The 58,774-nt window shown below is 35.4% G+C and overlaps 8 protein-coding genes, 1 non-coding gene and 1 pseudogene across 14 annotated transcripts in view; 7 read left to right on the plus strand and 3 right to left on the minus strand.

Annotated features, from left to right (window-relative positions):
- The first annotated feature begins 269 nt into the window (after positions 1–269).
- Positions 270–3,777, plus strand: LOC110687476 (CASP-like protein 2B1). Of its 3 annotated transcripts, none has more exons than XM_021864131.1 (4): positions 270–747; positions 1,023–1,270; positions 1,529–1,661; positions 3,501–3,777. In XM_021864131.1, the coding sequence occupies exons 2-4, from the start codon at positions 1,050–1,052 to the stop codon at positions 3,750–3,752; spliced, it is 606 nt and encodes a 201-aa protein (XP_021719823.1). In that variant the 5' UTR covers positions 270–747; positions 1,023–1,049; the 3' UTR covers positions 3,753–3,777. The 3 variants fall into 3 exon arrangements, with proteins under 3 accessions (XP_021719823.1, XP_021719822.1, XP_021719820.1); XM_021864130.1 differs by having other exon boundaries at positions 271–747; positions 1,026–1,270; XM_021864128.1 differs by lacking the exon at positions 270–747 and having other exon boundaries at positions 924–1,270.
- A 3,407-nt stretch (positions 3,778–7,184) lies between these two features.
- Positions 7,185–10,364, minus strand: LOC110687477. Its single transcript, XM_021864132.1, has 5 exons — positions 9,619–10,364; positions 8,691–8,909; positions 8,007–8,105; positions 7,636–7,740; positions 7,185–7,542 (listed from the first exon to the last, which is right to left on the minus strand). The coding sequence occupies exons 1-5, from the start codon at positions 10,138–10,140 to the stop codon at positions 7,348–7,350; spliced, it is 1,140 nt and encodes a 379-aa protein (XP_021719824.1). The 5' UTR covers positions 10,141–10,364; the 3' UTR covers positions 7,185–7,347.
- Positions 10,365–12,035: 1,671 nt separating this feature from the next.
- On the plus strand, positions 12,036–19,910 carry LOC110687478 (annotated as a pseudogene).
- A 982-nt stretch (positions 19,911–20,892) lies between these two features.
- LOC110687479 lies at positions 20,893–28,590 on the minus strand. The gene is made up of 7 exons (XM_021864133.1): positions 28,002–28,590; positions 27,561–27,858; positions 25,055–25,134; positions 24,825–24,941; positions 23,956–24,738; positions 23,218–23,434; positions 20,893–21,656 (listed from the first exon to the last, which is right to left on the minus strand). Exons 2-7 carry the CDS (start codon positions 27,853–27,855, stop codon positions 21,250–21,252), a joined length of 1,899 nt encoding a protein of 632 aa, XP_021719825.1. The 5' UTR covers positions 27,856–27,858; positions 28,002–28,590; the 3' UTR covers positions 20,893–21,249.
- Positions 28,591–29,839: 1,249 nt separating this feature from the next.
- On the plus strand, positions 29,840–30,782 carry LOC110687480. The gene has a single exon (XM_021864134.1). It carries the CDS (start codon positions 29,987–29,989, stop codon positions 30,527–30,529), a length of 543 nt encoding a protein of 180 aa, XP_021719826.1. The 5' UTR covers positions 29,840–29,986; the 3' UTR covers positions 30,530–30,782.
- A 5,055-nt stretch (positions 30,783–35,837) lies between these two features.
- On the plus strand, positions 35,838–35,909 carry TRNAT-CGU. The gene has a single exon. It is a non-coding gene; the product is annotated as a tRNA-Thr (tRNA).
- Positions 35,910–36,130: 221 nt separating this feature from the next.
- LOC110687107 (nuclear transcription factor Y subunit B-6-like) lies at positions 36,131–36,995 on the minus strand. Its single transcript, XM_021863727.1, has 2 exons — positions 36,765–36,995; positions 36,131–36,662 (listed from the first exon to the last, which is right to left on the minus strand). The coding sequence occupies exons 1-2, from the start codon at positions 36,972–36,974 to the stop codon at positions 36,213–36,215; spliced, it is 660 nt and encodes a 219-aa protein (XP_021719419.1). The 5' UTR covers positions 36,975–36,995; the 3' UTR covers positions 36,131–36,212.
- Positions 36,996–45,342: 8,347 nt separating this feature from the next.
- LOC110687481 lies at positions 45,343–46,905 on the plus strand. Its single transcript, XM_021864135.1, has one exon. The coding sequence runs from the start codon at positions 46,042–46,044 to the stop codon at positions 46,804–46,806; it is 765 nt and encodes a 254-aa protein (XP_021719827.1). The 5' UTR covers positions 45,343–46,041; the 3' UTR covers positions 46,807–46,905.
- A 6,247-nt stretch (positions 46,906–53,152) lies between these two features.
- LOC110687483 (two-pore potassium channel 1-like) lies at positions 53,153–56,402 on the plus strand. Of its 4 annotated transcripts, none has more exons than XM_021864138.1 (4): positions 53,153–53,432; positions 53,733–53,874; positions 54,496–55,533; positions 55,818–56,402. In XM_021864138.1, exons 3-4 carry the CDS (start codon positions 54,596–54,598, stop codon positions 55,960–55,962), a joined length of 1,083 nt encoding a protein of 360 aa, XP_021719830.1. In that variant the 5' UTR covers positions 53,153–53,432; positions 53,733–53,874; positions 54,496–54,595; the 3' UTR covers positions 55,963–56,402. The 4 variants fall into 4 exon arrangements, with proteins under 4 accessions (XP_021719830.1, XP_021719828.1, XP_021719829.1 ...); XM_021864136.1 differs by having other exon boundaries at positions 54,564–55,533; XM_021864137.1 differs by having other exon boundaries at positions 53,791–53,874; positions 54,564–55,533.
- A 1,401-nt stretch (positions 56,403–57,803) lies between these two features.
- Positions 57,804–58,774, plus strand: part of LOC110687484 (microtubule-associated protein 70-5-like) — a 5,096-nt gene continuing 4,125 nt past the window's right edge. The window contains exon 1 of the mRNA XM_021864141.1: positions 57,804–58,347. Within this exon, the coding sequence (XP_021719833.1) occupies positions 58,254–58,347 (94 nt within the window). The 5' untranslated portion in view covers positions 57,804–58,253. The remainder of the gene's footprint in view (positions 58,348–58,774) is intronic.

Consider the following 58,774-nt stretch of genomic DNA (forward strand, 5'->3'; position numbering starts at 1 on the left):
AAACAAAACGAGATTAGACACAAGATAAGGCATTAACCAAAACATATGATCACTTTAGACACAAGATAAGGCATTAACCAAAACATATGATCACTGCATTCAATTTTAAGCGTTGTTTGTTCATTTAGAAGTAAAAGACAAACCCAATAACATAAAAAATAATTCAAAAATTACCATATTGTTGTGGTTGGAAATCATTATAGCAAACCCCCTCATGGACCCATCACTATACTAGTTACAAGTTACCCCAATTCAGTTAACACCTAGTAACACTAAGAAACTTTCCACTTAAAACAAATGAACACAAAAACAATGAAGATCCAGAGAACCACTAGTCTTACATCACTTCATTAACTTGCTACGACTACCTTATTATTTGTAGACTGTAGTAGAAGAAGTAATGGGCCTTCATAAATACTTGTTCCTACCATTTTTCTCTCTGAATGCACTTACATCTTGGGACGAGGAACTGCCCTTCCCCATAAGAAAGCTCCAACTCATTTCAGCCTTCTTTAATGCTCTGACCCCTCCTTCTACTTCAATTTAATGTCCTCATTTTTTATTTTTCTTACTGTTTGAGTTTGTACTCCATAAAGTAAAGATTGAATTTTAGCCTTCCATTGTTCAATCTAAACTGTGCTTAGTAATTTCTTCTAGGACACCTATTTCTTTTCTTGCTTTCACAATTGTTCATTTTGACCATTTGTCACTTCTTTGAGCCTTGCACCTGTTTCCCTCCCCTAAAAAGTGAGTATTCATCTCTTTCATTTTTTTTTTTAATTGTACTGTGGTTATATTCAAGTTTTTACATAATTTGTGGTGAATATTGATTTGCATATTTAATTTGATGGGTCCACAATAATTTGTTCCTAAGTGCTTGTTCATGTTTATTTGTGACTATATATATTTGCAATTTAGTTCATTTTCTTGTTATCCATTTTGGGCTGATTGTGAATAAGAGAAAAGTTTGTTACTTTCCTCTTCTCTTGCTTTAAGTCTCTAACATAGTTGCTTTGAATTAGAAGTTTGTTGTGAAAAAGAAGTTGAAGATGAATTTTGGAATTAGTCCTGGAAATGTGGCAGTTCACCATGGAAGTTGCACTGCAAAAGTGGCTGTTGAAAGGAGGATGAAAATAGCAGAATTGGTGTTAAGGGTTTTGATATTAGGGTTGGGTGTTGCTGCTGCTGCTCTTGTTGGCTTAGATAGTGAGGTTAAGGTCATCTTTGCCATCACTAAGAAGGCTTCTTTCACCGACATGAAGTCCCTTGTGTAAGATTTACTTACTTACTTACTTACCCTAATTGAACCCGAGCCTCGGGTTCAATTCTACTTGCATTTGCTTGTGGGTAATGAGAAAATGTAAGTAGAATCGAACCCGAGGCCGAAACTCTACCATTGAGCTCTCACTTGATTCTTAAGAAATAGTTACTGAATTTAATCTATTTCTTACCCTTACAATGTTTTAGTGTATGTTTATGTTATTTTTTCGTACAAGTATTGATGTTGTAAATTTAATTTGGTAATCAGGTTCTTGGTGATAGCTAATGGGATAGTTGCTGCTTATTCATTGGTGCAAACAGTGAGGTGTATTTTGGGAGTGATTACGGGAAGTGTTCTCTTTAGCAAACCTCTTGCTTGGGTCATCTTCTCTGGTGATCAGGTATATTGATTTACTCATACGTTATTATGCTTTACATTTATTTTGTATTTTCGTGTTATTTTAAGTTCATGTGTAGTTGTTTTTTATTAGTAGAATTCTATGATAAATGATTTCTTTGTGTGAGAAATAGTGACTTTTGGTTAAGAAACTGCTTGGTTGTTACAATTTGAATTATTGCAAAATTGACATATAATATGGTATTGATATTGTAATTTCACAATTAACTGAGCGTTGATACATTAACTGACAGATAATATTGAAGAAGTAATATAAGGCAAGTAGAAAGTATGTTTATGATCTTGTTAAATTGGTAATCCTCAAGGTTAAGTAAATATTTTTCTAATCCAACGAACAAAATTGATGCAAAATTTGTATGCTATCTATTAATTGGTATAATTTAGTGGGCCAGACATTAAGTTTCCTTAGGATCAATTCATAACCTATCTTGTCTAGCTTACTGGTCCCTTTGTTCCTCAAGTAATGCAAACTCCATCACCATTAAAGAAGTATCATAAATTGTACTGACACCTACCATTATGTACGATTTGAGGGTCCATTGAGAAAATAGACTATAGACCTTGTACATTTTCTTTAAAGCATGTGTGCAAGTTTGCTTAATATAGTATTAGAGAGTTCATGGGCCACAAGTTATTACGGAGTATTTTGTTAACAAGGGGCTTAAAAATAAGTGATGGTTGGACCCAATGATTTGAACCATTTACGGATTAGTAGATCGAAATGAATCTCTATATTAGTTAGTGCCTTGGAGATAAAGGCTGCATTTATAGACCACGCTTAGACACACTACTGGTGGGTGCCTCAGGTGTTCTGTTATGGATCCTATTATCACATTGGCCATTCTGTAATAAATAGTAGATCTTCTTTGTTTAGGAAGAAGAGGAGAGTTATAACTATGCCATGTGCATGATAGTGGTTAAACCTGAAAGGTTTCCAGAAAAACTGAGAATACGAATGAACAAAAAGAAGTGAACTCTATTCGAAGTTTCTTGTTCTGTGGCCTTCACTGTATTTTCTGCACGGTTGTACGGTTCTACCTCCATGTACATGTTTGTGTTTCATAAGAAACTTATTCTAAAAATGTAGGATCCAACAAAACGATAGGAGACAAGGGAATCTAGATTATAATAAGTCCCCATACAAATCTCTCATTCAGTGAAGTTTATTCGTCATGCCAAGTCGCCAAGTACCACATTAGGCAATGAGTTAATACTGTTATTAACTCTTGGTTCTGGTATCTTCTAGAAGTGCCACATTATTACATTAATGAGTTAATGCTGTTGTCAAGTCTTTGGTTTTGTATCTTGTAGAAGTGCAATCTGGTCGAACTCCCAGTGCTATATGATCATTAGGGCACATCTAGAATTTAGTATGTTTGTCTAAAAGAATAAAAATTGATTATGTTAAGATGATGTTAAAATTCAGGATCTTGCTACTAAATCCTGGAAAAGCAAAAAGCAAGCAAATTTCCTTGTAACTTTTTCCAGTAATATGCATACACAGTAATCTTGTAATCTTGAATTGGTCTTCCTGTTTCATTTGTAATGTTACCAAAACTGCCAGTAATGCAATGGGTTCGTTACTAGAAACTGAGGGAGGCCCATGAAATTATTAACTTAGATGTATGCTGGTGTACTCAATTATTACTCTACTCTGTCCTTGAAATAGACATGTCCAACATGTATGTATGACCCTTGAAATATGATCGGAAGTTAGGAGAACATTAAAAAGCTTCTCCATATCTGTGTTAGATATTCCTAAGTCTCAAGTATGATACAAGTATTTTTCACAGGCCAAGTAACACAACTTTTGCATATGCAGGTTATGGCGTATCTGACCCTTGCAGCAGTAGCAGCAGCTGTACAGTCATCTGTGATTGGAAAGTTTGGACAAGCAGAACTACAATGGATGAAGACATGTGGTTTCTATCCGAAGTTTTGTAACCAAATTGCAGAAGGATTAGCAAGTTCTGTGGTGGTTAGTCTTTGCACGGTGATTCTCTCTGGCATCTCGGCTTATAGCCTCTTTCGCTTATATGGAGGTAACAAAGGAAAGAGAAATACAAGATGGTAGGCGAGTAGAATAGGAATGTGTATATATATATATATATATATATATATATATATATATATATATATATATATATATATATATATATATATATATATATATATATATATATATATATATATATATATTATGGCTCGTTTCCGGAGTAGTTTTTATCAATGTCAATGTAATTGTGACTCGAAAGCATTTTTCGATGTGGAAAATGTAGTTCTCTCTAGTAGTTCTAAAATAATATAGGAATAGCTATGGTAAAGCTTTAGCTGATCTAGTGTAGGGGTGGCAATTCGGGTTAGTAGGTTGGGTTCGGATTGTGCTTAGAAACTATCAAAAATAGTGTAAAACTAAATATTATTACGAAATATGAAATTTAGGTCAAATCGGGTCGAATTTGGGTTGTTCGGGTTTGGGTCATGTTGGGTTTGGGTTTCTCTCAGTAACTTCGGGTCGGGTCAGGGATTGCCAACCCTAATCTTGTGTAATTAAGTGTTTGCTCTTGATGGAAGTATTGTTACAACTTAACAAGTTTCAAAGTAGGTTTTGTATTTAGCCATTATGTGCAATCATTTTTCACTTAAATCTTGAAATTTATGCTCTTCATGTTTCATACTTTCTATCATCTACTCTCTCCTTTCTTTAAAATTGCACCATCTTCAACATTTCAATTGTTGACAATTGTATTGCAATTTATCCTAAGAATTTTTACTTTATTAGTGATAAATCTCTAATCCTTTTTGCTAGATGGAAATTGATTAGGGGATTTTGCTCCCACCAATCGGAATGCGCCACGTGGGCCAATCAGGTCCTGCCAAGTGTCCCCCAGTTGGAACTGTCAGGGCTTTCCACGTGGCACACGCTTATTCGTCCACCCTGGACCTATTATGTCATGACACGTGGCATACTCCATGCTTAATGGAGAAACCGGCCACCCAGGCCCAACTTCCGAGGAAAGCCCAATCAGCCCTAGGTTAACCTAAACCTAGGATTGGCACGTTTCCCAAGGTTATAAATACCTCCCTTAATCCTCATTAAGGGAGATTACGCACATTAAACACTCTCACCTAGAGAGACCCAATCACTTTAATTTCCGCATTAATTACTCCTTAATCAAGTACTAACTTGACCGTCGAAGGCGGATCTCCAATCATCCGGAGCATCCGTTTGTTTTGCAGGTACAGGCGTCCGGTTCCAGTCTCGGAATTGTAACTCTCCTGCAGGACATCAGAAAACCCCGAAACAGAAATTACAATAGAATTTTTCGTCATTATAATGATATTTAATGAGTTCAGAGTTTTTTTTTTTTTTTTTGAAAGAAGATTTTTTTATCTTTATATTGTTGTAAGATGAAGATTTTACCAAATCAAATACAAAGAAAAGATCAGTATTTATTAATCTATTTATTTAAATGACTATATATAAAGGATATTTTTTTTTTTTTTTGAAAGAATACGCCTATACCTTATATATATGCATTGTACGGAATACTGAAATTAATCAAATTATTATTAGGTTTTCAGAGGAAAGGAAGGGAAGAAAGTCGAGAAACAATTATTCATCAATTTATAAATCTTGATATGGCTGCTAATGATCATGATATTGATATGCAAAATAATGATGACAATCCAAATCAAGACATTACATCATCAAAAGGAGAAAGGAAAAGGAAAATAAAGGATTATAATTGTTGTGTAGTTTGCAAATTGACTAGTGGCTGGATTATGAAGCTTGAAATCAAGGAGGAGGATGTTGAAGGGAAAAAAGAGGATGATTGTCGTGTTTGTGATCGTGTCGTTGTTGATCTGCATACCAGCATGAATCAAGTGCTTATGATCATGAATGCTCGTACAGGTTTCAAATTGTCACTTGATTTCCTGCCTTGCTTTCAACTGCCAGTAGATAATCCTAATAAGGTTTGGCTGGATTGCAGCAGGATCATCTGGTGGCTTATTGCTGTGCACTACTGGCAGGTTCCACCAATCTCAATACTACATCTGCAATCCGTTCACCAAGCAATGGGTAGCCCTCCCTCCTGCTCCTCGTCTTCACACTCGTGTTCATATTGGCTTCATTGTCGAACTCTGCAGGAATAGATGTCTTCTGCAACTCCAGCAGCCACTCTGCAGCAACTGCAAGTTTCAGGTTGTGAGGTTTCACCACGAGCATCAGTGCCAGCAGATGCACCCGCGTACCCAATATGAGGTGGAGACCTTCTCATCACACTCTGGTCAATGGACTAATGAAATTACAAGAAATGAGATGGTACGCAAATCCAGATGACTCTCAGTCTATACTCCTCAATAGACGTCTTCATTGGCGTGCTGGGGATAGAATTGTTGTTTATGATCCCTACGAAAAGGTAATCCTCGGTGTCATTCACCAGCCATCACGACTACAAGTTTGCCGAAGTTCTAGAGTGGAAGGCTTAAGCGTATCTGATGGCTCCTTGTGGATCAGCCAATTTGCAGACGTATTTCTAGATCTTTGCTTTTGGCAGCTCAAAGGATATGACATGCATACCTGTAATCTTGATGACTGCTACTGGAGACCAATGTATAAATTCAACATTATGGATCTGACAGGCAGCCTGAAATGGGGACCAAAAGTCCATGGCTGTACCATTCTTGGTATGCATCCTAATGACCCAAATATTGCTTACTTGAAGCTGTGTCGTAGTAGGCCTCGTAGCTCTGTTAGTAGGCTGGAAGGGTCTTATCTTGTCGATTGCAACTTAAGAACCAAGACCCTCGGTCAAGGAAGGTTCTGGAATTTACAGTGCCAAAGAGCGGGACATTTAGTATATGAGTGTATGAGTGTAGCAGCTTACAATGATAGAATGATAGGCACACTGGCTTCTCTTTAAAAAAAAAGTAAAAAACCATAGGCATTTTGTTCTTAATAATCCATGTAATATTTTCTTTCAATATTTGTTTCACTTTCTTTTTCATAATAACCTTGCAATTTATTTTACGAAGATTACTCTGTTGTCTAAACTCTAAAATTTTGGTAAAGTTTCTGTTGTTGGACATTCATGCATAATCATGCACACTTGCAAAAGCACTGTTAATTTATCAACATCATAGGCATAGACATGCTATACGATAAGATCATAGAGAGCGAATCTATATCCGTGCAAGTGTTGCCGTCTTAGACTACCAGGGCTGGAAGCATTGGTTGTTGCCTCCTTAAATAAGATCAAAGAGGGCATACTTGCCTTACTTATTTTTCAACAAACCAAAGCAATTTCAATGTAATCTAACCCCCCTTAGATATTGCCATATTGGTTATAATTTGAAGCAGAGTTTCTGTTTATCACTTTATCCACCTTTTTTATTAACAGTAAACAAATAGTCTTTCAATGTTGGAGGCCTTGAGGCAACAGTTACACCATCTTGTATCTGGAATTTGGGTGGTTCCTAGTGTACTTACCGTCCTCTCCAATATCTTGAAGATGCATATTATACTACGATCAGACAATTACATAGAGGATAGTTGTCCAAGCCCTCAACTTCAGACAAAATTATTCAACACTTAAAACTGATCAACAGCAAATAATAATAATAAAATAAAAAAAACAGAATTGATAGGAGGTTACATATATGATTCAGATAGCTTGATGGTCCATTCTCTTTCCGTATCTGTATCTATTTTCATCAGACCTGCGAAAATTTGCACGAGCTGTGTTGTTTCCAGGTCTCAAACCTCTATAATGATCAGAACTTCTTGACAGTTTATTAGCTTCCTGATTTACTTCATAAGCCTCCTCTTCAATATAATCACACCTTATCACCCCAAACTCCTATAATATCAACATTGAAAAGTATAAATGTTTCCATTTAGAAACAAAACATTTACAATACACCTTGAACTAATGTAAAGGTGGGATTCATACCTTCGATTTCATCTTCGAATAGCAGGGTGTCAAGCAAGGGTTTACATCCCTCAGCAGCATGTCAACTGGACTGTCAGGAGTTGTTGGATCATCGTCGCTGAAATCCTGAAATAATTGTTTCGCTATAGCACTTAGACAACAAGGCATATTCCCAAAGAGGAGGATCCAAATTAAAAGTTGTACTGTATCTCACAGTTTAAGGTTCATTAGTAAGCTGACAAATTCTCAAGGTTAACCTTAAAAGCTTGACCCAAGACAATCGCAAGCATTTGGAATGACAGTCACCTGACTCCAGTCTATCTGTCTATGTATAAAGGTTCGATCATAAATAAATACTTTATGTAGTTTGATTGTGAAATATTTTTACATACCAGGGAATTAGCAGCCTCTTCTTGATCATATATTGGTGTCCTTGGTGAGCTAAAATTACCATCAACGCATGAATTGCTTGTATACTTCACTGCCTTCACCTGTATTCACAACAATATCTACTAATCACAATGTGGTATGAAAATATGAAGACAGTAACAAACTAACAAAGCAGTCAAAGCTTATTTAAAATATTTACTTATAGTTATATAGTCATATATACACTCTTGTAGTTGTATACCTGTTTCTGAGTTGCATACTTCCGACATATAGAATACAAAGTTAAAAAAGCTCACCAATATTCGGGCATCAGAATGTTTGTGTTATGAACAAGTTATTATGCATAAGCCAAAAGGCAGACTATCCACTGCAATTGTATTTCATACTAAGCCCTTGGGATCTGAAGAACTTGTTATGTGATACTAAAAGATAGATTCCAATTTGCAACAATTGCAATAGTTAAATTCCCCTCAATTGAAACACTTAATATCCAATTTGCAACAGTTGCAAGTGTCATAGTAACATCTATCAAACTCTAAATATAAAAGCAACCTTAGACAGTAGTGGTATAAGGATTACTACGACTCCTGAGTGTCCTTCAAACAAGCAATGAACACTAAAAATCGAAAGCATTTCGCTATAAAAACGATTAGGAATCGTTGAAGCAATAGTTGTCGAAATGATACCTCTGCAAGGTCTTCTGAAAGGCATTGTAACTGACCCGTGAGGGAAGAAATCTGCCTCTGAAGAGTTGGAATGACTTGCTTAGCTTGCTTGAGTTCAGAGCCTTGTTTCTCTAAAAGCTCTTCAAGTTGAGAATTCATTTCTTCAGGAAATAAGATGGCACTTTTCAGTGCCTTTATTTCTTCCCTTTGTTTCAAGCACAAATTCTTTAACTTCTCTACCTGTTGTAATTGAAGTAAAACAAATAAAATGACACCACGTACTGAACTTCTTCATTGTGCAAACTAAACATATCATTTTATAGATCAAGTACAATAATGAAGTGATTGTAATTCATTCCGTTCAAATTTGTCATTATATATATAGATCCAAAATTCAAATGCTTATTAACTACATTAATAATAAATTAATAACAGATTAACACTAATTAACTTAGTTGATTAAGCTTTGAGAAGCTTGCAGCAGTATCTGAGACATGGAATCGAATCTCATTAAAACCACTACCCTTTGTAGCTCACTTTACACTAAAACTAACATGCACAAAGTCAGTCGAGCCAAAAGCAAAGAAATTTTTCTTAAAAAAGTAAACTTTATATGGCATGGTATCTGTCTCTTTCAAGCTTTCCTCTACCAAAAAAAAAAACGGAAAATCATCAATAACATGGAATCAGCTTATTTCATCCAAATTTTCATCAGCAAACTTATAAACATTATCAAAAAATTCAAACGCTTATTAAAACATATTTACAACAAATTAATACTCCGTAAAAGACTAATGTTAACCAGCTTAGTTGGTTAAAGTCTAGAAGGTGCTCGTAGTTAGTATCGAGACATGGAATCAAATCTCGTTTAAATCACTATCCTTTATCACTCTCTATAAGCTAAAACCAACATGCATATGATTAAAAAAAACAGGGAAGTGAAAATTACTTCAAGATTGCGTTCTTGGAGCAAAGATTTGAGGTCAGAAATCTGTGCTTCCTGATCTTTATTTAAGCTCAGAAGCTCTCTCTCACTCCTGAGCACCATTGCTAGTGTTCTGGTATTCGTCTTCACTTCCGTCAATGCTTTCACCTTCTTCTCACTTGAATTCGATCCTTTACCAAATAATTTCTTAGGAAGTGCGCTGAAATTCGAGCCTTTCCTAGCAGATTTCTTCAAATCCTCTGCTATAAAATCAGCTGGAATGATCAATGGCAATGGTCGATCGCCATTGTTCTTGGTTTTGGAGCTTGAAATTGATCTCTTCTCCATGAATTTCTTGACCATAGTAGTGAAATTATGGTCGGGTTTGGTAGAATTAAGCTTGGTAATTGCATTGTTTTTGAGAAGTTGATTTTTGGGGAGGAATGATTTAGGGTTTGAATTGAATTCAGTGGATGATGATGGTGAAGTTTGTGAATCGAATGAATTGTAACGAGAAGCAGCTTTTCGAAATCCAGAGGATGACATTTGAATATTTGATTGTTGAGAAAGAGAAGTGAGATAATCAAAATAAAAAATAAAAGGGGGGAAATGTAGGGTTAATAGAATTTGAAATTGAATTATGGAAAACAACAGAGAAGAAAGATAAATAGGGGAATTGGATTTGTTTTGTGTTAGTCTTTTTGACAAGTAGCAGTTTGTTGTCGGGTGGAATTCAAATTGTTGATAGCGCGGGATAATCGATGAGTCACTATTTGTTGCTACTACTCCGTATATCTATCTGTATGACGGTATGTGGTAAACTGGTAACTGGTACGTTAAGCAACTACCGCCGTATTGGTAATTGTTGGTCCATTTAGATTGGGCGTATCATTTGAGTTGCTCCTTTGAGGACATATACTACTTCAACTTGAGAGCATTATGTCACATGACGAGTACAAATCGCCCGTGTATTGCTTTGATTAATAAATAACGAGCCCAGATTCTAGTTAGCTTATCTCATATGTGCAATTAGTATTAAACACGGCTAAGCAGTGAAATTTAGCACTCAATGATATTAGTATGCACCAAAAATATATGTGTTAATAGGCACGTAGGATATAAAGGTGCCACCAATAAAACTTTATGTGCTTTTATTGGGTATGGAGATGGCGGATTTATTCGTAACCGAACTTGTCCCATTTGTGCGACAAGTACAATGCTTAATATGGACTAGGTCACGTGTGCTTGAGTGATATGTTCATGCATTAAGAGCATCCACATTCATTAGGCTCCCCATAATTTCTCTCTCATCTCCTTATTAGTCCACATCGCTTTCCACTAACTTTATCACATATCCCTCTCATTTCGAAATTCCATACATACATTCACTGCCCTCCCCATTTACTTTCTCTCTCCTATTTTTTCATACTCCACCACCTTTTCTCCCTCCTACTTTCCATACCTTACTAATATTAACAAAATAATTTATAGTATAAAATGAGACCACTTTACTTTTGAGAGGGTTTCAATATTATTAACCTCCCCAAATTAAAGTAATGGATGGAGAGCTAGTACTAATGGTGAGAAGGTCCCCACTTTAAGTTTTTGTCAAATGGGGAGCTAAATTTCTAACCAATGTAGATTTTGAATTCTTACAAAAAATGCATCATCAATTACGAAATATTATCAAACATATAGAAAAATCAAAATTGGTTGTACGGTGTCAATTGGAGGACATGTGTATGTTATATGTCATGTTACTTGTATGTACACTATAATTTGTAGATGATTGTTTCACTTGTACACTTTTGTACAGCCATTAAGGTGGCTAAGTCTAGTTTTGGTAGTAATACAATTAATCACTTAATGTAGTTGGACTTTTGTATTGGGCTAACAACTTATGAAAGTTATTGATTTAATAGGTCGGGTCCTTCTCCTTAAAAATAAAAGTTTCTTTTTATAAAGGAAATATAATTAGTGTATATACTATATAGTCATCATTCGGCAAAAATTTGTTGGTAAAATCTTTATGTAGTAGGTGGTATCGGTAATAAATATTCTAGTAGAAAGTTAGAAACTTTTAAGGTTGTAGAAGGCTTTATTTTTTTTTTTTTTTTTTTTGGTGTTTAGAGAGCCACAAAGGCGGGGGTGAGAATCGATCTCAGGATCTCCTGAAATCGAGAAGGAAGTTCTAACCACTTGAGCTATCCCTCACTCTCTCGGTCATCTTGTTAATATAAGTACATTGTTTAAATTGATATGATTAATATCTCTATTTTTTATGATTAGTCAAACTATTAGTGCAACATAACTATTATGGTAGAATATATTTTTCAATAAGATTATTGGTCTTAGATTCAACTCTAATATTGATACATTCTCTTATGATTCATCAAAAAATCAAAGTGTTATAAGTATCGTCTTAAAAATAAATGAGTTATTATTTTATTATGTTGAAAACTAATGAATGTCACCCCTAGTACCTTTCTTTCCTCACCGAACAGACGACAGTTGATGAAACAGAAACACTGTTTGCTGAGTTTGAAGTTGGCATGATATGATATGATATGATATGATGTTTGTTCTATCTAAATCTGCTCATGCGTCAACAGTATAAATCCGCTGTTTTGATACCATATTTGCTTGTTTTCTAACCTTATCTGCCTCATTACAAGAATCATGAATCAATCCACCAAAATTAAGCATACTTTATAAATTTCTAGGGCTTCTATTTATACATTATTGTTGGCCGTCAGCTTCAAGGAAAAAGAAGCAATTCAATGGGTCGTTCTCGTGTTTTTCATTCTGATGAAGACCCAACTCAAAGGTCTATTCTTTCCCTTTTTGTTCAATTAATTTCTTTCTTAATCTTTTTTTTTTTTTATCTGATTTAAAGTTGTGATCTTTGATTAATTAAAGCTGTACTTGAATTACAGTTAGTTTTTTTCTACTTGTTCTGCCAAAATTTGTTAATTTGTTGAGTTATATTGTCTTGCTTGATTAATTGTTTTGGTATTTTATTTTTGCTGTCATTAATATTATTGAGAATGGCTATAGATGATCAATCAGTAAAGTTAATATTTTGATTGAGAAATGAGAATCATCATCTTGCTCGATTATTTTGTGCTGGGTTGTGGTGAAGTAAATGGCTCTTGATTAGTGGAGTTTATAGCTTGTTTTTGTTTACAATTTCATGTTCTTATGCCTTTCTTATAATTACCAAAGAAATAGGTTGCTAATTACTGATACTGCTGCTAACTGCTAAGTATTCCTTTATATCAAGGGTTTGCTGTTCGTTAGTGATCCACTGATCCTTCAATGAAAGAAATGATTCCTTTGTCTTTTCTTAATTTGTATAATGTGATCAAATGACTGTAAAAAGGGGAGTCTAAATTCTACAGTTTCTATATTCGCAACTACGACTTTCTTGTACTTGGTTGGCTTGGAAATTTGTAAACTCATCTGTAGTTTCTTTGCAGGTCAAGAAGGAAAAAGAATGTCTCTAGTGGAGAAAGTATAGAATCTGCTCTTGGAGGTATTTATTTTTGCCCAAGACAGCTTAATTAACATGGTTAGCCTGAGATATGTGAGCACTTGAAAAGGGAACATTGTTTATGCAGTTAAATTCTACTTACAGTAGCGACAAAATGGTTTATATGGTAAGGTTCAGGATTAGAGTTATTACAATTCATAAAGCATATTCATAGGCTTACTCGAAAGTGAAAAAGTATCTGTATTATATGGCCAATCATTCTCTGATGGTAAGACCCGACTTTGTATAGGAAATCGCAATAATGGGTTAGAGGGGGTAAGTGGAATAGGAATTTAGTTTCCTTGATATGACCTACACTACATTGTTTAGCTATGCAATGTTGGCTTATTCACCTGGCTTGTTTATTAGTTGCTAAATTTTACGGACTATTTTAGTACATCAGTGGCATTGATTGTTTGTACAAATGTTTGGTAAAGCATGTTAGATATTAGCTATTCATAATGTTAATATACTAAAAAGCCAACTTTTGCACACAACAATTATTTAAGCTGATTAGCCCTTTCCTTTCTGGCCAAAAAATTGGCTTTTGGAACAATTGAAATATTGAACATATTTCTTTGGTTGTTTATCCAAATTTAAAGCTACTCAAAAAGATGGCAACTAGCTATTTGCCAAAATTTCCTTATAAGGCCTATATCTTAAAACATTTAAACATACTTAACTAAGCTGTTGGTTTATTGTTTGGCGAGTCAGGGCAAGGGACAGGTGATGGAAAGAAGGCTTTATACCATTGCAACTACTGCAACAAAGATATCACTGGTCGAATTCGTATCAAATGCGCTATGTGTCCTGATTTCGACTTGTGCATAGAGTGCTTCTCTGTCGGAGTTGAAATGACTCCTCACAAAAGTAATCATCCTTACAGGGTTATGGTCAGTAAATTCTTCATTATTTATCTGTTGGTACTCTGAAGTTCCAACTTTTAGATCCATAAGTATGTTAATTAATTTAACTATTGGTGATTGTTGCTTGAGCATTATTTCTGATATTGAGGCTGCTGGTGACTTGTGCTTCATACCTTCATGACAGGATAGTTTATCCTTCCCGTTGATTTCTCCTGATTGGAATGCAGATGAAGAGATACTGCTCTTGGAGGTGTTGAATTCTTTCAAGCCTTTCTAGCTGAGTTGCATAGTCTTTAGTGTTATTTTTAATCATTGCTAAGGATGGAGGGATTACCATGTGTGTGATTGCATCCTCTTATTTTTGAATATTTTGCTCAAAGGGGCTTGAAATGTACGGTCTTGGAAACTGGGCTGAGGTTGCGGAGCATGTGGGCACAAAGAACAAAGAGCAGTGCATTAACCACTACAGAAGTGTGTACTTGAATTCACCATTTTTCCCTCTCCCGGTATGGAGTTATGATATGGATCAAACTCTGTTCATTTGTCCACTTTTCTTGTTTTTTCCCCCTGTAAAATTGAAATAGTCATGTTTTACTTGTAGGATATGTCTCATGTTGTTGGTAAAAACCGGAACGACCTTCTTGCTATGGCAAAGGAAAACGATGAAGATAGAAAAGGTTTGGGTTATTATTTGTGTATTTTTAATGTATATATGTATGCCTGCCTATTTGGTAATATGATATATCTCACTTATGAGTTTTTGCTGATAGCAATTTATTTCATCTATATCGAAAGATTAGCATCATGTTGGTGACTTCCTCGAGTTCAAGTATCAAGGAGATTATTATTATTCATTAATTCCTGCAAAAAATTAATTTTCTAATGTTAATGTCTTGAAAGAAAGTTTATGGGCTATTGCCTTTATTGGAATCAAGATAAGGTCATATGAGAAGGATATTACTGCTTCCCCAGAACTTGTGATTGATTGCCAGTAGTAAGACAAATTTTCACTGTGATAATTAGGACTTGGACTGGTGATTTCTTTTCAGTGCTTGAATTTTGGGTCTGATATGCCCATTGCTGCGTGATTTTAATTATATACGAAGTATATTAAAGATGAAAGATGGGCAAAATGGTGATGATCTCTGCTGAAATTGTGTGCATATGATTCTTGCAGGTTCAACTCTATTTGGTGATCATGTTGTGAAAACAGAGCCTACATTTTCTCCTTCCAGAGTCAAGTATGCATCTTACTCCTCATATTGTATAATGCAGGCCTGTTACCAGGACTCTTATGCCATACCTTTCAAATATATTTGACAGAGTTGACGAATTGCCAAAGGGAGGTCCACCGAGCCGCTTATTATCCGTCCAAAATGCAGGTGAAGCAATTCTTTCTTACAATATGATCTGAAAGACAAAATAAATACGATATTTATTGATGAGAGTAGTGTCAATTGTCAAACCTACGTTGTAATTGACTTAAGTAAAAATCTTAGGTAGGTGCACCTATTGCTTTTATTTTTTCTTGTGTCAATTACTTAATGAATAGCTCTCTTATACTTAATTTTCTTTTCCTCTTAAAACTAGAAAGTGGTCTCGTAAGAAGCATGGAGCAATAGACATGTAGACCTAGTATGGAGATTCATATGCATGTCCAAAACTCTAGATGATTTTGCTAAGGCCTTTTAAGAGCCCAACTGTTGACATTCTACTTTCTCACATTTAACATTATCTGAGTCATTTCCATTTCTGCAGCTGAGCAATTCATTTTCTTAATCATGTGTTTCACAAATTTTGCCTTCAAAACACAGATTCTCATGTAAATCCTATTGGAAAGAAACCTCCAAAGGAGGAAGATTCCTCCTTGGTGAGTTTAAGCGGGTTCAGCCTTAAGCGCCATGAATTTGATCCAGAATATGACATCGATGCTGAGCAGCTTCTTGCAGATATGGAATTCAAGGATGCTGATACTGAAGATGAGCGTGAATTGAAGTTGCGAGTGCTGCGCATTTACTCAAAAAAGTAAGTGATTTACTTCATTATCGTTTTACATTGCTCGATTGTTCTGAATTTTATTATCAACTCATGGAAAATATTTGACTGTACATCATTAATATGAATATACTTCCTCTATCCTAAGAAGTTGGTATAACTTCAAATTTCAAAAGGGAAACATCTTTAAATATACAGATTTATTCCATTCTTGTCTCACTCAAAAATAGCTAATCCATGCATAAATGCAGTACATTTTATGGGTATTAATGAGTTTGATATACTACTCAATGTGGAATGAATATAAATATATGAGGACGTAATTTACTGGGAGGGCAATATGTACCACAATTCATATAGGAGAGGCGTTGAAAGAGAACATAAGCTTTTCTAAAATTACCATCTTCAATGGAAGTGCAAATCTAACCTTTTTGCTTGACTAGCAAATGAAAGTGCAATACATAACTAGAAAGTGTAGTTGTTAGCCTGTTTATGACTAGATCCCACGATGACACGCAGACCTATAGGTCACACTATATCAAGAGAGCTTGTTGTCCGATCAAGCTACATCACGTACCGACTACTTTAACAAACATCTCAGGTTTTCTACCGTAGCTATCTAATTTTGTCTGCCCTCAATCTTATTGTATCCTTAAACTGTATGTGTACAAGCATCAATATCTGTTGTTGCCTCTCTTTCCTTCTGATCTTGTGTATTGGAAGTGTCAGACAATCAGACCTAGATCAGTTAATGTAGGTTTCTATAAGCAAATACATAGTGTCTGGATTATATCATTGTAAGCAACTGTTAAGAAAATTGGAATAAATTATTGGGCAGCGACAAAAAATGAAGTGTAGGGAAAGGGGAGATAAGGGAAATGTAAGTGTATATATACCCATTGATAGGCTTTTTTATGGTTCAAAACCAACTTTTACGACTTCAGGGGACACCCCTCACATTCACATTAATTTTGGAAAAAATTCCCAAAATTGGCCTAAACGTGTGGATTATGGCCTTCAATGATTTTTTTTTTTTTTTTTTTTTTTTTTTTTTTTTTCGGGTTCAAAATGAAAAGAAGACAAGATGCTTCCCATGAACCCTAAGACATCCCAGGAGGGCATTTGGATGATAGGAAGTTAGGAACCATCCACTTTGTCTCTTAACTTTAATTTAGCCAATTACATACACGCCTTATTTCATTAACTCAAGAACATACAGGTTTAATGGCTTTTATGATTTCAAACCAACTTTTATGACCCCGAAGTGCACCCTTCATATTTACTTTAATTTTGGAAAAATATTACCAAAATTGGTTCGAAAGTGTGGATTACCCTTCAATTTTGGACAATTTTCAGCTTTTTTTGGGCTCGAAAAGAAAAGGGGACAAGGTGCTTCCCATAGACCCTATGAGACCCGGGACACCATATTTAGACGGTTGGAATTATCCACTTTGCCTCTTAACTTCAATTAGCATTTTAGCCAGTTACGTACAGGTCTCCTTTCATCAACTCAATGACACTAAGGCCTTTATGTGACCAATTAATGGCCGTATATGGTTTCAAACAACATTATATAACCTCGTGATGCATTCCCTACCATCACTTGAGTTTTCGACACCGGGTCCCAAAATCTCTGAAAATGGTCTGATTTCATGTATTATAGCCTTCAAATTTAGTCATTGCAGAACATTTTCTGACTTGGCAAGGTTAGGCATTGAGGTTCTTCCCGGGGTTCCCAAAAGGGCCCTGGGAGGCCTATCTCATTCATACCTTGGCCCTATAAATATTTTTGGGACACCACAAATCTAAGAAGGTGAAGTTCATCTTGAGACGAAGGGCCTAACTTATACGTAGTATGTACATTTTATGGTACCTGAAATTGATAATCAGAGCTAGACCATCTTATGGTCATATTGCACCGGCACCAATTAACACTTTTCAATTTTGATAACTTGCTTTAGTCCCCCTATCAAAACTCTTCAGACTATCAATTTAATTATTCATTTATTTTCACTTTGGTTTGAAAGGCAGAGGGGATAAAAAGGTTTTTAATGCAGGATGTTATTAATTCTGCTTGCACAGGCTTGATGAGAGAAACAGAAGAAAGGATTTCATCCTTGAGAGAAATTTGCTTTATCCCTTGAGAAAGATTTGTCTCCTGAAGAGAAGGCAATATGTCGCCGATATGATCCATTCATGCGGTTCCATTCTAAGGAAGAGCACGAAGATATGCTACAGGCTGTCATCGCAGAACACCGTACTCACAAGCGAATTTTGGAACTTGAGGTAAAATAAAGCTCATTCAGCTACATGTATAACAAGTCAAATCGAGTTTGAGCTGTATAGGTCCACCCATCTCTTCAATATTGAGGTAATGCTTGGTTTGGACTTTGTTGAGTTGACTTAATTTTACAAATCCTTGGGATCCTGAAACCTCAGGCTTGCTTGTAAACACCAAAGACTTAACAAGTTCAACTTGATTTTTGCTTTCTTTTATTATTAGTTACTGACATTTATATATTAATTGAAACTGCTTTATGTAAATAATAAGATACTTGATAGACAAAAACAAAAAACCAATTATTCTTTTCCCTATCTGGAAAATACATAAATTTAATAGATAAGGCAGCTTACTGCCCGGCTGGGCGGCAGGCAACGTCTGTGGGCTGATGATTCTGATGACTACTAAAAAGTCTTAGTACAAGGAATTTCAAATTATCTTCTCTTTTTAGTTCTTCTCAGATGAGCCACTAGGATAAATTTCCCTAATCAAAATTACAGAACCTCATCCCTAGAGATTGTTTCTACTTTCTGGTTTACCCTTGATTTGAAATGCAACAATGATCTGGTATTTGACAGTAACAAGCCTTTATTATTATTATTATTATTATTACTCCGTATTATTTATTTAATCTGTTACAGAGTATAAACCAAAGCCAAATAGGGTCTTCGTCCCTTGCTAAAATTATGAAGACTCTTTATTAGTAGCTATGTGAAGTGATTACGTTGATTCCTTTGATGAATGTAGGAAGCTCGAGCTGTTGGTTGCCGTACATCTGCCGAGGCAGACAAGTATTTTGAGCTTAAGAGAAAAAGGGAAGCTGAAGAAAGTTCCCGTAGAGCAAAAGAGAGTGCTCAACTTGGTCCAGCCAGTCAGTTTGGACAAAATGCTGCCATGACCTCTGAAACTGTGAAGGATCCAGGTTCGCTAATACATGAGCTAGATATAGGGAGATATCCGGGTGAAGAATTGCTTTCTGAAGCTGTAAGTTTATTTTATACCTTACACCACCTCCACCTCAACTTTTATGAGCACTCATAATCTCTTTATTTACTCCAGAAAGTCTTAATTTTTGAGTACCTTGCCAGGAAAAGCAGCTCTGCCATGAGACCAAGATATCCCCGCATCAGTATCTGAAGATGCAGGAGACCATATCTGTTAAAATCTTCAGCGGCAATGTGACTAGTAATGTGGATGCGCACTGCCTGTTTGATATTGAACCAGGCAAAATCGACCGTATATATGATATGCTAATAAGAAAGGGTGTTGCTCCGTCATAAGAAGAGATCATAGTTTCTTCATATGGGAATTATATAGATTGCATTTACCATCACCACAGGTTGTTTGTAATTGTTACAAGAAGGATTCCATCCACATAAACACAATAGGGTACAAAACTTTGCTTTTTAGACCACAGGATATGTCACCATGATAAATCAGCTTTACAGTTATCTCGCGCTCCCCTTAACCCTCTTTCAAAGTTTCGCTCTTCCCTGTCGTATTATATGTTCTGTCCTGTTTACCAAATAATTTTCTCGTGCTGCATAGCCAAATCGAAGTTAGTTGACTTTAGGTTGACGACTTCAAGTTATAGTAGTATATGAATAATATTAATATCATTTGTTGTGACGTTCTCCCTCAATTTTGTAGCCTGCAACAGCTATGCTTGTGATTGTTGTGATTTGTGAACTTGTGAAGTACTCCATAACCTGATAGATCAATAATCTTGTACTAAAACTAGTAGGCCAAATATCCAGCCCACTAGATCAAATCCAAATGTTAGAATATCCCATTCTGTTTTTTATGTTTTGGATAGAGTATTTCAGATCGGATATCTGGGAATTTTCGGATTGGATTGGGATTACCTTTTAATTTTTTTTTGAATTTCCGAAATATTTGATTTTTAATTTTGTAAAAATTGGCTTGTTATAATTACAGTAATACAGTAAACAAATGCCTATTAAAATTTACATATTCAAATTCGATCTGACTTTTTATGTTCCGCGATTTTAAATTGGACTCTGATCAGAATTTTCTTGATTCAAAATATTTGGATTTCTATTTTTTCAAATTAGATCGGATATCTAGTTTGGCTACCCCTACCGGCTACCGCCCATGGCGCCCAATGTGGTGGCAACTTAGCAAATGGCTTAGGACAAACTTTTAAATAATATAACTGTACCAAAGATATTGCACAACAATATAGGTAGATTAACTGTTATGTACTCTATCTATCCCGACTTGATCAAACTCAAACTCATGGCTTGTTTGTTTCATCTTATTTTTTAAAATGAGTTCAGATAAGAAAAGTTTGGACAAAATAAGTTTCTTTTGAAATTTTTTGTAAACCAACATCAGATTATTACCAATATCAGATTATTGATAATTAAGATAATCAGATATAATACCAATGTAATCATATAATATAATCTCAAAACGAAATTAGATTAGGTTGTCCAGAATAATGTCATATTTCCCAATTTGGCAATGATTATAAGTGATAGAAAGAGAATAGAACTTATCCAACTATTATAAGGGGGGTTTAACCATTATGCTAATTTGAAACATATTGACAGAGTAACAAAATAAGAGTAAATGAGCAGTGACTGTAGAAAAAAGGCACATACTTGCAAATGTTGCAACTTGATATTAATACCTTCCGAGAGTTTAAATACTCTTAAAATTTATCACAAGACTGGAGACTTGTTTCAAGCTACAATAGCAATTAAACCTTTTCACTATTGACAAGCATAAAAAAAGCTGTATCAATTTCTTTCTGCAGTGAGCTCTTCAACGTTTGAACTCAGACCCCCTCATAGATATGTCCAGCTTCTCTATACACCACCCCAAAATTCCACAACTAAAAAATTTCCGATGAGCTAACTCTCCAGCGTTGTTGATTCCTTCCTCGGTTGCTCTCTTTCTTTCTGTCTATGCTATTTACAAAATATGCTACTTACATTCACATTACAAAAATTGCATCACCTCACGCTGGCTTCCACAAATTTTTCCTGTGTATATTGCTGCCTGCAAAATTCAAAATCCTTTTCTGCGCTCAGCCTATCATCTTTAGCAACAACTCCAACATCATAGTCAACCCCAGCATCAGAATTGTCCTTTTTGTTTGATGGACTTCTGCATATTGTATTGTCTGTAACATTTGTAAGTACAGGCTTATGCATGTTCACAACAGGTGCATCTTGCCCTTCTTCGACTTCCACAACTTCTGAAATAGGAGGCATGGCATAATCAAGCAAGCGCGAATTTGACTTGGCAGAGATAGAGGAAAGAATGTCAGGGCATGTCTTTGCAGTAACCCATGAACCATTAACCCAATCTTTGGCCATTCTTATAAGTGATTTCTCTGTGGTCACATATCTGTCATCACCTGATTACAAGAAAGCACCAATCAAATCATAGTTGATAATCCAGCTTTGTAGATAGTTAGATGCCTGCTATACTGAAGAAAATGAAACCCCTTCCCCTAAAAAAAAATAAAAAAATAATGCTAACTTAAAACTAGGTTATAAACAAGGCTTCTTTAATTTAGAAACTGAAATTTTGAGCATGAAAATTCCATAGCCCACATAATATAATCAGGCACTAATTTCACTCAATTTTAGTGCCTAGTAATAGAAAAGAGCCACTAAAATTGCAAGTTTCAGAGCATAAATCTCGTACCCACCAAAGTTCAGAGTTAAAAAACAAATATATATTTGCAGATAAATGCAATTTCTCATACTCAACTTTCCAAGTCCTAGCCAAGATCAAAAGGAGTGAATGATTGAGGAGTGACTATGAAAAATTAACTAGTGAGAATGCAGGAAAAACTAAGAAGCGTCTTAGCACAGCACAGTGTCATAAAGTGTGAGGGAAAGTGGTGAAGAATTGAGTTCCATTAGTTATTCCATTCTGCTATGCGTAGTATGGTTTGGGCCGGTTGAGCCATTATCATACCTGGACGGCTTCTCAACAATATCTTACACAATGACTTCACCAGAAGCTTCATAAAGTAGTGCATACATCAATTATAGACTGACTATCCCCCACCGGCCCACATATGCCTATATTCTGCAGGGTTTGCTACAGATCACCCTCAATCTTTACAATGTCAATATAAGTTGATAACAAAATGATGCAATCTTATACTCTTCTCTTACATAACCCACTTGCTCAAATGGTAGGCCACTACAATGTTTAGTGAATGTTTAGTCCTCTGATTGATCTATTATGAACAAGACTTGTTTAAGGGAACTAAAAAAAGGTATAAAGTGACTTTCTCTTTGTAATTCATAGGAGAACCAGATAGCTCCATTTCATCCTCAAAGGACACAAGGCCCTCATTTTGTCAAATAATCTAAGAATTACATAATGATCACCTTTTAACTTGCTAGATATCATGTTGACTTGCATAGGAAACCCCTACATTCACGCATCAGAATAGCACATGTTTCTAGTAAGATGTCAAATATATAAACCTAGTGTACAATCAAATTCGGTGCATTGACTCAATCTGAGGCCAGAGACAGGATAGACTATGTGAGACCAATCTTATCTTAAGACAGGGTTCTTGATACACAGCAAAATCTGCAGATATTCAACTCCTTGTATGGATTGAGAGCACATCACCAATTTGGTGGTATTGTCAACTTCACACCTTTCATTCTCCTATAAATTGTTCTAATGATTGCAAGATCTTTTGATCAAAGCTCATATATGAGTTTTGGGTTTAAGGAAGACATTTAAGTGATTGTTCCAGATATCTCTTGGTTCTAGTGGGCGGTGATTAGAGCAGGGACAGATGTTTACAACGGTTAGTGTCAATGACAATTACATAACAGGAGTACATAGTTTTTGTTATAGAAATTGAGTTTATCTAGGAGGGAGGGAAAAGCGCCAGGGTAGGAGGCAGGCAACCACAGATTGAAGGCTGCAGGAATAGAGCGTACCAGGCAGGTAAATTTGTAGGTGGTCAGTCCCACATACATTTGCGGTGATGATGACCCCTTCCCACCAGCCATCATGCCACCAAATTTCTACTGCTGTTCCCACCTCAAGAATGCAGTCATCAGGGTCCTTAGGTGGACGTGGTCGAGTTGTGAGACGGCCAGAGCATCTCAGACCCATTTTATCAGGAGCTGCCACTCTATATGAAGCAACCCACTCCTGGCACACACATCAACAAGTTATTCTCAGTATCCCGTCTTCATAAAACCCAGAGGTAATTCATCAAATTAAAAGGAAAAAAAGAGGGGGGGGGGGGGGTTACATATGTTTAAAGCAATACAGACTAATAACTAGCGAACATGCAGGGACCAAGATAATACCATGTAAAACACATGATATTCTACAAGACACTCTTCTTCAGGAAACATGATTATGCAACAAACTTGGGTATCATTCTTGAATTTTCTTGTTGATTGTCAAATTCATTTCAGAAAGTATTGACTTCTATACACACAAACATCTAGCACTATATACAATTTTTGTTTTTTCTAATTATGCACTCTTGCAGTAGAGTTACCACCACAAGGGACCTATTATTTTTTGAGGGGGATGGGGTTGGGGTTGAAGCAACTATATGTTTAGCTATTGGATTGACGAATATTAATTTGTTAAAGTCCTTTCGGGGCAAATTTAGTCTCCATTAAAAGGTTTTATATGAATGCATTAAGTTCGTATATTACCTGCAATTTCCCAAAATCTTCAGGATCCTCCAGATCATCATACTGAACTTTGATGCGCTTCCTGGAGATCTCTAAGACCTTGCATTTGAACCAACATCCTCGGATACCACTATCCTGAGAAAGTAGCTCTATATCATCATTGATTCCAAATGAAGCAGAAACCTCATCATGATGACTTTCTACAAAATCTCCATGCTTCACTGTTTTCCCAGCTAACTTTATCTTCAGCTTTGAAAATGATGGCACAACTTTTGTTTTTTGACTCCCTATTGCTGAAGGACTCGTCTCAGCTCTACTACGACCCCTTAATTGGATGTCTCCAATCTTTCTCTCATCAAGTCTCTTTCTTTTACTATGCTCCTTGGTCTTCTTCTTGGAGAAAAGGATATGATTTATACAGGACAAAACTGCTTGATTACGATATCCCTGTAATTTGCTTACAGTGAAAGGTCTGATCTGATCATTTTTTAACTGTCTGAAGCACAAATGTACCCTGCATAATATAGACTGTGGAAGAGCAGCCACACATTGCTCATAATGTTTGGGAGTTAAGACAGAAGCAGGTCCGCCAATGCACTCTGCATTTATTACTTGGACATGAGGTGTAATAAATACTTCTCTAGGGTGGGCATCCAGCTGAGACACTAAACTTGTGACTTCTTCATCACGATGAAACCACCGCACTTTAACCTTTTTTTGCCCCTTTTTATCCTCATACATGTCTTCTAAGTAACCAAGGTAAGGATTTCCTTCTGCAGCCATGACGAACACAAAAGAATGCACCTGCATCATGCATCAGAAACTGATAGGCTAAGTCCAATGATAGAAAATTAATGACAGGAGGATAAAATGTTCAGATAGATGCTTACTGAAATGGTGATCCCAGTTCGGATAAAGGAAGGATAATGCATGAGTTTTTTGGAACAAGCCCAACCTTCCCCATTCCACACAATATCAGATATTTGGGCCTTCAATTTCCTAGGAAGCTGGACAAGCAAGAGGATCAGTAGTTAGCAAAGAAAAAAAAAAGGAAGAAACACCTATCATAAATTCATAATAGTTACAAGTCAACCGCATTAAAATAGGGTAAAGTAAGTACCGTCACAGGTGAATGAGAAATTAGAGTGCCATTGGATCCACGTATTCGATCTTGAAAGGGTTGAGCACAAGCATATGACTCTGACAAAATCATTGACATTAATAACACGGGTCACTAAAAATAACAGCACAACACGAGACATCATAAAAACGACATGCAACCAGATCAATCTGGATTCTGGAACACCAGAAATAACTCCCAAACATTTTGATAATACATAAAACATCAAGGTAGTTGATGTCATCGGATATTTATAAAATCATGATAATTATAAAACTTGGAAAGGATGTGTATACATAAGCCAACTAAGAGAAGAAAATGATAAACTTGGTATTATTTCCACGGCTTATTTAATAATATGTAAATTTAAAAAAAATATACGGAGTAATAATAACCAAAAAAAAAAAGGCCAGCTCAACATGAGTGTGTGAATTGAACACTGGACGATGATTTTACAGGTAATAATTCCAAAAATAACATTAAGAAAGAGGATACTGATGTATCGTATTTGTGACTAAGAGAGGAGGACGTGATAAGATGTTCATACGTCATAGTCATGTTAGACTCTATAGGACTATAAACATATGACCGTATTGGAACATATATTTTGTCAGTGTTATCATTATGAATTAAATCAGAAATGTTTGGATGAAAAGAGAGCACAATATTACACAGCAATAACAAAAGTGCGCACAATTCAACATGTTTGATTGTCAACTTGTGCATACCTATTAAAAAAAATTGAACTAGCCTATTTTAAAAAATATATATGGCCCAACAGATAAATAAATCTGATGAACTGAAGCATTTTACAGATCATAATTTTCCAAATGCGAACAAGTAAATAAGGTAATACGGATGAGGGAAGACACGATTTTTATTAAAAGGGAAGACATCAAAGATTGGTGTGGCATACTCCACTTAAATATTTGTCTTCCCTTTCTCTTCTTCATTATCTTCTTTCTATATTGCCTTAGAGAGGAGGTAGTCAGAGGAGAGACTGGATAGATGCAACACATAAAAAACTATATACACATATTCCAAAATAAAAATAAATCACTAGTGCTGGACAGACTTTGACAAATTGGAGGTCTTTTCATTGTCTGCATATAGCTATATGAGTACCTCAGCTGGGTTAAAAGAGAGGCAGTAAGGCGGGTGTTTGGACATTGAAAGATAAGTAGATTGCATGAGAAGGATATTTTGGTTTTCGATATTACGACAAAAGAGAAACAAAATATAACCTCAGCCACATAGTGTATATGAAACACCCGTTCTACAAGGCTCCAACCATCACAGTAAACTGCTGCATATTGTCAGCATACTGCCAGAGAATGCCGAGCTCACTTGACATATCCTAATCACGAAACAGCTTAATTGGCAGCACCTTCCAGATCCTAGCATACGGATACTCTTTCCTTTTTGGATTGATATGTTTGCATTTATTTAGTAGATTCTATTGTTCACATTACTTGCAAAACTTTAGATTTAAGGTAAATACGTGTGCAATTTCCATTTAAGTCTACTAACCCCCTTTCCCCGGTCCTCCTTTCAACTCATGATTCCCATAGGTTATACAGTCAACATGGAAATGAAGACTGAGATACAGAAATCATATGCATTCTCTGTCATGCCAGCACGTTACAGCAGCAGCAGCAGCAGCAGCAGCAGCAACAACAACAAAGCCTTAATCCGAAAGGGAATCATGCCAGCATGAATGAGCATCCTAAGGTAAGAAGTCAATCATATCATAATTTAAAGCAATGGTGATCTATTTGTGCATATTTTTATAAAATTCACAATTGAATGTTCATCATCATGCTTTTCCTTTTTTACTACAAAGTATTTATTTTCCCTTCTAAGGTTCTCAATATCATCCATACACACATCTACAGTTCTAAGATGTAAGAAGTGGTAGTAAAGGCTAGAGGAAAATATTCGACATGCTAGTGGAGATTAGGAGGGCATGCCAAAGCTTGATAAAGTTAAGTAGGTAAGATTTTATGAGGCTACGAGCATGGCAAGGAAAGGCAAGACTAGGGTTTCTGTGGGTTAGGCCAAGGATAAATGAGACAATAAATGAAAAGCATGGGCAACTTCTGAAGCAATATGCGGCTAACTAAGATTTCGAAAGTTGACATATTTTGAACTTTTAAAGAATGAAGCCTAACTAATATTCTGAGTAATGAGTTCCCAGTTCTAATCACCCCAAAAGGCCAAGTGTTAATTTGTTTAGTAAAGAGAAAGGCCTTGACCTGTACTCCCCCGGACTTCACCTAGTATTAACTAGTGAGTAGTGGCAATGCTAATTTTATGTGATAAATAATTGAATCACCATTTATATCTAATTTTCTGAGTAACCTGAAAGTGGATCAACTGTTATGCATGATCATCAAAATAGAATTTCACCAAATTACAATCTATACACCCCAACATTGTTCTCTAAATAACAACAACAACAACAAAAAGAGGGCTAGAGTAAATCACTCAAAGAATAAAGACTCACCCGACAGCGGCAACAGGTGCTGATTTTTGGCAACCAGCTTATTAAGCCAGTCAACAACCTCCCTTCTCGAGCGCCATTTGGTGGCAGAGTTAACATTACAAACAGAGCCATAACGATTGACAAAATCGTCGAAAACAACATATATCATATGTCTAACACTTCTTTCAGTACCTTGAATAGCCAGTACAGAATCACCCACAGAATCATTAAGGTAATAATGAACTGTACGATTACCTTTCTCCTGTGAAATGATCCGTTCATCCCATGACACAAATCCCTTCTCACCATTCGTCATCGTCTACAATTTCATGAAACTTTCAATATCATTAAAACGGTATAATCATCAATCATTTTTCAAAAAGGCTAAAACCCCACCAACCCAGATAAAATTAATCAATTATCTGATAAAATCTACCAACCCATGAAGGAGAAAAAGGGTACCTGAAGGAGAAATGGTGAACAACACGGCGGCGGAAGCGGCGGAGACGACGGCGGAGGAGAGAGAATTTAGGGGTGGAGAAGGAAGGAAGAAAAATAGGGAAAATTGATGTGAATTTCCATTTCATTCAACACAAATGAATAAAGATTGATGATTTGATGATGTTAATTCTGGGTTTTTTTTCTGGGTATGTTGGGGAATTTCCGGCGGTAGTAGCAGTAGCAGGGGTTTTTTTGTTAGGAGAGGAGGCGGGTAACCTTAATTCCTGACTCTTGTGCTCGTATCATATGTGTAACACCTAACATATGCGGAGTACATTATTTTTTAACCTACATTACATTATACTGATTTTTTTTTTTCCTTTAAAAAAAATGATTATTTTTCTTACCTTGTATAAGAAAAAAAATATACGGTACAAGTTTTTTTTTTTTTTTTTTACATATGTCTCTAAAACCATTGCATTCTAATGAGTTTTACGTCTTGAAATGATACTGATGAGTGGATATCTTTAAATTAAGGTGTGTTTAATGGAGGTGTTTGAAGGGAATTTGTTTAGTAAATCTTAAATTGTATATCATGTATTTTGCACGAGCGTCTTAAACTTGGCCTTTGAAAATATAACTCTAGCAAAGTAAGATTTGAATTTGTTACTGAATTTAAGGTGATTGAGTCATGAATCATGATATATAATTGAGATAAAAGCATTGTACAAGTATAAATGAAAAATTATCCTCTATGCACCAATTTCTTAATCCTGTATATCAAGATGATTTATTATACATGCATTGTTATTGTATTATGTATATCTCCAAATTTAATATAGTAAATACACAAAACTGGACTATAATTTCAAGTACTAAATTGTATCCATTAAAACAATTTTCTACTTTACTTTTAATGTGACTGAGTTGATATGGAAAATTATACTTCCCCTGTTTCTTTATAATTTCAACACTTTTCTATTCATGCTTGCCGATACATGATTTCAATCGTTAATATCTTTAATGCCTATATGTAAAAATTATAAACATTTTATGTTAAAATAGTATAAATCGAGGCGAATCTAATAAAATTCTACATGACTATATTTTTGCATAGCAATAAATCATCAAATCTAGTCAAAGTGGAACATATGAATAGTGTAACAGTCAAATTGTTGCAATTTTTTTAAAAAAAATGGAGGAAGTATATAGTATGTAGAACATCGGAATCTTAATAGCATATTTTCTTATAAGATACGTGTACAATTATATTTACGAATCTAAAGATATTTTAGTTAAGCAAAATCATTGATTCGATTCCAAAAAATTACAAATAATTTTACTTTAGAAAGTAATCTATCTCCAGTATCATTTTCACGTTTCACTTATACGACCCATGCAATGCACGAACCAAAGGACTAGATATATTGTTGGACTACTTACTTCCTCTGTTCTTTTTATTTCCCCATTTACTTTCGATGCCACCAAAATTTAAATAAATTGATTGTATTTTGCAATGTATATATAAAAAAGAATATTTTGATATGGGACAATGTTAATTTCATTGCAATTAGTATTTTTATAATATCATCTTTTTAAATTTCTTTACTAATACTAAAATTATTCCGCATACAGTTGATGTCTATGATCAAAGTTATATATTAGAAAGTGCACAAAATGTAAATGAGAAAATCATTATCATTACCATTACCGCAACTTATTATCGGCTACCAAACGAAAACGGGCTGTTAAAAAAACACAGGGTGTAATGGACGGGTAGTCGGGTAAAGAGCAGCAGAAGGTGGGCAACGCTACTCTTACAATTTAAACAAAAAACGGCCCACTTAAGAATCAGATAACTAGATAAGGATCTGGTGATCTCTTTGAAGACCAGTAGCAGCAATACTTAACCATACAAAAAGATAACACCACTATAACAGTACTCATCAAATACAAGAACAACAACAAGCAGCTCTTCTTCTTTAGAAATCATCAAAATTCAACCAATGAATACTACTTCGATTAAATCCCAACATTTCTTCCCAACCCCAATCAAAACCACACCATCAAATCCTAAATTTTCCAACTTTATTTCATCAAATTCCCCTGCATTTCTGGGTAACAAAAACCTTATTAATAACCTTTCTTCCAAACACAAAAATTGGGTTATTAAATCATCATCAAAACATGAAATTATTGATAATGATGATGATAAATTAGTGTTTAAGAGAAGGTTACAGGTGTTTACAGGGGCTGCTTCAATTGGGCTTCTGCTGATGATGATGGGCCAAGACAAGGCATGGGCTTTAGGCCCAGAAGGCCCATTAATGGAGGAATTCTGGGAGAATGTAAGAAGATATGCATTGTATGCACTTACAGTGAGTACTGGGGTTATTTATACAATTTTACAGCCGATTGTAGAGTTGCTAAAGAACCCAATATCAGCTATATTGATAGTGGTTATTATTGGAGGATCTTTTTACATCGTTTCTCAAATTGTTTCTGCCATGGTTGGTGTTTCCGACTTCTCTTATCAATATGCCTACTAGGCGCACTCGGTATGTATTAAATGAGAATTTCTCGGCCTCTAATAGCTTGAGTCTTCTACCACTTATTTAATCGTGTTTAGATGATATCAGACATTGTATTAAACAAACCCGCTCCTCATTTTGTACTTTATTTGGTATGCCACGTTATAATACTAAGGTAGTTTAGATTTTGTTTTATGATTTTTTTTAAAAAAAAAAATTAATAGCGGTGTAAAATCAGTTTTATGAGTAAGATGATTAAGCTCAAAATCAAGTGAGGTTGTGCTTTTTGAAGTTATTTGATCTTGGTTTATTTAAGTGTGTTTACGAATTTATCAATCAAATCGAGTTCAATTAAGTCGAGTGCATAATATTCATATAGGTAAATGCAATTTATGCAAAAATGATCAAAGTTGATTGGTAGCAATGGTAAGTACATACGTAAGTGAAAACATTGAAAATCGATATAATATCATAGTTGTTGAATTAATTTGGACATAAAAGAAAGCATGTGTATATTATACAACTAATGAAGAAATTAAAAATACGGAGTATGAACTATGAAGCATAATTATAATTGATTCATTTGCTGTCATTATTATCATATGAATGTCTATTATGGCTAGGAGATGTCCTAAGAGAATATAGTATTTCATGAACAATCAACGGAGGAAACAGATAAAGAGTATATTGGAAAATCAAGGATTCGCCTGCACGAAGGGGCTTGCCATCATTGACGAGACAATCGTTGAAACGGAGTCTTCGAAACACAATAGGATTGATAGTATTGGCAGAGCTGAACCAGTCGCAATTGACATGGATGTTGGAGATGTTGCACTCGGATGCACAAGCATTAAGTTATTGTAGGATGGAATACCATTGGGCAATGGCGACGAATCCTCTTGTGTTTTTTGTATGTCATTCTTTGAGCATTTATAAGTTCCTCCGGCTCGTAGCACACCTACATCTAACAACAATTGCAATAATTATAGTTAAGAACTTGCTTATAATTTTATTTAAAAATTCTTAATTAATTTTAAAATTTTGTATACATAAAAAGCGTTACTCGTATTTAATTTGATGAGACTCATAAAATTAAATCCTCCTTATTCTATGGTATGCATCATGTAATTAAATCCGAGTAACGCTTTTTATGAAAACTTGAAACCAATGAGGCAATGATATTTAGAAACATCAAACCATTTGAAATGCCATAATAACAAAATACTTCACACTTAGATATTAATAATGTACTCACCAAAACGAATTAAACTAGATCCTACATGACTATATTTTTTCTTATAGATTGAGAAAAATTTAAAAGATTCTTTCTTATTTTTTAAAAGTCAAATGTTCTATACAGGAACATCATTGTGGAACGGAGGGAGTATCATATCATATCATATCATATATCACCAATAAATAAAGCTGATTTTGCAGTCAGGCCACGAGACAACGAGACTTGACATTTCAGTTTTTCGCCAAGTGTCGTGTCACGTAGGCGACAAATAAGTATTATTGTGACACATATGATGTTAAATAAGCGGAGGATTTTTTAAATAAAAAATGTTGTATAAAGTTTTATTATCGATATACTTCTAATATTTCATATATATACAAAATTAATCATAACTTTTAATATATATCTTATAACTTGGTTTTATTTCCATTAAGAAATTCGTTTTACGAAATTCTTTAATCATTTCTTATAACAAAATTTAAATCAAAAATTATTTTTTGACCAACCACGTGGTGACACATGTTAATTAAACTTAATAATAAAAAATAATTACCTACTCAACCGGTTACAGGTCACTTGGGACCAATTTTAGCGGATTGGGTATAAAGGTCGGATTATTTAAAAATAACCCAAAGGTGGGATTATTTTAGGCGGACTCCCCAAAGGTGGGATTATTCCAGGCAATTTTTCCTTTAGAAAAATAAAATTTACGACTTTTAAAGAGTAGAAAATAAAGTGTATAAATATGTGTGTATTAACAAAATAATTTCATTTTTAATTGAACTAAACACTATTACAAATATAACAATATTGAAGAAGAAAAGGTTGATAATATTATTGAAAACTAAGATAATGCATAGTAGTATTGTTTAATAATATTTAACTAATATACGCTCAATATTTTACAAAAAATTACCTAATATAAAATACTACATATATGTAATAATATATTAGTTGAGTTTATATGGAAAACTATTATTGTTAAGAATTGAATGATATTTTGAATTATTATAAAATAATTTCCTTAAAGAATATGCGAAAATAAGGAAAGTAAAATAGGCGGAATTTTTTTTATCCAGGAGATGACATGTGTCATTCCTGGTTTCGCCTTTAGTATATAGTAATTGATTGATTAGCCCCGCCTTATCTTAAGACGACTTACTTTTTTTTAACTCTTCAACCCTCAACTCATCTAAGATTTCGCAAAACCTATACAACTATATATAGCCAAAATAGAGTCCAATGGGTTTCGAACCTTGTTCTTGAGATTATCATAAATACAATATGACTACTAATCCAACTAGTGTTTTTTACAATTATTAGTGAAACAATTTGTATATATAGTACTTTCGGGGCCCTTTTTTCTTTTCTTTTTTTTTGGGGGGGGGGGGTGGCTGTTCCGTTGCCCACCTTGCACCGGCCCAGCCCCGCCACTGTAGCCAACATCATCATTATTGTATGCTGACATCATCCATGTTTCCTTTTCAAGTCTTAACTTGAGTCTTGAAAAATCAAGACTCCACTTCAGACTTTGGTTCCGTTTCCTTCACCTCATTTTTGCTGAACTGAAATTATTTTTACTGTATTGAAATTATTTTTGCTAAAATTAAATGATTTTCACTTAACTGAAATTAATTTTATTGTACTGAAATTATATTTGTTGAACTTAAATTATTTTTACTGATTTTATTATTATATTTCTTCTTTAAAGTTATTGAATTTTACTGAACTGAAATTATTTTTACTAAACTAAAATTATTTTTACAGAATTGAACTTATTTTTACTGAAACGAAATTATATTTATTGAACCGAATTTTTTTTTACTTAATATTATTTTTTAAGGTGAAGTGAACAGGGCCTTTGTTATAACAAAACAACACCAATGCAAAAAATTATGTAATCTTATCTTAAAACTATTGGAAACCAATATTTGGGGTGTGTTCTATTCACCTTTTTTCATTTATTAGAACTTATCTTATCGTATCTAAACTAACCCGAACTTATCTGAATTATTATGAACTTATTACTCCCTCCGTTTCGCATTAGTTGCAATAGTAGGTTTGGCTCATAGTTTAAGAAAATCATAGACTAGACTTATAATATAAAGTATTGTTAGTAAGAGATAGAAATAATTAAAAAAGTAGCGTGGGTGGGGTTAGTAGGAAAGAGAAATAATAAAATATTTATGAAAGTGGGGTTAGTGGGAGAGAGAAATTATAAAATAATGGTGGGTCCTTTCCAAATATAGTAGTGTTGCAACTAATGCGAAACAGAGGAAGTAGATCTTATTAAAACTTATTTTAGTTATAATTTGTACTTGATTAACCCTTATCAGAACTTATTTTTCCTGAACTGAACTTATCTGAACTTATTACAACTGAAATAAGTGAAAATACGGTGAATAGAACAAACCCTTAATGATGTCATCCCAAGTATTAAGACTTAGGGCTAATCTTTATAATCAATATTTTAAAAACATTCATATCAAATGATAACTTGTTATTATATTCATCTTGAAATGTTTTTTTTTAATACTCCCTTCGTCCATTATTTACATGTCTATTTCCTATTTTTCATGGGAATTAAGGAACTTAGAGATCCTTTAAAAACCATTATTGGAATGTACAAATGTGCATGCGGGGTTAGAGAGAGATAGAGAAAAAGAAAATGTACTTGGTAATTATTGAAGAGATAGAGAAAGAAAGTGTTGGAAAATAATGTCAACAGTACAAAAAAATTTAAAAGGAAATTGATGACAACCCATCAAAAAGAGGGAATATAGTCAAAAAGTACATTCTTTAAATAGAAATACATATAATTTTAAAATCCTAAAAAGGAAAGTAGGCATGTAAATAAGAGACGGGGGATCAGAGTAACAATTTAAAATTTTTACTCATACCTCTCCCTTTTCTTTTGGTCCAAACACTCCTCTTTTTTTTTTTTTTTTTTTTTTAAACAAGCCAATGAAGCACTGACAGTAAGTCAATACGGAGTAATATTGAAAAACAGATTTGATCAAAATTATACGAGTATTAAATATAAAGAGTTAAATATTGCAAAAAATAAGGGAAAAAAGAGTATTACATACCAAGTACGAAGTACTCGTTTTCTTAAGTATGCATATAAATACTCCTAAATATTACGGAATACTCCGTATTAAGTATGCATTTAATTATAGTATCCTCTCCGTTTTTAAATTTTTGCTTCATTTTTCATTTCTGACTGTTTTAAAATACTTTTGTTTTATTTTCTTATTTGGAAAGTTTTTATAATAATTAATTCATGTCTTGCAACTAGTGCACCCAACATAAATAATATTTTATTAATTTCATATTCTTTCTCCTCTAATTCTCTCTACTTTTGCTTTTTACAATATTTTTATTCTTCTACTACCCCACCAGCTCCATGTTTTATTACTTTCTCAATTTCTCCTAAAATTATGCGCATAGAGAAATGGAGCAAGTATTTAAAAATGGAGAGAGTAGTAATTTTGTTTGAAACACTTCTTTTGAAAAAAAGACTGTATGATACTCCTAAATACAACATCATTATTTTTCTTAGCTTAAAAAAAAAAACTTCTAAGAGCATCAATACTCGTGTTATAATTTTATACCACGGTGTAAAAATTCATCAAAATTATGCAACCATATCGATATATACCATCACATGGTAATTTTTCAAGACCTACGCATAGACAACCATATCGATATAGATTTATATATTTTTCTAATTCGCTTTATTCTACCTAAATTGCTTATTTTATTTAATTAACTTTACTAATAGTGATTAGTTATTTTCAATATAATAAATGAAATAATTAAATTAAGTGTATAATTAATATATATAGGAGAGAGAAAGTGTGGTAATAAACCTTGTTTTATACCATGGATGAGATGATTTTTAGAGAAAGTATATTGTATTGTGGATGTGGTATAGATGATGTGGAGGAGTAAGAAAGTGGTAGAGAGAGAGAGAGGGGGGGATGGTATACATTTTTATACCATGAGTGATGATGGTCTAAATAAAACATATTGTACATTTGTACGTTGTATTTATATAACTGAAAAAAGGAAAATAATTATTGTCCCGCCTCCATAGCATAGTGGTATTGCGTTCGCTTCGTAAGCGAAAGGTCGCGAGTTCGATCCTCGCTGGGGGCTTTAAATGTAGTTTTTTAACCACAAGTTTGGCTAAGAGTTGAGGATTAAAGCATAGCAAAGACATACTGGGAATAAAAGAGTAATAGAAATTTAACCTATTTTTTTTCGTCATTGATCATCTCTACATGACCTCCCTCGACATTTGACAAGTAGGCATTAGTAAATGAGAGGGAGATGAAGTAATAATAAAGAAGTTAAAGGGAAATTAAACAAGCCTAATTAAGAATAATGTCACAATGTTAACTGTTAGCACTTAGCACTACAAGTGACAACAACAGATGATACATGCCATAAATCTACAGATTATTTATGGTGACCATAAGGCTCAAAACTGGTAACAGAATTAGGACTACCACCAGCAGCAGCAACAGCGGGAGCACCAACAGCGTCAGAAGCAGTTGCTACCGAAGCATCTTTTAAGTATCCATTCATGGAAGAAGACCCCCCAAAATAGCCATGATGATGGTGTGAAGGTGGAGGTCCAATGTGAAATACTGGCCCAAATGCGGCGTACTGATCCATGGCTACTCTACTAAGCTTGAGGAGCGGCTCACAAGTGCGGATAGAGCCACGTTCCCCCTCCAGCTCCCTGTAACGATGCAGGTAAAGGGTGAGTGGCTCAATGTAGTCGTCGAATCCAAGCTTGCTCATGGCCCATAGTACATCTTCTGCTGTTATTGTTTTACGCTGCTCCCTTTGGCACCTCTCATTTGCTTCTCCTGTTATAAAGCTAATGTACTCGGACACACACTCCTGCACACAAGTTTAATGTGATGAAACCTTACTTGAAGACATGCGCGCATGCATTGTTAATTATTATATATATGTAGAAAATTGTGAAAGAAAAGAAATTACCTGGATTGTTTCCTTAGCATCATCAGAAATTTTGGCATGTGGTGGAAGAATCTTGCGCATGATGCGTATGACATTAGCAATGGGCATAAAGCGATCTTGTTCTCGCACTGTGCATTCGTTGTTATCTTGATCAGTTGAAGACACAGAGTGGTTACTACTTCCATTGAAGTTATTGTTACCGTTGTTGTTATTAAGGTGATGATGACTCATGTCATCATGGGAGAACACTTTTCCGTTGATTGTTGCGCGTATGTGATTCATCTCTCCTGGTAGTGTCTTGGATGACAATTTCATTTCTGTTCCAAATATAAATAATCATACACATATATATCATACTCAAGATAAATTGCCCTTTTTGTTTGTAAAAAAACCAAAATACTAGTATTAGAGTTTTAACAAGGTTTTCTCAGTCTAGCTCCAATTTAGCAAGGCATTATAACTATAGTTACCAATTCACAACTACTTATCAAACACCCCGGAACGTTTATTAGCTTTTTCCTTATAATTGTAGTTACCAATTCACAACTATTTTAAAAAATTTATTTCCAAATACTTTGTACTATCTCATTTCCTATTGATCTTTTCACTTGAAATCTTTTTGTGAGATAAAATTGGTCAGAGAAGATCAATATAAAAGTGTGTGGGGGGGGAGGTTGGATTGCTAAACATCGCCCGCAAATCTCCACATAAAGCCCACAAAATTAGAGTGAAATGACACTTTTGCCCTCAAAGTAAAAAACACAATTTCTTCTCTCTATTCTCTACTTCCACTTTCTCTCTCTAAAAAACTTTCCGAGCGATGTCGAGGCGGCCGGCAAGGAAGTGGCGGCACCGGCGGCGGGTGGACGGCGGTTTGCCGGCGAGGAGGTATTTTTTATTAATTTTGTTTTTAAAAAATAAAAAAAAAAGTTTGGAGGCGGTGGCGGCGCCAAGGCCAGACGCCACCACCACGGCGGAGGCGCCAAGGCCAGACGCCACCACCACGGCGGAGGCGCCTAGGCCAGACGCCGTGACGGTGGCGGCGGCGCCTAGCCCAGACGCCACCACCACGGCACCAGCGTCTGGGCTAGGCGCCGCCGCCACCGTCACGACGTCTGGCCTAGGCGCCTCGTAATATATTTTTTTTTTTAATTTTATTTTGTTTTTAAATTTGAAATTTTATTTTCGAAAATAATTTTTTTTTTTCTTTTTTTTTAAATTTGTTTTTCTTTTTTTTAATTTTAAATTTTATGTTTCTGATTTTTTTTTTTTTTATTTTGTTTTAAATTTTGTTGTTTTTTTTTTAAAAAATTTTATGTTCCTCTTTTTTTTTTTTTAATTTTTAATTTTATGTTCTTTAAAAAAAAGTTTAAAACAAAAAAAAAAGAGAATTAAATTAAAAAAAAAAAATATTTTTTTAAAGCCACCCCTAGTGGCGCCTGGCCAGGACGCCGGAGCCACGGTGGGGGCGCCTGGCCAGGACGCCGCCGCCATGGTGGCGGCGTCCTGGCCAGGCGCCTCGGCCGTGGCTCCGGCGTCCTGGCCACGCGCCACTCCCATGGGTGAGGCTTCCCCACCAGGCGCCTATGCCACGGTGGCGGCGTCCTGGCTAGGCGCCACAACCACGGCATGGCCTTCTCGGCTAGGCGCCAGCCACCATTTCGTCCTTACGATACGTTACGAACTTCGTTTTCCGGCGACGATGGCGACTCTCCGGTGCATATCGCCGCCGACGACGTCTCTTCGGTGATCCACATTTTTTTAGTGCGAAAAATTTGTTTTCGGTTAAAATTATAAAAAGGGCAAATTTGTCAAAAAATTATAAAATGCGGGCTTTATGTAGTAATTTGTGGGCGATGTTTAACAAATCCCTTGGGTAATATATTCTTATTTTGTACTTGTGTAATATATACGATTTTGTACTTGTGTAATATATACGAGTATTGTAAAATTGTTCTATATATTCCAGTAAAAATAAGAACTGTAAATAAAAAAAGGCAAAAGTTAACAAACTCCCTGGAGCTTTGGATAAGTTAGCTAAAAGAAGAAAGATTAAATTAAAATTAACATTAATTACTCCGATCGACGCGTGATTTTGTCATACTTTCCCAAATTAATACCACTTTAGGTAATATTTTACTCCCTCCGTCCCTTATTGATAGTCCCTTATGACCAATTTTAAGTCCCAAAATGATAGTCCCATTTGCTTTTTTCAAGTACCATCAATATTAATTTTTTTAACAAAATTCTCTACAATTTGCAACAATATTTGTGCAAATTTAACTTTCCCATGTAAATTTTGCTTTTCCACCTACTTTTATCGTTTTTTCTCTCTACTTTTTTGCATACCCGATGTAAATTTACCTTTCTAATGTACTTTTATTACTTTTTATTCATGTTTATTAATTCCCGTGAAAACTGCCCATAAGGAACTATCAATAAGGGACGGAGGGAGTATATGTTCGTTAGCAAGATCCATAAAAAAATTATTTTCACTTACAAGTACTCCGTATATTTTGAAGGAAAATTAGGGCTATGTATAAGAAGCTAAAAGAGGAAAGTATTAAGAAAATATATTAATTAATTATATAAATTTGTGCGTGATTTTGTCATGCATTTATAAACTAATACTATAAAAGAAAAGATATTTAATGCTTATTTGTAGCCCTAAGGGCTACATATAATAGCATTACCCGTTTTTGAATTGGTTGAAGGGAATTAGGTGTTAATGCTTGTATATATGTTCATTGGTTATCTGTAGTGTTTTGATGAAGGAAAAAAAAAAGCAGCAATTGGTTATCTGGGGCGTTGGAATCATGGAATATGTCATCAATTGTAAAGACTTTATACGTATGTTAGTAATTAAATTGATTGTTGGAAATACAAAGCATCTGAAATTAAAGGCGAGGAAATTCGGTAAAGATGTTTGGTTCCCATTCAACGATGGGCCCTAGGCCCATTGCACCCTCAGGGCCGGGCCTGAATCACAACAACAATTGCATCAACAGTAGCATGCAATGCAGCTTAATTAATTTAGCATTGCACCAAAGACAATAACAACAACAACAATCTAAAGCCAACATCAATAACATCCAATCACAACAACACAAAAACAGCAACAACGAACAATATATAATTAACCCTTAAAATCAAAATCCGACATGCATGCAACAATTTAAAACGGTTTTCAGTGAGTGTAGTATGTACCTTAGCTTGGTTGTTTCCCGGGGCGGAAGAGTCGAGGTTAACTTGAAATGAACTTGCCTAATTATAAATCAAGAACAAGTATTCAGTATAATTAATTTAAGACCGATGCATGCACAAACTTAAACCAATCAATTAAACGTACAAGAATTTAATGCAATACAAAACAACAAGGGATGGACCTTGCTTAGGTATGGTGCCGAGAGAAGTGAAGGAGGTGATGTTGCGGGGGAAACAAGAGGGATGGCGAAAGAGAGAGCTTAATTGAGAGTGTGAAAGAGAGTGAGTACAGTAGTCAGTCAGTGAATGGGAGCAGAGATTAGAGAGAATGAGTGAGATCGAGAGGGTAATGAACCAAAAGATATTACTAAGGTTGCATGGTTATTAGGATCTAGCTATAGGGCCATATAAGTCATTTCACCTGTATATGTACATGTGCAAATATATACCTTAGTTTTAAATTTGTTAACACATCTTCACTTTTAACACTATTCACCAACTTTACTTTGACTAAATTTATATATTGTGATTGCGAAGTAATCGATAAGAAAATATATATTTCATATTAATTGACACATTTTTTTTTTGGTACAATTACCGATGCATACTTTTTTTTTTGAAAAAGTCAATGCATACTTTTATACAATGTATACCCCCTCTTTCTATTTTTTTGCCCAATTTGACTTTTTGCGGTGTTTAAGGCGCATCTTAAACGTATATATTCATTTTCATATATACATGTAAAAATTATAAAAACGTGATTATATCAAAATATACAATGAAACATATTTAACAGGATCCTACATGACTATATTGGAGTATGTTTTATAGATTAATAGTAATTTATGGTCAAAAAATAACAATGGGGCAAAAATAAAGGGGTGGAGGGAGTATATCCTTAATTACACGTGGCAATGTATCAATGATTTAGGTATCGTAAACTTTCAATAGAGCGTTACGGTTAACTTGTAACCTATTCAATTAAGGGTCTTTGATTTAATATGTCAAGTTCCCTGTAAGATGAATATCTTGATATCAGCCCTGGTCTCCAACCTCCACGGAATTTTAACTTTTGTTTCTCTTTATTTGTTACATAATCTGAATAATGCAGACATAGACGGATATAGGGGCGGGCCGTGGCCTGCATGAACAGAATTTTTTAAACATAGAATCCTTATTGCTACATGTAGATAGCATTACTTGTGTAGGCTAAGTTGGTTTTTACTATTTTGTCAAACGCTCTACTAAAACTAGTGGGTGCCAAGTTCGATTTTTACCGGCAACATTTTTATTTGGTCATTATCATTGGATTTCTACACACTGGATTATGATAATACATACCAAGTACTGTATTATGGCAATATTATAAGCAAGAAACAGAGGAAACAGAGAAAGGATACACGTGAATACTGTGATACTCAAATGTCAAGATTTCCAATTGGCCAAGGGGATCACCGTTGTTGACAAGGCAGTCATCATCGGAGAGCCTCCGGAACACGGTGGGATCTTTGGGGCCCCTATTGAAGTTGAACCCCCCGCAACTAACATGGATGTTACCAATTCTGCAGGCGTCAGATTCGCAGGTGTTACTTATCACAACTGTGATGTATGAATATTCGATTGGGACCGTTGGGTTCGGCATTTGAATTATGTCTATATCGCGGTACGATGGATAGAGTATACTACGCATGGTAGAAGGATGGATTAATGGGAGATGAAAATGCAATTAATAAGACTATAGCTTAGTGTCACGGTCCGGGAGTTTGGACCCCGAAACGTGCGGCGCGCTCTAGCCTTTTGGCGGCAAGAACGCTAGCCTTGAGCGGAAGAGGGGCTTGTGAGCACAAAGCAACACAAGCGGGCAATAGAATCTCAGGAGCACTCACGTCTATCTGGGCGACGGAGTGCAGGTGGTCGGGGCTTGTGACGGCCTATACTTCAAAGCGGGCACAAGCGGGTCCGAACCACGAGTCCTTAGCGCATCAAGTTGGGTTGGAGGGGAGCTAATATGCAAGTAAGACACAATATCTATAAAGGTCTAACAACAAACAAGCATAAAAGCAAGGCAACACTTGGTAGAAGGCTTTAAGATTTCATTAATCATTCGCCCTCTAAAGAGCTTTAAATGACATACAAGGAGAATCCCTAGTGAACACTGATCTGACAGTAACACAATAATGGGACCTCAAGCTAAGAAAACATAACCTAAACTCTAGGAAAGCACTTAAATGGAATCTAATACATCAAAAGGAGTTGGATTCTAACATCCTCCCCCACTTAAGCTGTCGACGACCTCGTCGACTTACAAAAGTTACAATCAAAATTAGAAAACCCTAAACTATCTCAATTTTCGGATGCGCCGTTGGTGCGGCTATCTTCTGGAATCTTATCTGACTCTTGAGCTGGATCTTCTTTGTTGACGAGGAGCTTGTCTCTGGAGTCGCTCGGCTCGAACATCTTGTTGAGAGCTTCATCTCTAAATTTCCTCCTGGGAGTGGAATCTGTTGAATTAAGGGGGACAACTGCTTCCACCATCATCTGTTGGGGAGCTGCTTCCTTGAGACTGTGGTGGAGAGCTTCAAGTTGTGGCTGGTGCCTCTTGGGTGACCATTTTCTTTGTAATCCCTTGCATGCGCCCTGCGTTGTTTGCTCAACCACTGTTTTTCCTCCCTCTTGGGAGGTTCTTCTTTGGTGTCTCTGGGCTCGTCGCTCTTTGCTTCGAACCTTGTGACTGATTCTGGTTTTGGCGGGTGTGTATCTGGGATGTTGCCAACTCCATGGGTTTCATCTCCCGCTTCTCTGGGTTTCTGGTGCGAGCTTGTTTCTTCGATGTTGCCTTCTTCTCAGGCTCCATCACTCGCATTGCCGAAAGATATCGGACTTCTGGTTCTTCTTGAGGTGCTATCATTCTCATAGCACTCAGGCGTCGTATGGAACCCATCCTATATGTGGGCTCCTCATCGCTGCTAGTCTCTTTTGTGGCCTCCTGAACGGACATGGATGACAATCTCTTTTGGATCTTGTCAAGTTCTTCTTTATGCTCGCAATCCCACCATTTGTGTGGACCTCGACAAAGTATGCAGTTTATTGCCCTTGTGTTTGCCGAGGATGCGCCTGCCCTCGAGTTTCCTGAGTTGTGGGAGGGGGTAGATGTTTGTCTCTGGGCATCACCTCCTCCACTTCTTCTATGATATGTATTAATGGTGTTGGACGATACTCGTGAGCCGTTCTCTGTACCCTTTGGAGAGCTTGGAGACGAACTGTTAGAGCGTGTTGACGTCCCACTTGAATCCTTCTCGAATTGACGACCCTTCCCGACTGAGTAGTCCATCAATCTCTCAGCAGCACACATAGCAGCAGCGAGGGTATCAATATTCTGCCTCAAAATCTCTCGCTGCGCCCATTCCTTTAGCCCGTTGACAAAGTTGAACACACGATCTTTCTCATTCATGTCTGTGATGTCCAACATTATCGCCGAGTATTCCTTAACATAGTTGCGAAGAGAACCCTTCTGGCGGCACTCTTGCAACTTCATCCGTGCAACAAACGCTGTGTTGACGGGGTAGAATTGTTCTTTGAGTTCCTCTTTGAACTCCGCCCATGTATCAATCTTGATCCTTCCTGCTTCGATGTCTGCGTGCTTGGTGCGCCACCACAGCTTAGCATCTTCGGACAAGTACATGATGGCAGTATCCACCTTCTGATCGTCAATTAGTTGACATATTCGGAAGTACTGCTCCATGTCGAAGAGAAAGTTATCAACTTCTTTCGCATCTCTAGCGCCACTGTAGTCGCGAGGTTTGGGCGGCTTTATCTTCGCCGCACCAACACCCAGTGCGTCTCTGCCCACAGCGCGCGTTAAGGTAGCACATTTCTCAAGTGCTTCGTCGGCTTTTCCTTGAACAAATTGCAATTGTTCGCGGAGGGCATCTCTGTCAGCCATCAATTTCACAATTTGCTCGGCTTGCTCGTGTACAATGACTTGGAGCTCGGCCCATTTTTCCGCCTTCTCCTCGAGCCAAGCGAGCCTTTCTTCTACGAATTCCATCTTCGTGTAGCCCTCCTTGGTGCCTACACGGGTTGCTTGCGACAAGGTTTGAGCCTCGGCTCTGATACCAACTGTCACGGTCCGGGAGTTTGGACCCCGAAACGTGCGGCGCGCTCTAGCCTTTTGGCGGCAAGAACGCTAGCCTTGAGCGGAAGAGGGGCTTGTGAGCACAAAGCAACACAAGCGGGCAATAGAATCTCAGGAGCACTCACGTCTATCTGGGCGACGGAGTGCAGGTGGTCGGGGCTTGTGACGGCCTATACTTCAAAGCGGGCACAAGCGGGTCCGAACCACGAGTCCTTAGCGCATCAAGTTGGGTTGGAGGGGAGCTAATATGCAAGTAAGACACAATATCTATAAAGGTCTAACAACAAACAAGCATAAAAGCAAGGCAACACTTGGTAGAAGGCTTTAAGATTTCATTAATCATTCGCCCTCTAAAGAGCTTTAAATGACATACAAGGAGAATCCCTAGTGAACACTGATCTGACAGTAACACAATAATGGGACCTCAAGCTAAGAAAACATAACCTAAACTCTAGGAAAGCACTTAAATGGAATCTAATACATCAAAAGGAGTTGGATTCTAACACTTAGGCTACTATTTATAACTAGTAAGATGGAGTAATACGAAGAATAATGCAGGTAAATGAGGACTGAAGCAGCATGCATGCAACTGATTTGATCAACTCGCTCACTTTTAGTCAATTTTGACCTGATCTTCAAGCCAATTACACTAATTACCAATTACACAATTACAGCTGTAGAACTACTAATTAACTAAATTGCTTATGGGGTAGTTACTAGTTGGTTGTTCTGCCAACGTAGTATAGCACAACAACAATATCATCACTTGAAAATTGCTATAATTTTCAATTCGCCTAATAATGTCTTCTAAATTTTATACAATATTATGTTGTCATTAAAAAAACTTGGATTTTGTATGTTGTTTGATGAGAGAATTAAGAGTTAAGAATTGCCTCCGATCCATGCATGAGTAATATCTTTTAAAGTCATTTGACAATCATATGCTTTTATAAACAAAATATTTTTGTGTTGTTAAAACAAATAAGGTGCATCTTATTCACAATTATATGCATCTAGATTGCTTTAATTTGGGTGCATCGTAAACTATCAATAGTGTTACTATCGAGAACACATAACATATTTGACTAATGGACCTATATTTGTCATGTTCCTTAGAAGATGACTATTCCATACCTTGTATTAGCCTAGATTAAAGGACAAAGGCATTATATGTAGAGACGACGTTTTAAGAAATTTTGAATCTTGTCTCTCTTTTGCTTTCATAATAAAAGAAGCATATATGAAAAGTCATTTAGGCCTCACTATATTAAAATTTACGAAATAAATTCTAACTACCCATATTAAAGATTGGTAAGTGTGAATGTACAACGCAGATATTGTGTTAAAACCTAATACGGATGTTACTATTGAAGAGAGCATGAACAGTATTGGGATACATTCAAGAACCCATGGCCTCAATCCTCCTCCTATTTCAATCATGTCTCTTGGGTGGGCCCATTTAATAACATTGCACAAAATTACAGCTTCTGGACACTCCTATGATTTGTGAACAACTGAAAATATCAATTCAAACAGACCAATTTTAAATACTACGTAAATATTATAGACCACATTCACCACAATCATCAACAATCCTCCAGCAGCCCACCCTATGCATGTAAAATCTAGCATTTGTAACTAGAACCTTCAAAAGCAAGTTGCATAATTAATTAGATAATGTTTCACCTGCATATTGACTTCTCTACCCTTTTCGTCTAAGGTCGGAATGCATGATCTCACAAATAACACCAGGGTATTATGGTCATTCACCGTATGACCGACTTCCATTCAACTTTCAGCAATAGAATTTGGTTGCCCTCTATATAAGGAGAGCCTTCTGTATCTCCATGAATAAGAAAGTTTGTATATGACCGTCCGAATTTTCAGTCATTTTCTCGATCTAATTGACAGTTTCCCTGCTCTTTATTTCATCTCCGTAGCTTTTTAGAAACCTGAAGAATGTGCCTTCAAGTTGAGGCCTTAAAGCTTGATGATTCACAACTCTTTTCTAAGAGCAATAACATATCAACCCAAAGAATTAGGTACCAACATTATATTAGAAAAGCTTCAGTGTTGTTTATTTCAGTTACTCTATTTTCCTTCCTTCTTTCATACTTCACTGGCCTCTCCTTCCTATACTCTTACACTTATTATTCCACCAAGTTTCTCCTGCCATATCTTACCCAAACTTTTGAGAGGAAGTACATGTTTCTTCTCTGCAACGGAATCCTCGTCTTCCTTGCAGGCAGATCAGGTTTGCACAAAGCTTCCTGCAATTTGCCTTCAGAATTCCAAACAAAGGTAGCTGAAACTGATATTGACATCCGCGAAAAGGTCATGAATGTTGAAGAAGACCTTATGTTGCAGCCTGCAGCACCTGTTCACCCTCTATCTGAAGAAGAAGAAGCAGAAACTCCCATCGGAGACGAATTGCTTAAAACACAAACAGAAGCTGCAGCGACAGTAAAAGAGCCAGTATTGATTGAAGCAGATCGTCAAGTGGTGGGCTTAGTAGAAGATGGAGACCAGCTGGATGAAGTAATTGAAACAGAGAACAAGGAAGAAAGTGGGTCGATAATTATAGGAGGAGAAGAGGATGATACAGAGAGTGACGGACCTGCAAGCAATACAGAAGAGCTAAATAAGAAGATTGAAGAATTCATTAGAAAGATGAAGGAAGAACTTCAGCTTGAAGCTCAACAACAGCAAATCATTGCTGCATAACTAGTCCACTTTTCCCCACCTTTTCCATTTCACCATGAATGCACACTACTGGTGCAAGCATATTAGGCTTTTCACCAAGCACAACCTCCCCCCCCCCCCCCCCCCCCCCCACCCTCCCCCCCCAAAAAAAAAAAAAAAAAAAAAAAAACAAACAAACATTTTTCTTCAAATTAGCATTAGTAGTGGAAGACTGAAAGTTAGAGAGTCATTTGTCTTGTTAATACATTTTTCTTTCCTTCCTCTTTAAGGTCTAGAAGTTTCAAGGGAAAAGAGATATTCAAATTCAAAAATCACTCCTTTTTAGATCAAGTAGTATGATGCTTCCTATGTTTCTCCTTTATTAGTTGCAAAGTTTAGAATGCATAACTTCGATTAATAATAACTTTAGTTTATCAATATTAAGTAGATATTGTACACTAGTCAAATTTAACAAGATATCACACGACGATGTTTTCCCTAAATATAAATCACAAAAGATATTGCAAGTCAAAGTATTGTTATAAAAATAACAAAGTGATACAGAGTACTCCATACTCAGTTCGTACAGGTTAATGGCAAACTAATTAAAAGTCTATTTTCTAACATCTCGTGTTACCATCCTTGTTTCATCACCCAAATTGATGACATAATCCTCATATTATAGCTCATGTACTGTGCAACTTTTTCGGAAACTATGCATGATAATAATCCTTTAATTTGCCTAATTAGTACAGGACTCTCTTTTTGTCAGTTCTAGGAGTTTGAAGGGGAAAGAAGAGTCAAATCACAATTTAGTACGGTAAGAGAAGAGTACTACTAGAGAGTGGAGACCATTGATGTCTAGTCCTCAAAGTTTTCTGCTACTTTTACTCTTTTCTTTTTGTTTTATTTCCCAGAATGAGATTATCAGTTAATCACCCATTCAATCATTCCCATGTACTGAACTGTGCTACTTTATCCCATATTATGCATAATAATGGGGACGTAATATCTTTACCTGTAATTTACTCTGTAGAAAACACTAGAAACGAATCAACCAAGAAAAGCCAAATCAAACTGTTAGCAGCAAAGTGATATTGTATGCAACCAATTGACTACACGTGTTAAAGATTTTTAATTGCAGAAGATCTTGACTCAAAGTGTAAATTTATTCACAACTTTATAGCAATAATTGACTCTAATTTAATAGCAATATTCCATCTTTGATATTCGATGGAAGGGGAACACTGCTGCTAGACAATTCTGTTATTACTGTGCAGTAACAATCAGATACACACATACATGAATGGTAATCAATTTATTTTGCAATGCCAGTCTCATGGCCTATGTTACTCGGACTCTTCATTTCAACTCAAGTACTTGTGTCGGACCCTTGACTCTCTGACATGGGTAGGACACTATGACACTTCATTTTTGCTCAAAATCATGGAATTTTTTCACAAAATAGCATAGTCGGATACTTAGCCACGTACCCATGTCGCGCAAGGGTACTGAGACCAAGTAACATAGCTCATGGTGGTGACCATGGCAATTGAGTAGATAAAAAATGCGTATTTGAGTTGAAAAACACGCACTTGAGTTGAAAATGCATTTTCCAGGACCAACCCAAGAGACTTCATGGAACTTTACTACATAGTAACACATATGAACTCATTCCCAAATATGTCTATGAAACAAGAACTCAGCCACAAAACTGTTATGAACTGATTCATTCAATGGCTTCACACAAGCTTATTTTTTTTAAGAAAATTAAAACCAAAACAAAACAAAATATTATATGCCTAACAAGTTAAGTACCTAACACACGATATAAAATGACAAGAATGAAGTGGGACTTGAAGAGAGAAAAAACTTACCATTAGATTCTTCAATCATGCATTAGGGGATAAGCTGTTAACTATTTGGTAACACTGATCCATTTGTAGCTATGGGATTATCCTTGAGATCTGTCCATAGAAATCAAGGACAATCAGCCAGCTAAATGCTTAAGCCACCCATTAAGCTTAAACATGTGCTATCAGGCCATAATTGGACCTTAAACACCAACTTGATTATTAGAATACAAATGATTGTGATATTTTCTTCGATATAATAAGGCATTCAAGCAATGATTCACAACATAAGGATGTGCTTGTTTGTCTTTTTACCAGATAAATTCAGTATCAACGATAATGACTGCTCCATGAAATCTTCTCTCTTATGTGGTCCTAAACAAGCATAATTTCCTTTTCATGTCCACTATCTTTATCAAACATGAATGAACAACTCAAACATATATCAAATGGGTCCTCTTGATTATGAAAAAAAAATGAACAGAACAAGATAAATGAATCACCTGAAAACTAATTGCAGAGGCACATCAAGATTCAAAAGGAGTGATCTAAAAAAAAAAAAAGTATCTGATTAGCTTCATAACCCATTAAACCTGACTGTTGATTAGTTCCAATGTCATGTAAGTTATGCTAAGAGCCATAGATCTTTCATCTGCAGGACATTTAACATAATTGTTAGTAAATAAACAGGAAAGGCAAACAACTGTTACTTGACTCTCCATTTTTGGGATACTAGACAATCCAGAAAAATGTGGATGCTTAGCTCTTCATTAGGCTGGGTATAAGGTATAAGCATGCATTGGTGAACCAACTTAATAATCTGGCTTATCCTGTAACAATTCATTTTTCTGTTTCCAACACATTTATTGTCAACAAGTTGTTCCGGCCAGATTATGCTATTAGATCTTGTTTCAGAGGAAACCCCCGTCATTCTTCAACATGCAGGTGCCCAGGTTATGTAGTGAAGCAGGCAGAGCCATTAGCTAGAGGTGGAACTTGTCTTAACTCTTAATCCCAAAATTTTCTTCCAGTGTCCCAACTTCCCTGCCTGCATGGAGAATTCTTAGTTTCTCAGCAGTTCAGATCAGTTTGTATCCTAAGCAACAGCTCCAAGCAGATACTTTTAGACTTCACCTACCATCAAATGTCTGCAGCCAGAGAAAATCAGCAAGACAACTAACAAACTTAGATGTATTATCTTTTCAATATTGCTAAAAGGACCTACTATAAGTCCTGAAATTCCAAGATAAGTAATATATATCTGATTTCCAATTCGATAGTTATATAGAGTTGACATGTTGAACTGACCTTACTTTGTGAGAATAATGAGTAAGCTTCTTTTAAGGCCTTAGTGAGAAGTGTCAAAACAAGAGAATAGTAAATAAACTAAATATGACCAATATCTACATAATTTAGTCTTCTACACTCTTGTAACTTGAATATGGATCTATCAGGCAGATTATATAGATCCTTGTTCTCCATTTTCATACGGAAACAATCAAACAATTGACATACAAATAATAAGGAAATCCAGACAACATAATACAAGAGTTTAAAGAAATCAACATAAATAAATCAACATCAATAAAGTCTTTCCAGCATTTTACACTATCCAGAATGAATCCTATATGAACTGATCAGAAAGAAGCAGGGGGCAAACTGAAAACAGGTCATGCAATGGTTGCAGGACTATTACACATTACTGTATTACATCATGCTTAAATTTTGCCAAATCAGGTCAGAGAATATAGAAACACATGACCATCCCAAAATCAGGCATTAAAAAGCATCGTCTTCCAAGGGTGCAAATAGAGAAGTACTCGTACCTGGTACTAGCACCTTGAGCAACAATCTCTACCAAAGCAGGTTTCGGGCAACAAGCTAGAAGCTGCAGATACTGAAGTAGAGATTCAACTTTGGTGGTCCTTTTTGTGGCCATGTGTTTAAAAACAGCATTTTAGCTCAAGTTATCCATTAATTGTAATTAACCCATCAAGATTCAAAATCTGTTATGGTAATAAAATGAAAATACATTGCCAAACTATACAAAATTAAAAAGCTATATGTATAAAAATAAATGCAAGACATACTCAGCACTCAAAAAAAGGAAAAACATTGCACTAGTGTAAGAGCTAATATTTGGCAGTCACAACTCACAGACTTATCAATGTAGTACACTTACAAAGATGCAAGTGATTACAATACAATACAGCAAATGTGCAAGAATTGAAGGTGCTTAATTGTTTTGTACAAGTTAAATGAACCAAATATGGAGGCTTATATGCCAAGGAGATCACTTCTTGTGTAATTTTCAGCTATCTCTTCCCTGAAACAAACCATTGGAAGGGCTGGGAGTATAATAAAAAAAAAAAATAAATAAAAAAAGTCAAAGCAAATAGAGTCACTGGAGAATTACATTCGGAAGATTTCAACAATTCCAGCTTCCCAATATGGTCTATAACAGAAAGAACACATTGTGCCATTCTACCAGCTTACAAAATTTCTTTTACAAAGAAAAAAAAGACAAAGAGGTTTTAATCTTCTTAGCAACCAAATACATAGCATTTATAATTGGCATAACATTCAGAAGCATCGTATCATCACGTGTTTTTGTTCACGAATACTCCGTATTACAAAAAACAAGCGAGTGTACAATAAATATTGCAAAGTGAATATAAAATTATTCTAAAAATGATCAAAAATGACCTGGCTATATAATATAAGTCACCTATTTTTATTGTATTATACTACTGTAATAAAGTTGTTCCCTTTAGGAGGATAAAAAAAAAACCCAAATGATGTGTATAGGTAATTATATTATCCTTTAAAAATTTTACCTTTAAACAATTTACCCTTAAAATCATCTCCTATTGTACAATGACAATATGCTTTGAAATCACCCTAAAGCGCACAATACATGGGGACACAAAAAAGGTTTTGTTTCTAAGATGACAGGGGCAGAGGGCTGGCTCGTTCATGATCATTATTGCCCAGGCCAATTAAGACGTCTAATCAGTTTGACTTTCAAAAGTTCATATAACTGTAGTGTAATATAAGAGCTTATTTGGTTGACAAAATAAAATGGAAAGGTGAAAGTGACAATTCATCTTTCCTTCCCACACAATATAAGAAGTAAATAACCAAGACCTTCCTTTGATCAACCAAATTCATGGGAATTCAACTTCCCTTGTCATAACCAAACAATTTAAGGAGGAAATAACTTCTCAAAAAATACAACTTTCAACGGAAATTAGTTTCCCAGACCAACCAAAAAAGGGCTGAAGTAAAATTTCCAATCTTTACATGTAGTATTTTTCTAAGGCATAGTTTACCATTTCAAGAAGACATAGGGATCAATGGATCATTACATATCAAATAATTCTACTGTACTAAAGAAGAAACCTTTGAATGGGTTTGATTATTAACAATGCAATGTCAGATACCCCAGTTGAATATTCAATTGGGAATTCCGAATTCCAATTGTCGGACATCATCAACTACACAATATTGAAGAGCTCATTCTTCTGAAATGAAAGAAAAATAAGAAATAAATTGAAGGATATAAAGCATACCGGAGGAATTTGTTTGTATTTCCTGCGCTCATTGGAGTGGAGTGTGCACTGTTTTTCTCTCCGACTGTATAAACAGATTGTATTGGCAACTGTGAAATGTCATTGTGGGCAACGGCCTATCAAGAAAAACATAATTTGGGTTTCCAATTTGCAGCCCAATCTAATAAAAGATGCCATTTATCAATTGGTACAAAGTACTACTCGTAAAGTCATAATGAAGTTGTGCATGCGAGAGTTGAAAATTCAGTTCAAATGGTTAAAGTTTTTTTTCTAATTTAAGAATTTTAGGATTGATTCTTGTCAGCTCTTGTGACTCTCTAAATTACAACAAAAAAAAAAAAAGAATTTGTGCACGGGCTGGACCATCAAGTCATGTGCTTCAATAGATTGTCTCTAAAACAAGTCAAGGAATGTCATGGCTACTTATCCTCTATAAATGGGCTCATGTATGGGTTGAGACACACTCACATGTTGGGCTAGAGGGTCCTCTTAATTAATAAACTTTGATGTTAGAGGGCCTTGAGTTGTCTATGGACATTATTTTAAAAACTTGACACGAACATTATACGTAGGATATACAACGGTTGCATAAAATATTTTCTGCCCACCAACATGTCTCTTGTAGTCTTGAGACAATTTTTTTTTTTTTTAAAAAAATAGTCAAGTACGATTTGGGCGCTGACAACCCTCATTCCTTTCCAATCCCAAGCCGTTAGTGTTACTTCTCCCTCTCTCTCTCTCTGTGAGTCCCTGTCTCTCTCGTCAGCTTTTATGGGTCACAACTTACAAATTCCAGAGTAGACAGTCTAATTGACATCGCGAGCCAAAAATATATTGGACATATTGGCGTATATAGACGAAATACATGACATTATTATGATGGTTTTTGTAGTTAATGTGAGAATGACAATCAACTCCATATCTTTCAAATTCAAGCCCTTCCCCATTGTCTGCCACCAATTTGCAGGGATGAATTATGAGGGATCCCATAAGTTTGACAAAATTCCAACTTGGAGAATTTATACCCACAAAAATATAACAATTTATATAATTATAAAGTCAAAAACAATAACAAGAGAACAAAACAGAAACACTAAGACAATAATAGGACTACAGATCTTTATATATCTCTCTCTAACATTTCTGGGCATTTACACTTAAAGAATATGGAGTAAAGAAATAAGCTTCTTATGGGTACAAAACAAAGATTAATTCTTTCATCTTTCCAAATAGCATTAATAAGGTGATTATCTTTCTTCCCCTACATTTATTTCATGCAACTCATATATATATATATATCAGTGTTTCTTATGTGCATGCTATGCGTACATGAATGTTACAAAAGAAAATGTAAACAAGCTGATAAATACCTATTTTTGTGTTTGTTATGATATCCGAAGATCCCAAATCAATAATGACACAAGCACACACCTATAGTGTTGGTTTATTTACTGTATGCAGCAGGAAAATACAGGATTATTATAGATTCTTTCAATCCCTTCTATAGTGGTATCTGCTTATTTTGTTAATTTCCTGGTTTCAGAATTCAGATTAGATTATACTACTGTAGTATGTCCCCTGATGACATTAAAATGGAACAGAAGGAGCGAGTATAAAGCAGCACAATTTCTCGTGGAGATTGATTGACTATATATATTGCTAAAGATTAAAACATCCATTTTGAGGTAACATATATCCTTGTATGTCACCTTGATAGTGCAATTTGAACTAATAATGTGACATCTTAATCTAGATAAAGGTATTTTTTTTTACTCGAATATCCATTTTCTATGGATCTGAAAGTCAAATTATAAATAGTCACACTTGCCAACATATTCAAAATCAAGATCTTCTTAGAATTCCTACATGCACATAGATATTTGCACTATATACTATCAGCTTGAAGTGTGAAATCTGAGAGGATTCTTGTGAAGTGGATTTTATATATACATGTAAATGATGTGTATATATATGAGTCCATAACCTGTTTCCTCTTCTCACTCCAATTTTGGAGCATGACGAGTACAAGGCACATTCATATTCAAATGTAACAGTGTAATAAGATCCTTTTCCTGTAGGATTTTGTTTAACAAGATTTAATGATGTTAAAGAATTTTAGCATTAACTACAAAGGAGAGGACTATAACATGTTTTACATCTCTTTACTAATTGTAATGCTGTAAGAACATTTGGGATCGATATACATACGTAGTATATATGCATGTTAGATTCAGTCATTTTTCAGGGTTAATCTGCAAATGCAGCTGTAACTTGTATGAGTGACCCTGTCCAGTTTTTGTATTCAGTAGGAGCTCTCAAACTGGCCCTCGTATTCTAGGACATTGTTGATGAGTTAATGACATGTGTTCCACAGGCTGTTGGAAACAAATGCTTGAGTGAGTGAACATGGTTCCAATAGACACTGCCAAATCCCCACTACTTGAGCGCTCTGTCATTAAGTCTGCAAAGAAATTCGGAGATGTCAACAAAGCTTTTACAAGGAAAAGATTTCGGCGCAGCAAAAGCACCCCTTTTACCAAGTACAATCCCTCAAAAGAGTCAATTATCAACATTCATAATGATGATGATCCAAATCCTCCACCACCATCGTGTAGCCCCAATGAAAAACCTGTCCTTTTACATGTGTTCCTAGCATTGGCCTTGTACCTTAGTGCTGGAACTATTTGCTTTGTCTTAGTTAGGGGTCAGCTCGATGGAAAGAAAACAAATGGTGTAGTTGATGCCCTTTATTTCTGTATTGTCACAATGACCACTGTTGGATATGGAGATCTTGTCCCTGCTACCACTCTGGCCAAGCTGCTTGCCAGCTTGTTTGTTTTCAGCGGGGTGGCTGTTGTCGGTATGATTCTTAGTAGAGCAGCTGAATACATCGTTGAAAAGAATGAAGCGCTTGTGGTCAAGGCTTTTCACCTTCAGGAGGAGGCCGTACCTTCTGCTGAGATACTTGAAATGGTGCCCGTGGAAACCAATAGGACTAGATACAAATTTGTGATGGCCTCGATCCTTCTGTTATCGCTTATGACTGCAGGAACATTGTTCTTAACCTTACACGAAGAAATGGACCTGATTGATGCCTTCTATTGTGTTTGTGCCACAGTCACCACTCTAGGTTATGGGGATGAGAGCTTTGCCTCAGCAAAGAGCCGACTTTTTGCTGTATTTTGGATATTGTGCAGCACTATGTGTCTAGCTCAGTTCTTTTTCTACCTTACTGAACTTTATACAGAGAGGAGGCAGAAGACCTTTTTGGATTGGGTTCTTAGCAGGAAGCTTACACTAGCTGATATTGAGGAAGCTGACCTTGATAATGATAACGTCGTGAGGTGAGTTACTACTTACTTGGAGCAAGTTCTTAATCTCAGTTAAGGTGTTCAATCTCTAGAAATGTTTTATTCAATTTAGTTGATTACTTTATTCTTAAATTTATAATCCATTTCGACTAACTTATACTGATACTAGAGCACCCTATCTAATGTGTAGGTTAAATCTACCCTAGTTAAGTCACTAATACTAGTTTCCTTGCTTCAATTCAAGCTTACTGATGCTTGCAAGTCAAGTATATATAGTTGATGTTGCTATTAACAATTACTGTATTTATCTATAACAGTGCTGCAGAGTTCGTTATAATGAAGCTAAAAGAGATGGAGAAGATCACTGCTGAAGATGTCACCGTTTTGATGGAGTGTTTCAGGAATTTAGATGTGGATGATTCAGGAACCCTGACTACAGCTGATATAATAAATTCAGGCTAATCTACATGCAGGGTATGAAAACAGAATATATTCACAAGAGAAATCTTTCTTGCATATCCATACTTGTGGGAAAAGGTAGCATCTTCGAAACAATCAATACTTTTGGAAACTAGTTTATATCTGTATTTCTGCTGTCTGCAAGATTTCTGAAGCTTTTATATACATGATAGACACCAGTAATTATCTACTTAGTGTATGGTTGCCTTCTTTGCCAATTGCCATTCTTACCTAATGGCTCGGTTTTTTTTTTTTTTTTTACACATAACTCCAGGGCTGGCAAGCTAGTAGCCTGGTGTCAATGTTATATTCGACGTTTGGCTTTGTTATGCATACGATGACTAGTTGCAAACAGGCAACTCATATCCTGAATATAATCAAAATTAAAATTTTACAATCAAGCCAATTCAAGGGTTCTCATTCTTCTAACTTCTACAACTACAACCAATCTAGTTAGTTGATGATTCAGCATTCAATACAATTATAATTAAACACAAAAGACTTAATTGCTAATAATCAGTGTGATACGAGTTTTACCTAACCTATATCACTAATAGAGGCACAAAGGAAACAAGCTTGACCGCCATTATTGGAGAAGTCCCTTTCAATTCTAGGTTATCTTAAATTCTATTTAGAGTATAATTAATCTTTGTTTAGCCACATAAGCCCAATTTCTTAATCAAAGCCCATTGTTGACTCTTAATCACATTAAATATTTGATGTAGATAGTTTTGGGCCACTATTACATATAATGGGGATGTTAATGTTATTGGTAAGATTGGAAACTTCTGTTAGAGCTTTGCCAAATGGCTTAAGTAAAGCAGTTGTTCTTATCTTCAATGTAAATTTAATCAAAATACATCATCATTTATGACTTATACTTTCAAGTAAAGATGAAGAGAATTTTAATTTTCATGTATTTGTTTTTTTCTTAATTTGACTTTTAAGCCACTTCAGTACAAAATCTATCAATAACCAAAAAAAGTCATAAGGATTCTTCATTATTCCTTGATTTAATGTCATTTTAATGGTTGAATAACAAAGCATGGTTTAAGGAAGGTTTAGCGCTTAAGCAAATATATGTTCTAGTCATCAACTTAGTCATAACTCACAGTCCATTATAATTTTGCAACTTTCGTTTCTGATAATTACACTAAATTTGGAAATGGGAAGGGTATATAGTGGCCCACGTGAGAGGATAAAGATTTTTGATTAAAAAAAAATGATTGAACTCAAATCGAAATTGAGGCTCTCTAACGCGATTGTAGGGTTATAAGTCAATTTTTGTATATCTCATGTTCACAAATAGTATCAAGTGAATATAAGACACTCTAATCAATCTTGAAAGACTATTGCAAGATGGTGTACACATTAATATGTCATTAATGACGTTTGATATCATACATTATAACTGGTATTTGAGCCTAGACAATGCCCAAGGTCGTTACATGGGTTTGATCATTAATATACATTTTAATTTATGACTCAATTTTCTTGTAATTAATTTTGTTATCCATATATTAATTCGCTACCTATTAATATTTTGTATTAAAAAAATATAACATAAAATATCACTTAACTTGGTGGTAGGACACTCAGTTCTAGTATTAGAGGTTGCATGTTTAAATCTTTTGGAGAACTTTTTTTTTTTTTTTTTTTATCATAAGTGTATGACATACAATGAGAAACAAATGAAAGCTAAAGGAGAGCCACGTGGCGTAATGAGAAATTGAGTGAGTGATGTGGCGTAATAAGGGGTTTACGTGACACATAGACGTTCTTAAGAACGCTTTTTAAATGTAGATTCACAAACTCTAAATTTTTTTTGAAGTGAGTAAATAAATGAAGATAAATTGAGTAGGAGTGAGTAACTCTCTCAAAACAAAGGTAATATACTAATATTATTAGGGAAGTTGTTTGAGTTGCGAGAATTTAAGAATCCAAACAGTATTAGAATATGATAGTAGAAGATAAAAGAAATGATGAGAGAATTGAATTATACGATGGCATATCATAAGGGGGTAGTAACGGTTACTATCATAAGAGGAGGAATTAAGGCGGGTTTAACGGCTTATAATGTGATTAAGGATAGATTATGAAAGGAAAATGAAGGTTTTGAAGGGGAAAGAAAAGGATTTTAAGGAATTATTTGGTGCCACCGATTAATTATAATTCCTTAAAAGCATGGACTTCTCCTTAGCTACCCCCGTTTGTACCCAACTATATTAAGCCCCCTCTTCCACATTACATATTTGATATTTCATACATTATTTATTTTCTCCAAGTTATATACAATGATGTTAGGAATGGAAGACCTTAGCTTCATTTCTCAGCCTCAACCTGACCCTATTGTCTTGGAGCTTAACCACTTGCAAAATCAGCTTAAAGGTGTGTTTTCTATTCATAACCTAATTTGCTTGTTATATAAGTTTGGGGGTCGGGTTTGATATACACAACTTTTGTTGTCATAAGTTATTAGCGAGATGAGACATTTATTTTAGTGTAAAAAATTCATTTTACGTCGTAATAAATTTTTTTACAAAAGAGCATTTGGGTAAAGAGGGGATGAGGATATCGATATACCCCATCTTATAGATATGGGATTTTGACAATTACAACGGTTTTTATCTAAGAAACCTCCCCAATACAATAAAAGATATTTACTATAGAGTAATTTCCCTTGTTACAAAATATTTACTACAGAGTAATTTCCCTTGTACAAAATATTACGGAGTAATATTTACTAAGTGCGATGGAGGATATCCCTTATTACAACTATGAAGGATATGAAATGCTTTTTTAAAAAAAATTACTT

This window comes from Chenopodium quinoa, unplaced genomic scaffold, assembly GCF_001683475.1.
Source record: "Chenopodium quinoa cultivar QQ74 unplaced genomic scaffold, ASM168347v1, whole genome shotgun sequence".
Lineage (NCBI taxonomy): Eukaryota > Viridiplantae > Streptophyta > Magnoliopsida > Caryophyllales > Amaranthaceae > Chenopodium > Chenopodium quinoa.

What these genes read in the sequence shown, in the direction of transcription:
- LOC110687483 (XM_021864138.1), top strand. Translation starts at nt 54,596, where the DNA reads ATGGTTCCAATAGACACTGCCAAATCCCCACTACTTGAGCGCTCTGTC. An exon ending in GATAATGATAACGTCGTGAG is followed by an intron (nt 55,534 to 55,817) that starts GTGAGTTACTAC and finishes TATCTATAACAG; the next exon opens with TGCTGCAGAGTTCGTTATAA.
- LOC110687477 (XM_021864132.1), bottom strand. Translation starts at nt 10,140, where the DNA reads ATGTCATCCTCTGGATTTCGAAAAGCTGCTTCTCGTTACAATTCATTC. An exon ending in TTTCAGAAGACCTTGCAGAG is followed by an intron (nt 8,106 to 8,690) that starts GTATCATTTCGA and finishes TTGTGAATACAG; the next exon opens with GTGAAGGCAGTGAAGTATAC. An exon ending in AAGAGGCTGCTAATTCCCTG is followed by an intron (nt 7,741 to 8,006) that starts GTATGTAAAAAT and finishes CAATTATTTCAG; the next exon opens with GATTTCAGCGACGATGATCC.
- LOC110687107 (XM_021863727.1), bottom strand. Translation starts at nt 36,974, where the DNA reads ATGAGTCATCATCACCTTAATAACAACAACGGTAACAATAACTTCAAT. An exon ending in ATGCTAAGGAAACAATCCAG is followed by an intron (nt 36,663 to 36,764) that starts GTAATTTCTTTT and finishes ACTTGTGTGCAG; the next exon opens with GAGTGTGTGTCCGAGTACAT.
- LOC110687481 (XM_021864135.1), top strand. Translation starts at nt 46,042, where the DNA reads ATGTGCCTTCAAGTTGAGGCCTTAAAGCTTGATGATTCACAACTCTTT.
- LOC110687479 (XM_021864133.1), bottom strand. Translation starts at nt 27,855, where the DNA reads ATGACGAATGGTGAGAAGGGATTTGTGTCATGGGATGAACGGATCATT. An exon ending in TTTCTCATTCACCTGTGACG is followed by an intron (nt 24,942 to 25,054) that starts GTACTTACTTTA and finishes TTGCTTGTCCAG; the next exon opens with CTTCCTAGGAAATTGAAGGC. An exon ending in GAACTGGGATCACCATTTCA is followed by an intron (nt 24,739 to 24,824) that starts GTAAGCATCTAT and finishes TGCATGATGCAG; the next exon opens with GTGCATTCTTTTGTGTTCGT.
- LOC110687480 (XM_021864134.1), top strand. Translation starts at nt 29,987, where the DNA reads ATGAATACTACTTCGATTAAATCCCAACATTTCTTCCCAACCCCAATC.
- LOC110687476 (XM_021864131.1), top strand. Translation starts at nt 1,050, where the DNA reads ATGAATTTTGGAATTAGTCCTGGAAATGTGGCAGTTCACCATGGAAGT. An exon ending in ACCGACATGAAGTCCCTTGT is followed by an intron (nt 1,271 to 1,528) that starts GTAAGATTTACT and finishes TTTGGTAATCAG; the next exon opens with GTTCTTGGTGATAGCTAATG. An exon ending in TCATCTTCTCTGGTGATCAG is followed by an intron (nt 1,662 to 3,500) that starts GTATATTGATTT and finishes TTGCATATGCAG; the next exon opens with GTTATGGCGTATCTGACCCT.